Source organism: Myripristis murdjan, chromosome 8, assembly GCF_902150065.1.
Source record: "Myripristis murdjan chromosome 8, fMyrMur1.1, whole genome shotgun sequence".
NCBI lineage: Eukaryota > Metazoa > Chordata > Actinopteri > Holocentriformes > Holocentridae > Myripristis > Myripristis murdjan.
In genome coordinates, this window is record NC_043987.1 from 14,831,865 (window position 1) to 14,903,953 (window position 72,089).

General features: G+C 40.8%; 2 protein-coding genes and 1 long non-coding RNA gene across 11 annotated transcripts; all 3 read right to left on the reverse strand.

Moving 5' to 3' along the window:
• Window positions 1–16,773: 16,773 nt before the first annotated feature.
• On the reverse strand, window positions 16,774–51,864 carry spag9a (sperm associated antigen 9a). Of its 9 annotated transcripts, XM_030057188.1 has the most exons (34): window positions 51,299–51,864; window positions 46,878–46,998; window positions 43,885–43,955; window positions 43,637–43,725; window positions 42,935–43,085; window positions 40,213–40,299; window positions 38,649–38,784; window positions 37,215–37,308; window positions 37,008–37,129; window positions 36,266–36,277; window positions 35,662–35,676; window positions 35,309–35,366; window positions 33,717–33,869; window positions 33,444–33,495; window positions 32,375–32,505; window positions 31,582–31,638; window positions 29,746–29,913; window positions 29,369–29,401; window positions 28,580–28,709; window positions 28,291–28,380; window positions 28,003–28,119; window positions 27,483–27,675; window positions 27,096–27,311; window positions 26,516–26,732; window positions 25,728–25,844; window positions 25,493–25,573; window positions 25,304–25,371; window positions 24,648–24,796; window positions 24,182–24,353; window positions 22,776–22,889; window positions 22,069–22,110; window positions 20,523–20,699; window positions 19,654–19,791; window positions 16,774–19,505 (listed from the first exon to the last, which is right to left on the reverse strand). In XM_030057188.1, the coding sequence occupies exons 1-34, from the start codon at window positions 51,596–51,598 to the stop codon at window positions 19,387–19,389; spliced, it is 3,990 nt and encodes a 1,329-aa protein (XP_029913048.1). In that variant the 5' UTR covers window positions 51,599–51,864; the 3' UTR covers window positions 16,774–19,386. The 9 variants fall into 9 exon arrangements, with proteins under 9 accessions (XP_029913048.1, XP_029913049.1, XP_029913050.1 ...); XM_030057189.1 differs by lacking the exon at window positions 36,266–36,277 and having other exon boundaries at window positions 40,213–40,302; XM_030057190.1 differs by lacking the exons at window positions 35,662–35,676; window positions 36,266–36,277 and having other exon boundaries at window positions 40,213–40,302.
• Window positions 51,865–59,689: 7,825 nt separating this feature from the next.
• LOC115364182 (uncharacterized) lies at window positions 59,690–61,617 on the reverse strand. Its single transcript, XR_003928645.1, has 3 exons — window positions 61,569–61,617; window positions 59,847–59,891; window positions 59,690–59,724 (listed from the first exon to the last, which is right to left on the reverse strand). It is a non-coding gene; the product is annotated as an uncharacterized LOC115364182 (long non-coding RNA).
• A 5,179-nt stretch (window positions 61,618–66,796) lies between these two features.
• Window positions 66,797–69,243, reverse strand: LOC115363114 (interferon-induced protein 44-like). Its single transcript, XM_030057198.1, has 6 exons — window positions 69,240–69,243; window positions 68,918–69,135; window positions 68,475–68,642; window positions 68,164–68,335; window positions 67,936–68,036; window positions 66,797–67,253 (listed from the first exon to the last, which is right to left on the reverse strand). The coding sequence occupies exons 1-6, from the start codon at window positions 69,241–69,243 to the stop codon at window positions 67,092–67,094; spliced, it is 825 nt and encodes a 274-aa protein (XP_029913058.1). The 3' UTR covers window positions 66,797–67,091.
• Between the last annotated feature and the right edge of the window lie 2,846 nt (window positions 69,244–72,089).

The following is a 72,089-nucleotide window of genomic DNA, read 5'->3' on the forward strand; positions in this document are numbered from 1 at the left end:
TGTAACCTCTGACCACATTACCGAGCAACAATTTCCTGGCTGCCAGCCTAAGAGATTTCACATGATTTTATGCATAAACACTCAAATGTTAATAGGCTTCCTGGAAATGTAATTACATTTCCCATTCCATGCCGTGGATTTTTTAAAATACAGGATATTTATGCATCATTATCGCAATGTCTGATATGATATCACCAGGCTGATATCACATTTTTAGGTGCATTAAAAACACAGATGCCACCTAATTTAATTTCACTCTTTGTCGCACCCTGCAGTCGCACTGCCTTTTTTGAAATTCCGTCAAGTGAAACTGAATCCGACCGTTCTCCAGCGGACCGCTCAAAACCGTGCGCCATTAACACCCGACCTGTCATCGCACCCTATTGATTTCCAATCTTTCATGTTTTATCCTGCAATAACTGGGAATCCCATTACGTCCTCTCCATCCCACCACCGCCTTTAAGACCAAGCTATGTCACATGATAAAGGATGCCAGTGGGCTAAAAAATGCCATTCTCTCCCCTGTGCAAGAAGCTCTAATTCCTCATCCCAATCTGCCATCAAAGTGACTGATGTCCTTTCCTGTGAGGTGTCTCGGGAAACATGAGTAACCACTTTCCAGCTCTGTGTCCCGACCTCGGCAGATACATTAGTAAATTTGATTCGCCTCCTCCCTGCCGTATGTCTCTCAGCTAGCTGGGTGTCACGAAGCGGTGTGTGTCGGTGGCGGGGCAGGGATGGGCAGGGTGGGGGGGCGTCTGGTGCAGCCAGCGAGCCTTGGTTCCTCTTGTCGTATTTCACGTGTCAGAGAGAGAAAGAAGTCGACACGGGCCGAGAGAGGAGAGATTAATTTAGTTTGATATTTATGAGCTACAGGTTCATGTCCCTGGAGGGAAGCCTTATAAATTGGAGTTTCAGCACGATTGTATGTCACAATTGCGCCGGTGATTTCACTTTGAAGTTGTGCTTGGATTTGCAGGAGGTGTGTGTAGTGTAGTAGTGATGAGACATCCAAGCAAAAGAAAAGAGAAAAGAGAAAAGAAACAACACTTACTTGGAAGAGTTTTGAGCTGTAGTGAGGAAGGAGATGTTTTTCTGCCAATTTGTAAAAGGAGTTTAAGGAAACAAATAAGACAACAGATGCCAGGAAATTCTGCACTTTAAGATGATCAAGAAAAAGAAAATGAGGAATGAGGAATGTTTGAGTGAAAAAAGGGGAATGTGACCATAAGAGCAAAACCTACACTGAGAAAGAGAATAAGGGAGAAAGAAAGATACTGTGAGAAAAAAGAATATTTCAGGCTGTGAAACATGTTGCAACATGTCTCTTCTTTCACAAGAAGGAGCAATAATTATCTATTTATGAGCATTTAATCCTCACTCACCTCGCTAACATGTCAGTGAAGAAAATGCTTTCAAGACGTTGCAGAGAGAGAGTTCTCCTTCCAAGACAATATAATGTATTTTTGAAGTGAAGTGCAATCATTTGACACCATGTTGCATCTGACATCATAGTCGAGAATTACATTTTTCCTGGGCAGCTCACAAAATAGCGTTCCCCTCTTGTGTTGTTTTTCAGGGAGCAACTTCTTGTGCTATAGCAACACTCGCTGAGCTCCTTCACTGCTGAGCTGGACGTGACGCAAATGACAACAAACAAACTCATCTAGCACAATCTGGCGGGATCTCAGCCTGCTACAACTTCATCTTGCTCACAAGCTGCCCTAACAAGTGAACTAACAAGGGGTGCGTGCGTGTGTGTGTGTGTGTGTGTGTGTGTGTGATGTGTTTGCGCTTGCATGAACGTGCACTCGCAGCAGCGTGTCCTGCGAATGCAATGAGTTCTTTATTTTCAGTCTTTCTGAGGAACAAATGTTGGCACAAGGACAGAATGAAAAGAACAATCATTCATAATGTGCCAATTTCGGGTTTATGTTTGGGGATGTAGCCGAGGTTATGTTACAGTTCAGGTTCAGGTTAATTCATTTTGCTGCTTAGTGTTAAAATGAACTATTGTTATTCAATATCCTCCTAAGAATAGTAATGCCTGTAAGGATAGAAATACATTTGTCTGTGCATCTCTGTGTGTGTGCATATGTATCCGCTGTGCATGTGCCTACAGCACAGTAACAAGCTGAGGAAAATCTATACTGACCATTTCTGCACCCCCGAATCCACACACACACACGCATACACACATACACACACACACAGCTTCATACGTCAGTGTCCAAGTTTCTCCAAGTGCTTCATGTGAATTTGCTTCCACCCACATCAACTGTCTATCTCTCTCTCTCACTCTCTCTCTCACTCTCTCTCTCTCATACACACACAGACACAGACACACACATAAATATTCCCTGACACGACTGACTTCATGTTGCTAATGCTGGATGGAGGTTGTCATGGGAACACATCTTTGACAATTTCTCAGCTCACTTGTAGCAAAGAAGCAGGGACTTGCTCAGGAGGTGGAGGCAGAACTATACATGATGCATTTGAAGGAGCAAAAAAAAAAAGGCAGCATGGCAGAATGTGATGGAGCAGAGAATCACGGGAGGCATCAGAGGGGGGCAGAGTGCAGGACGGTTAAAGCATCACGGCAACTCAATTTGAGCGGTTTACCTGTGTTTTTGGTTCGTCTCTGGGCACTTTGGAACCGACTAACCGCAAAGTTTGTGTTTTTTGATCTCACAGGTCCCAGTTTTCTGAAATGTGTTTTCAATGTTGCTGCTCCTACAAGATAATCTTGTAACTTTTTTTTTTTTTTTTTTTTTTTTAAAGCAAGCTTCCAAAGGCCCCCGAGGGTGTTTCTGAATCCTACCAGATGCTCTTCAAAGCACTTGGGGTAACACAGATCATCTCCTCCATAGCCTTTCAGCAGGCAGTGGCTGCAGCAATCCCTTTAAAAACACAGTGTCGTCATTACAGTGCTACAAAGTTTTTTTTTATGTCACACAAAACCCTCAAAATGAAAATGAAAATTGTGTTGTTTACTTTAAAAGGTAGAATGAGTAAGATTTTGTGTGTATACACTCATATTAAAATAATCCCACTCGATCATCACTTACGACTAGAAGTGTGTGTTGGTGTGTGTATCTGCAGAGACCCTGACCTCTGCCCGGGTTTTCTTGTTTTGCTGAACTCGGGACTCTTCTGGGTGTCGGCCTTTGGGCAGTGGGTGTGTTGCTCCCCGCAAATAACAGCTCACAATGCCAGATCATTAGTGCAACATCCAATAAGAAGCTACGAAAATCACGGACCACGGATAATGGAAAAATATTGAGGCAAAACACCAGGCCGGCAAAACTGATTCCACAACGTGAGTGAATCTAGGGTTGTCTGTCACCCGCTGGCAAGCACTGAGGGACAGGATGAGGAGGAAGGCGATGCAGTGTTGGCCTGTTTTCTGTGGAAAGTAGGTGCTGGCGGGCAAAATTTTTTTCCTAGGATGACAACGTTACACTTGGGCGGTCATTTCATTTCGTCGCAAGCCTAGGAAACAAAAACTCGGGGCCAACTTTGAATGTTGTGTTAACAAACCACAACCAATAAATCCTACTCATACTTAGACATGCTGACTTTTTGAAGTTACTGGGGTCTTCATCCACCAGCAGTAATATGCGCGCCCACCTATGGCCTGTAATCTACATTAGTGTTCACACTCAAAAGTGACTTTGCTAAGTTGTCCTGTTTAAGTGAGAGTGACAAATGACCCCAGCGGTGCTCTTACAGTAAATGAGTTGCAGACTCAGTCTTTCTGATCCCATCTGTCTGGCCATGTCTCCCTCTCTGTCTGTCTCCCTGTCAGAGATTTACGACTGTCTCACCACACGGCTGCCGCTGCACTCAGCGCTGCTCGGTAATCACATCATGGCACATGACACGGAGACATTAACTCACCGTATGTGTGTGCAGGAGGAGGAGGGGTTAATCAAGGTACTGGTGCATGCTTGTTTGATAAGTTGCTGTTTGTGTATGCGGCACGTATCTGTGGCATGTATATGTGTGGGAGAGTGACGTTGATATGCATCTCCTTCCATATCCAAGTATGTTAGAGTTCATTTCCTGATCGACAGAAAAAAACAAACAAAAATAGACACCCTGTGACAGACTTATGCCTAATGCCTAATTCCAATTCACAAGTCATGTTTTTAGTCTGACGTCTTCTCTTTTTATAGTGCACATGCCAGGGGTAGGTAGCCATGTGCCACGGTGAGCCGAGAATCAAAGGTTTTTCATTCCAACCAAAAACTCCACCAGGTGATTTCACAGATTAGCTCACCTTCAAGCGGAGAGGAGGAACTAATCAGAGAAATCACCTGGTGGAGTTTTTGGCTGGAATGAAGACGTGCAGCCTCTCAGCTCTCCATGGCACATGGTTGCCTAGCCCTGGCATATGGTGTACTGCATCTTTGATATAATATGATCCCAACCTTTTTTTTTTTTTTTTTTTTTTAAATAGATGCAGTCAGCAATGTTCTGTGTTCCAGGCAGTTTTATCGAAATATGATCTCTCTCTCTCTCTCTCTCTCTCTCTCTCTCTCTCTCTCTCTCTGTAGAGGCTGCACTGAACTCTGCGTAGCTCTTCTCTGTGTGTTTTCTCTCCCATTTGGTCCTGAGGCATCTGAGGCACAAGCTGTATAATCAGGTTTTCTTAGCCATCCCAGAGTTCATGCAGACTAGCAGATGTTGCTACAGAAAGGTGTCTCCACGGCGATAGCCTCCGGGTAAAAGCACACCATAATATACGTGGGAGGGTGCCAGAAATGTGAAGTGAGAGAAAGGGGAGATAGTGAGGAGCTATATTACTGCATGTGGTAGTGGCTGGCAAGGTAAAGGGAAACCAGGGGTTTGTTCGCCCGCTTTTCATTAATAACTAAATATTTCTTTGAGATAGAGAGAGGAAAGGGAAACTGAGCAACCTGGGGAGCTCGCTTGCGGTGTTCACAGCTACTTCCATTTGAGTACAGAGTTATACTCAACACAAGTCTACCCCCAGAATAACATAGCAGCACATTCACTCAGAGGGGAGTCAAAAAAACATGCAAGAAAGCCTTATGCTCTTTGTGTGGAGTTATCTCTGCTTTTACAAGGCCTCTGCCAATGGCTTTTGTGACTAAGCTGCAAAGTTCAGTCAAAGTCGAAGTACTACGCCTGGGCAAACCACGCCACGGTCGTAACCAGCTCTGTATGCAGACGCACATTCCTGATAGTAAATAGTAAGTGATAATAAACACCTTTCATTGAGGATTTTTGTTGTCTTGCTGTTTTGTTTTGCTTTGTTTTTTGCACTGGAGGAGCAGACTAGTAAACATGAAGCTGATGGGCAATGTGCTGATCCTGCATCAGTATATAAGTTGCTTTGCCTGTCATATTCACTTTTTCTCTTGTCTTTTATTTGACTAATCTTTAGTCTGTAGCCAACATAAATCATAAATTTATGAAAAGTGCGATACAAATAAAGCTTGATTTGATTTGAAAAACATGTCATCTTCCTGATCACAGATTGTGGATCCATACTAATTGGCCAGCAGTTGTAGTCAGAAACACACACACACACACACATTATCCATCTTGGATTGTGGCTCACCCCTACAAATTATTTTTCTGGTGTTTTAGCGTTATGTATATGGTGGGTAGGGATTTAACTGGAAATCTGGGGTAATCTATATCGCATCATATGCAAACATAAATATAAACATTTTGCATTATCATAAAAAGACGTGTGCAAACTAATGCAAATTTTTTAAAATGACATTTTTTACTTTATTTGTGGGTAGAACTTTAATCAATTCTGTCACTGAACATGAAAAAACATGGATGTTTGGTAAAATAAACATATTCCCTAAAATTCAGTTAAATAAAACATGTACATTAGTTTAGTTTGGTTTAGTTAATTAGTTTTCAACCCCAAGAGAGGTGTGTAATTTTTCAGAAAATAAACACAGAATAAAATCTTCTTCACAAGATACAGCAAATGTCAAAAAGCTGAACACAGTTATACAAATCAGACTTGCTACTTGTTGTCTGCAACATCATGCCTATGAAGTTTATTATAATTATTATTGTTGTTGTTGTTGTTGTTGTACGGTTACCATGACGCTATAGCCGCCATACAGCTCAGCTCTCTCCGGCACACAGCAGCTGGCGTTGTGTAAAAAAGGCTTAGTGGTAAAAGTCACGTTCAAGGACACACATCAGAGTAGCTGTTCTTGTAAATAATCAAATCTGCATTTTAATGAGCCATCTCATAACCGCGACTCATGAAATATATCTTGTGGAAAAATACAGACCATCTCTCACATTTCATCTCTCAGGCATCCAGCTTCTGTCAGGGAAACGCACATCTGCCATATTAAACAGCTGTTGAGCAATTTTTCTGTAGAGCCACACTGCAAATATGTAGCCAGAAATGACCTAAAATCTTTGACTTCAGGCGGCATCACTTTACTTACAGACTTGAATATCACATCGCAGGTCCACATAGAATTCAAACCACAGCTCCATATTCAGCAAGTCTTTCTCATACTATGCTTTCCCTCGCTGCATAGTGCTTCCCACAGTAGCCTGAGGTTATTTTTTGGAAGCTTGTGTGTGTGAGGGGGGCAGACAGAGGAGAAGGGGGTCGGGGTGTATTTATTATTAGATTATTTTAGATTGTTGTCATGATTATTATTAGTCATTTGAGAGAGGCGATGACACCTCTGGGGCTCACAGCTTTTACACTCAAGAGGGTAATACCTCTGTGAGATCTACTTTAATCAGTATTAATCAGCTATGCGCTCCCAAACACAACACACACACACACACACACACACACACACACACACACACACCTGGCCTGTGTCTGCAAATGTTTCATGGTGCCTCACATTTCATTTCACTCCTCTTGACTTCAAAAAGTCTCTTCCATCTGTAAGCTGTGCAGGGTACTTACATCATATGCACACACACACGCATACACGCATACACACACACACACACACACACACACACACACGTCTCCTTTAACAGGAGCAGCGGGGGGCTTTTATATTCACTTCCAATTAAAGTCCGATGGCAGACTAAAAAAAAAAGAATGAGACACACAACTTTATGACAATAATGGCAAGAGGGAAAGCTGAGGTGCCATGTCAATCTCTCTCTCTCTCTCTCACTCTCTCTCTATCGCTCTCTCTCTCTCACACACACACACACACACACAAACACACCAACACACACAGGGAGATGTCAGCTTTCTGGGGCTTCAGTGATGGATAAACAGTCAATATTTCCCCTGGCGTATCTCTGGGGGTCTTCAGATGAGCGCGGCGAGGGTGTGGGCCCCCCGTGAAAGGTCAGTGCGGCTTAGGGCCCTGACGGGACAACAGTGAGCGATCAAAGGCTGTGATGTAGCCGGTCGGTGAGAGCTCGCAGCGGGGTGACGCTTCAGAGGGGATTGCGGAGGGTGAGAGGACACGGTGGGAAGGTGGATGGAGAGGTTGGAAAGGTAGAGAACACAGGAGAAAACAATTGAATGAGGAACAAAAGGAAATGCTAGTGAAGGATACAATATGTGTGTGGTGGAGTAGGAGGTGGGACGCTTTCCACTCTATGAGTCACCTGTCAGCCGCTGTTACTGAGCACCTTCATTATTCTGGCCCAATTTACAACACCTCGACCTTCAAGTGCCGCCTCTGTTGGAAAATTGTGTTTGACATAATGTGACAGCTAATCATAACCAATGTCTCCCATTTCCATATTGCATATAGCAAATTTTTGCAGTGTTTATTTTTTCAGTGACAAATATTCTGTGTTGACAAGAGCTGATTGGAGAGCTGTGTGTCTGCTGATAAGGCCGACGCGGCTCCGGGACGGCCGCTCAAATGAGTAAAAGTGGCGAATTCACTCGAAAGGATGTGGACTTACTTCATGAATCTCTTACCTGGGAGCATCCTTATGCACACACACACACACATACAGTACACACAATTATACTCTCACAACCAGACCAGCCAGTGCAAACAATCCCATACAGATAAAAGGGCATGTGGTGTGTGTCACTGGACATGAGACACACAGCAGAGGAGACCATGTGTGATATCAAGCCAGAGAGGATGGAGATGACTAAGATGAAGAGGGGAAGCAAAGAGACACACAGAGTCACACAAATCACATGGAGTGCATTTGGCCTATGAAAAATGGTAGAAATTAATACACTGTGGAGAACACACAGCGAGAGGGAGAAACAAGGAGCGTGTCCTGAAACAAAGAGCGTGTCCTGAAACAAAGAGCGTGAAACATTGAAAAGGTTTATTTCAGGTGCTGTGAGAATTTGAGTGTCAACACTGACGGCCATGTCTCCTCTGAAAACTCAACCGTCTCCTTGGAGTGATTTTTGGTTCTTCTCTCATATCAAGGCTTATTACCAAAACAGCATTTTTTTCATCTTGGTTATATTTGCCAAAATCCATCCCAATCCATCATCTTGTGATTCTGAAACCATAATCATGCTTTTGTATCTCCCACACTTGATTGCTGTAATTCTCTGGTCTCTCTAGCTGTGCTACTAGAAGTCTTCATCTTGTTCTGAATGAAAAACTAGAAAATTCAAACACGTAAAACGTATTGGCCTCACTTCTCTGGCTAACAGTGGAAGCCGGAGCTGGTTTTAAGGTTTTTCTTTGCTGCACCTTGCCCCTTATCTCTGGAGTGGCCGCCCACTACGTGTTAGAGATGCAAGTTCAGATGAAATTTTCAAATCAGGACCGATCACCTACCTTTACTAAAGAAGCTGGTCAGGTCAGCACTTTTTTAACATCCCTTTAACATTACTGTTTTTAATGTGGTTGATTTATTTTAATTATTATGTTATTTGCTTGCTGTACATTTCATCCTATTTCTTTTAAATGTGTGGTATATTGATGTTTTTAATGTGGTTTTATTTGCATTTTATTTTTTATTCTCTTTGTTTGCTCTATGCTTTATCGTATGTACTCTTTTAATTGCAATTAAGTGCATTACGGACATGCTGCATGGTGATTCAGCACTTCAAATTAAACTCATTGATTGACTTATTGAATGATTGAGTGAATTTCTCTTCTAGTGTCATTCTCTATATAGTGGGTTGGTGTTAGACATGGTACTGAATTTCATCACATAATAATTTCAAACTCGATGAATCTCTGGCACATCAACAATTCATCAACAGCTAATCAGTGTCCACACATGCTTTAACATGCCATGTTAATCTATTACCAGTAGTCATTTGCTCTTGCACCGTCAGCAGTGCCAGAGCGGCCCGATCCAAATGAAAACTTCAAAGTGAACTTTCTCATGCATACAGCCAGCAAATCCCATGTAGCAGTCTGGTTGCTTTCTGGTTGGGTAGAGTAAATAATCCTCAGCTGGATCCAGTCCCATGAATTGCTCATTTTCTGGTTTCATTTGTATTCAATTTTATGAGACAATCTGTCAATTATTATCATTATTTTTTAAAATGTGACCACACAAAATAGTGTCTTTTCCTGTCCTGAAATAATAATAGTAAAACATAATCCTAATACTGACATAAGATTTTTTGTTCAGTGTTTCCAAATTACATGTAGAGCATTTTGGAGTAAAAATTATTTGAAATTTTTGATTTATGTCACATGCAGAGCCTTATCTCCCCTGTATTACTTATCTTATGAAAAAACACTGTATCAGTCCTCTCTGCCTATATCTTAACCCAACCTTTATAGCCACTGCCTAGTGGCAGTGGCTATAAAGGTTGGGTTTTTCACACATGTCAAACAAAATATCAGTGTTCAGCCCACAAACTGGTTGTGTCAGAAAGCCGGATGCCTGTGAGCTTAAACTGCCTCCTCAGAGAAAACAACTGCCAGCCCCATGAATCACAAAATACAAATGGGAATTTGGTTTAAAAAATAATTTAGAAATAAACATTGAGTCACACGGCTAAAACAATCCCGTTGCAGCAAGCTTGTGAAGCCACAATAGTTGTAAAGAGAGAGAGAGAGAGAGAGAGAGAGAGAGAGAGAAAGCAATAACAGCGGTCTGTGTACGTCATCGATGAAAACGTAACCAGACCCTTGGGGCTGAGGGGATAAATAAAGAAGAGAGGAGCGTGGGTAATATTACCCACGCCCCCCTGCTGCTTGTGGCCATGCTGCCTGTCATGCTCTGTTGGCCAGTGATGTCACTCAGACTGTAGGGAGGCTCATTCTTCCTCACTGCTACATCCCCTCTTTCACACACATACACATACACATACACACACACACACACACACACACACATACATATAGTGTATATATATACATATAGTATGAACATAACCTATATACTTACTTATTAAACACTTATCCAACACACAGACACACACATACATATGCGCTATTATTGCACTGACTGATGTCTTCCCAATCAATAATTCATAAGGAGCCAAGATAATACAACATAACCCACTGCACATTCCCCGGGTAACTTTGGGTATGTCCCTATTACTGCTCAGGATATTATTGTTTTTGTCTACACTGTTATCCATTACTAAAAAATGTTGCAGACACTCTTCAGCAGCCTTGCCCTCTCATTTGCAGCCTCACCTCAGCACAAGCGAAGTGAGGAGAGAAAGAGAAAGAGGGCAGAAGGGTGGCCAGATAAAGATTCAGGTTTGGTCTTGTTCCACTAACACGGTTAAACAGCACAGATACGCTGGTGCACTTCAAAAGTGCCTCCTGGATGTAGGAGGAAGAGAGAGAGAAAGAGAGAAAGAGCGAGAGAGAGGGAGGGAGAGAGAAAGAGAGAGTGAGAGGGAGGGAGAAAAAAAGAGCGAGAGACCCACCCGATATGCACCCATATGGATATAACCTCTGTCTCCCTGCCAGCAAGCACATGGTGTCACACTAAACTGTGTCCCTTCTTTCAACTCCAGATCAGTCCCCTCAGCACTTTAGTCACTTGCTATAAATAGACACACACACACACACACACACACACACACACACACTGGCTCCCACACCACAACCACAACCCCCCCTCCCCCAGACCATATTGTTTATCTACTTTCCAAGACTCGTTTTGCCACTGAAGTGATTTCAGTCATTACCGGGGCCCCACCCGGGCTTGTATTTTGTGCCATTCACGTGCACAGTGCGCCCGACAATGCTGTGATGCTTTGCTGTGTTGGCTCAGAAAACGCTTACCACAGCCCATCACTGTGAAATACTACGCTCCTCCATGGGAGGCCAAGGGCACCCTCACCAGGGCTTAGGGAGGCGTTTAAATCACATGTGTCGGTAGGTGGACGCACACAGAGCACAGCCAGGCAGCGGCAGGCTCACAATACATCAGGCAGGTGAACACACAGACCTGAGGATACGCAAGAGAGCTTTTCAGCCCTACATTGTCACATATGAACATACTCCACTGAGATACTTTAAAGGAATACTCCGTTTTGGGCAAAATACTCTTTTATCAAGACTGAGACAAGATGTTCAATACCATCTTCACCTCTGTGGGTTGGTTCCTAATACTTGTAATCTATGGGAATCATTAGCCTGGCTCTGTTAAAGTGAAAAAATAAACCTTACAGCAACTCCAAAGCTGTCTTATTTACATGGTGTGTTATGCGTGTTGTCATTTTGATGGAGCTAGGCTAATGACTCCCATAGACTTCAAGTCTTTATGCTAAGCTAACATGAAATGCTACCCATGGGAGTTGAACTACTCGACATACAGAGGTGAAAATGGTATTGAACATCTTATTTCAGCCTGGGTAAGTCGAAAAAAGGGTATTTTGCCCAAAACTATGGTGAATGTGTGCCAGTAAACCTGCTGTACTCTCCTCTACCAACAGTAGAGGGCTGCCTCTGAATAGACAAGCATGAGAAAAGCTAGAACTATTGCCAGTTATTAATGTAATGGCTTTAGAGTTTGAGTAATGATAGTGTGTGTGTGTGTGTGTGTGTGTGTGTGTGTGTGTGTGTGTGTGTGCGTGCGTGCGCTGGAGGAGGAGGACTTTGAGAGTCCATTCTGCAAAGACAGAGAGGAGAAGGGTTGGAAAGGTTGGCACACAGCTGTCAGTGGAGTGCTTTATGGCCGCAGTGCCAAATGATATAGCACAACAGTGAGTCAACTTGTGCCCAGTTCATAAAACTTTACATTTGCAGCTCTAAACAGACGGTGTCAGGTCAGACTCGACGCTGTATCATAAAATGCCACGGCATGAGCACAAACTCTGATATGCAGATTATGAGTTGTGGATGCGAATAATGTGAAGATTATGTTCTTCCGCTACAAATTGGATTATGTGAAAGTAGCAAAAAAAAAAAAAAAAAAAAAAAAAAAAGCACTTAAGCTTTAGCCGTTCATGATGTCAAAAGGGTGGTTAATGGTTAAGTGACATAGGCAGCAGCAAAAATTGGGTTAGTGTAAGGTTTTCATCATGGTTGAATGCTAAAATTTTAAATTCATAGTAGAAATACACAATTCACATGATTTGGGAATTGAATCCACGTTGCCATATTTGAAGGCATGAACGCATAATTTAAGTAGCTTTAAAGTTAGAAAACACTTTCCTCCACCCATATTGTACAGTGACACATATATCTCCTGGATCTGCTGGCTGCAATGCTTCACTGAAGCAGCTTCACACTAAATCTTCAAACCCAAGATGCCATTATTTTCAAGCTGCAGCATTCTTCTGCCACAATTTTATGAATCATACTATACACTTTACCTTTTTTTACTTTACCTGTAGTTCAGCAGGATGTGTTTGGTATCTTAGGAAACCTTGGCATCTCCGCTAGAATTTAAAACAAAGTTTTGTGGGTTTTGAGCAAAGTTCAGCCACAGCACAATGACAAACCCATCTGTGGACCTGAAAAGGTTAAAATAACACTGCACGCATCCAAAAAGTCTCTCTAGGCAGGTGCTGAACTCAATGTTGAATATAAGAACGAGCTAGTTTGCACATTGACAGCTCCCATTACAGTGCTTTACTTCAGCACCAGTCCAACCCCAACCCTGCCCCTCACTCCCCCCATCCCTACCCCTTTATTTCATGAGATCGGATTTGTCCAGTGGGTATTTGAACGGGGTCGTAAGCCTGGGCCTCGACAGCACAACGGCACCGGCAGAAACTCAAATGTCGTCAACAGAAAGTCCAGGTAGAAAGACGTCACAGTACATCACAGCAGCATATAATTGAGACATGATGTCTGGGTATTACACTGCAAAAACACTGCACTGAATATTACACTGCAGACTGCGTATCACCAAAGAGGTAACCAAAATCAAAAGCACAAGCATTTCATGGATATGTGTCTTGTCATTCCAGGGCATTAAAGCTGGAGAGTCTGCTCGCTGCATGCTTTGGAATCAGAGAGGGGAAAAACTGTGAGAATTGTCTTCGCCTCCTAGCACATAATGCAAAACCTATACACACAAATGAGTACACATGCAGTCACACACACACATACACACACACACACACACACACACATTCACTCACACCCCTCTTGTTGTTTACCAAGCCTTTCAGCTGAGCTGCTGAGAGTCCTGACAATTTGCAGCAGATGCACCTCTCTCTCTCTCTCTCTCTCTCCCTCTCTCTCTCCCTCTAGCCAAATCTTTCCCTTCACTGTCATCTGGTGGGCTGCTCCCCTTTCCTCTCTCCTCTCTCTCCCCAGACTTTGCCAAACGCCTATACTCTCATCTCTCCTCTCTCGCTCCTGCACTCCCCCATGTCTGATTCTAAATACTTGTATTGTTTCTTTGGGTAATTACTCGGTAAAATGGCAAGGGCCAGCAGGAATTTTGTTTACTGGACAGTTTGCTGTGGAGATACACACGAAAGATTGGAGAGTGTGACATGCGACAAAGGTCCCAGACCAAATTCAAGCACAGGATGATGTGGGTAATTAATACCATACTATACCTTCAGGACTGTATTATGACTATTAAATCAAGTATTTACAAAGATAAGACATCATGAAAGCTCGCATGAGGATGGGACTCTTTCCTGACGTATTTTTTCTCTCTACGTTTGCCTTTCTCTCCTGTAAACTTGCCCTGCTCCGGCTTCTTCTTGCCGCGTGACCACACGACCGATTTGGCAGCGCGAGTTGTATTTTTCTGCTGTGTGTATCAGGCTGAGACGAGTGCAGGTGTCGGCTTTCAAGTCAGTTGCACAAAGCGCCAAAGAGAAGAATACCAGCATGTTCCATCATCACCTAAAGTGGAACACAAACAGGGACCTGCCAGCTTTTAGTGATGAATGGACTTATTATGATCAGGGATAACCTGCTGAAAATAAGACAAATTAAAGATTTGGTCTTTGACCTACATTGATTTTCATGCGGCACAGAGAAAGAGATAGAGAGGGCAGCTGGCTATGTTACATAACTGTTGATCCCACCCTCCACATATTAGGGCCTATTGGGCTTGTTGCCTCCATAATTGACACCAAGTCTACTGAAGTCAACATACTAATGTCTCTTTCTATCTTTCAGTTTCTCTCACACACTGTCAAATTTTTACCTTGCACACACACACTTGTTTCCACTTTCCCTCCCAGGGCACTTGACGCGCCTTTTAGGCAGTATGCACCATCAAAGACATCAAAAACAAACTAGCGTTGAGTGATGGGTAGTGTGTTCAGGCGTGTATCTGCTGTCACATACATCATCCTTATCTAAACACAATTCATAATCTATAACTTTTTTTTCCAGAAAGCTACAGTCAACTGTGATGTTGTATCTGTTTTTTTTTTTTTCCCCCCATTGGAGGGAAACTGCTGTGACGTCAGCAGGCGGGTGGGATCTGCTCATTTTCAGCAGCCAACCAGCTGTAATGCAGCAGGAGCGGTAGCCTGGCATGTAACAGGCTCAGAATCCCCTCTTTGGGCTGCGACGCACTGTGTGACGTCAGAGATCTCAAGTCTGCTCCTGTGTGTGTGTGCAGACCTTGCTTTCAGCCCCCGCATGGCTTAAGCGGAGGGGGGAGGATGAGGTGGGCTGGAGGGAGACAGGCGGTGGGAGGTGGGCATTACGCTGTGATGTAATTTCATGGAACTTGTTGTGTGGTGATGCTGCATCCCACCGAGGCCCTGAACAGCACAGCCTCCTGCTGGGCGAGGAAGGGACTTAATGAACTTCACTGTTTACAGAGCACTGGTCGATTCTTCTTGCTGGAATCATGAATTAAGAGTTAAACACCCGTGTGCTCGCATCAGTTTTCTAGACTCAAAAAATCCTTGATTCTTGCAGGAAACGGAGATATGCACATCAAGCTGGTCTGTCATTCCGTGAGGATATAACCCAGAAGATTAGCTGCATGGATTGTTTCTTCTTACTTGAATGTTATGTGGTCTAATAAACTAAACTAAAAAAAAAAAAAACAGTGGAAATCCAGGCCCAATAAGTCTATAAAGAAACTTGAAGCCACTGCAGGCATCACAAATTAAATTAAATATTGTGCAATTATGGCGCATGGAAAGAAAACATGAAACATTTAAATAATGTGCAACAACACAGGCAAACGGTTTGTACCCAAGATGCCTGGAGCAGCCGCGTGTTCAAGTTGATTTTATTTTATATTACATAAGGACTGCACATCTTTTGATCATAAGTTCATATCACATAAAATTGAATATGACCACTATGGAAAACACAAGACTCCAGGCCTGTTGTAGAAAATGAAGATATAGCATCATCTGGTGGTGACACATGGAAAGCATTTTGAGGTAGGCAGAGGCTGGCCTGTGTTTACTGCATGGTGGATATAAAAATGTCCCTCGGGAACATTTCGCCTTTCAAGCAGTGAAGGTCTCAGTAGCAAAACACTGCTGCTTATAAAGATACTCTACTGGCAAAGTTAATAGAAGATAGTATCTTTTTTAATGAGGATATTACTGTGGCAGAATTATTTGCAAATGTGTGTGGAGGGTTTTGTAACTGCATCTCAATCCGTGTGTGCATAATCGGTTTTGTAAATGTGTAAAAGAATCTCTAAATGTGTACTGTATAAATGTGTAATTTGTGAATGTGTACAGAAATCTGCATATGTGTACTCAGAATCAGTGTGTGTGTAATGAGACTGGTAAACAGAGTCCCCATATCTTCAGTTTTGCAAGTGTTTAACAATTTGTGGCTGTGTAGACAAAATCTGTAAATATAAAATTAGATATTAATGGCTGAAAAGTCTCAGTATTTTGCTCCAAGAGCTGGAGATACAGACAAATCGCCAGTCACAACTCACTCACGCCTCTAAATTGTCTTTTTCCACGTGATTTCAGTCACAAATTTCAGCACTCATTCCGATTGTTTTGAACATTTACGAATCTGATTACGCACACATGGATTCTCCCCCACACACATTTGCAAATAATTCCGCTACAATAATATCCTGATACTTTTTCCTCTTTTTTCAGCCAAGAAGAGACATAAAAGCAAAATGAAAAAGCAGAGCAGACAGTGGAGTGGAATGATTAGAGCAGCTTTTAGTTGCAGCAGCACAGACTCATCTCCAAAGAAAGGGACACGGGTAGATGTTTTGAGCAAAATATCAAGCGACATCAGTCGGAGATCACAGAGGACACACAGGGGTACAAATCACCAGCGAGTACTGCGGGTGTACGCTCTTGGCTTGAGCAGTATTCCACCTGACACTTCTCAGCAAAACTGCAGTCAAGCCAAGAGGAAAAGCATGTGAGAAGACCTGTTGAGAAACGTTCCTACAGTGGTGCCATGCATTGATAAGAGCAAAGAGACACAGGATCACGGCGAATTCCCCATGAAATTGAGTTTAATAGATTGTTAAAAATAAGGCTATGATGCTGTTTTAGCAAACATTGACCAGGAGGAACCACAGTTATGGTGTCCGGGGTCCAGAGAGAGAAGCCTGGTACAGCTGATACATGAGACCGTTCTCTGGGGTATTACAGTTACAGTACACGTACAGTGAGCTTACAGAAACCCCACATTTACAAAATCAAACGCACGTTGACAAATGTGTCTTACTCTCAAGCATACACACACGCTTACACACTCTCACATACACACACACACCCAAATATACATGCAGACCACATCCACCCCACCCAAAACGGTGGCAATAAACAGGGATTTAGCTGATAACATAGCAGTGTTCTCTTAAAAAAAACATGCATAGCTTAGTACAATGAATGCGTTGTTCAAAAACCACCTAAATTATTGTCCGGACAGTTTGGAATTTATGGTTTGACAAAAATTTCCAACATGATTACTTAAATTTCTTCTCATTTAACCATTATTAACAATCATGTAAACTCACTGGACTATTTTTTTTTCTTTACAAGTAATAGCCTCCTATTATATTTTGTTCATGTAGAAAGTTACATTCTGAACCAAGACAGGCTCAATAACAAAGGAAATAAATACTGGAATGGCTACAACACGATATAAAGTTATTCTTCTGAAGTGGAAAAGAAATGGACTGAGGGCCAGTTCTGGCCCAACTTTTCAGATATAAAAACAAATCAAAACACCTGCCTATTATTGGTATCCTGCTATCATATTACAGACACCAAAATACTGATTACTTAATAAAAACACCTAACAGACAAGTACAAAAAACACACATTGCCCAAAAGGGAAAGAAAAAAATAAAATAAAATAAAACAAAATAAAAAAGGACAACAATAACAATAATAATTATAATTATAATTGCCTTCTGGGCCTCCGTTTTGTAACAACAAAACAAGGAATAATGAACCAATCAAGGTGATCCTCCCTAATGCATGTCCATTAAAAGGTGCCACACACACACAAAAAAAGGTTATTTTTATTAAAATTCCCTGTTAATCATGTTTTCAAAGATGATGCCCTAAGAAGGGTAGTTATCCTTCATATTACTACGGTTACAAGACTCAGAGAAACTCAGAGAAGATGACAACTGGTAAGATGCTCATGAAATGGCTCCAAAACGTTTTGCCTTTTTTTTCCTTTGGTTACTGGTGGGGTGACGCCTCACTACAAATCAAAAGTCTTGTTACAGAACATTCCCTCCATACAGTTAGCACATATTAGTGTTCATTACCACAGGTGGTCTTCAAAACCTCAAGCGACTAACAACTACGATTTAAAGTGCCGACGAGCTGTAGCATAAAGGAAGCCCCGAACTGGCGGCACAGGCAGATTTCCTCGGTGAACCGGACAGGACAGGGCTGAGCTTTAACACGGCGGAGCAGGCAGACAACTGGACGGAGATGCAGGACTGTCCCATGCAGGCTAATGCTAACCTACAGTGACCTGGCCTTCGTATGCACAGGTAACCCTAACGTACCCCAACATTGCTGAAAGATTAATGCTATCACGAAGGTAGGAAAAAACAGAAAGGTCAGTGGCAAACAGGGCTGGGTATCAATCAAATTTTAATACTACACCAACGTCAAAATAAATACTTTTTTCTGCATCTTCCTCTGTCGAGTGAAAGCATGTATGATTACACAACAGAGCAAATTATTTTCTGTACCATTTGTACATGCTAGCTGCTTTTCTATATATGCTCATACAGTGCAAGAATCAATTTTCTTCTTAAATCGTAGGCTACAAGAAAACTTCCAAGAATCAAACGGTTCGAGGCTTTCTAATACATATCGATACCAGCGCATATTATTTTGATACCCAGCCCATGTGGTAAAGGTCATAAAAATGCTCAACACAGGAGAAACAACAATGGATAAACACACACACACACACACACACACACACACACACACACACACACACACACACACACACACACTCAGACACACACTCAGACACACACTCAGACACACACTCCCGATGAGCACAGGTGCACAGACATGTGGTGTACATATGTAAAAGTCTCATGTGTAAAGTATAAAATGCATTTTCGGTTAGCCTTAAAACTTCCCGTTCCCTCTTTTCATACTAAGTGATGTAAACTAAAAATATGACTACAAAAACATTTCAAGTGATTTGCAATCATTTTCCCTTTCACACTCACGTGTCCTTCATATCATAACCCTTTTCCAACATTGGGGAAGCGAACTACGCCATTTCATCACCATAGCAAACTATGCCTTGGTCTCTGTTAACTTGGCCCTTTTCTTCATGTGCACAAGTGGTTCCAACACGCCACACAACAGGAGGGAACACTTCCTCGGACGGATTCTTTAACTTAACTCAAACCTCGCCAATCCAACTTCAAGTTCATAAAGAATACGCTGTACAAAACATGGACTAAAAATAATTGTGTGTTGTTTTGTTTTTTTACAAAGTAGTTACCTACTCAGGTATTAAGAACAATCAGTAATATCAAATCAAAAACCAAGGGGCGGAGCATGCGGGGGGTTGGTGGGTGACCCTGGCGTTGAGATGGCAGTCCGTGATTGGCTCATTCATGACAGGCTGCGACCTGCCAGACGATGAGGTGGCTGCGTTCGGCCTTGGTGGGCGCCGACTGCGGCCTGGGTGTCGGCTCTGACAAACCGTCCAGGTCGCTGCCCTCGTCGCCTGAGGAAGGAGGAAGGTGGGTCACACAAACAGCGGGACACAGGGAAGACACACAAAACATGCAGAATTTCCACACATGTACACACACACACACACACACACACACACACACACACACACACACACACACACACACACACACACTCACCGATTCTGAAGTCAATATAACCTTCGCCTCCGCTCATGACCAGGTAGGATTTTGGTTCGGACGTGGCTGTGTCCGAGCATTCGGACGCAGGGTCGTCAGAGCCGGAATCTGCACTGCCTGGAGGAGGCATCACCTGGCCTGGGAGAGAGAGTCAAAATGTTAAGCTGGCAAGCTACAACATCAAAGTACAGAAAAATCCATTTCAAAGTGTTTTTCTCTGACAGTTTCTCTGTTCTCTTCGGTTTCTCTGTTTTGTCTTTTTTGATAATGTCATCGGTAAATCCTGGGTATTTTGCTGCTGTTGCACACACTGCTGTCTAGAGTCGCATGGGGTAGCATTATGATTTAAAAAACAAAGTACCGCAATGGTATTTTAAAAAATACCATTTGATAAAAAGCACTATAGACTATTACAAACACTTTTTGTTGTTGCATTAAATGGGATTTTCACCTGTATAAATACTGCACTTCAAAAAACCAAGGCCTTGATATACTAAAGCCTTTAGTTATGTTATTGGTTTTGGTAAACTGTCTTCCAAATATTACAATTTTTAATACTGACTTTTCACACTTTTAAAACTGCATTACTTGCAGTTACTTATTTTGTATTTTTTGTACTTGTTTTTGTTATTGAACTATTTAAAATTGAAAAAACTGACTTTCTTGTGTTAACATACATAGTGTTTATTTTAATAAATGACATCCATTCAGGATGGTCATGCAATATTGTTTATGGACATCTTATCAGATTGAAGACCATCTCTGTTTAATCTGTTTTGAGTTTTAGTACATTTAAGTCACTGTAACAGACAGATTTTTGCAACATCTGTCAATTTTTCCACCACATTGCCTCTGTGCTTGTCTCTTACCTGGCACGGAAACAAAAAACTTGACAGCATCTCGGTGTCCATGGAAACACAACTGGGCATGGGCCATGGAGCAGTATGGCACGAAGCTGCCTGGCATGGTGTAGTCTGTACAGTCGTCGCTGTACACCCGGACTGCGCCGCCGGGCCGATTTGGCACTGTTCCCGTCGTTTTGTTGGCTGCAGGAACAGGGCATATGAAGTGGAAAAAAAAAAATTAAATATGGCACTGATACCACAGTGTGCGTATTGCCATGATTTAGCATAACACTTTTTGATGTGTTTTGCACTTGTTGTATTTGTACGTTTTGCAGTGCTACATTAAAGCAGGGCAAGCAGAAGCCTTTCATGTAAAAGGCCACTGATGCAATATGACTTGAAAACCCAGTTCAAGTCCTAACAACAAAATGCTGAGTAAACATCCAGCTGGCAAAATAAGATACAGGAAACACACTATGAGCACGCTAAAAAGAGACTGACAGACTGTGTGTGTGTGTGTGTGTGTGTGTGTGTGTATGTGCGTGAGAGAGTATGTGATTGGGGTACTAAAGAAAACAACCGAGGTTAGTGGTCATGATTTTATGATTTAAAAAAAAAATTCAACAATCGCTGAAAGCACAGGGTAAAGCCAGGGTCAAGCCTGTTTGAGAACAGCAGAACTGTCAGAAAATATCAGAACGTTACTGACTCACTGAAGTGCCCATACAGTGAACACACACACACACACACACACACACACACACCAAAAAAAAAAAAAAAAAAAAAAAAAAAAAAAAAACTGTGTGTGAAATGCTGATTGACCAGACAAACCAGAGATGTCCTGCGCACACAGCAAAAAGACAGCGCTACAGTTTTGGACAGAGATGGAAGTAACTAATTACATTTACTCAAATTACTGTAATTGAGTAGCTTTTTTGTGTAGTTGTTTTTTGAGTACATTTTTGCTTGACTTCACTTCACCACATTGTAAATAATATCCATTACAGAGAATAAATGATCGATGGCTGATTGTGGAACCTTTCACAGTGAGCGGTCAGTATTACTTTAAGACTGGATTAAAGCTCCTTTCTGAATACTTGTATTCAACACAATGTAATGTTTCAACACCACTGTCTTTGTCAGGCAATGTGTACACAGATATTCGAATCCTTTTTTCTTGTCTAAATATAGTCTGGATGTGCACATCTCTACTTCCTTTTTTAGATTTTATGGCATCCCACTCCAGTGGCTTGGGATTCAACACAATACACAGAGGACTGACCTCTGCTACAACTGGTTCACCTAATAACTGGTTTCTTATGATTTTATATCAAAACCATCAAATCACAGAGAGAAATTACAGGTTACGCAGTAAGTGAACTCTTTGACATATTTGCACACTGCAGTGTCGGGACTGTTTTGAAGTTAAGAAGCTTCTTTAAAATGCTTGCGGTGAGTTCAAAACTGTGCAGCGAGTAGGTGGCAAGTAGAAGTTAGAGTGAGAGAGATGCTGAGAGAGAAGAGGTGAGGCTTTCAGGCTTTGAAGGGTTGCAGTATGAGAGTGACTCACCCCTCAGGCCCCTCAGTGAGTGTCCCTGCTGAGGACCTGTGGCTTTGTGAAGTGGAAGGTGGAAGGTCAAAGGTCAAAGGATGAGTGGAGGAGAGGAAGGAGGGAGCATGAGAAGGGGAAAGAGTTTGATAAGAACTAGTCACTTGCTCCCACTACAGGCTAATCTCATCGCACTATGTTCGGATCAAACATTTACCGCTGCGAGGGTTTAACTTGAAACTGCACAGGGGATGGCAGACATGGTCACCCAAAGAGAAACACGAGCTCATTCACACTCACTTTCACTCTAACTCACACTGTGCATTAGAAATTCAAGAGTGACATGTCAAAGCGAGCCAAAAACCATTTGGAGAAAAAAGAAACTCTGAAAGGGTGTCACATACTGCTACATGATTGCACAAAATTAATAAAAGGCAATTATGGCAATTATGTTCAGGGATGACAAAAATGACATGATGATGGTGATGATATATATTTTTGGAATTAAACTCAAAAGTTCGTTATATACTTGATTGATAGGGTGGGTTTCCGTAAAGCGCTTTGAGATAACTTCTGTTATGATTTGACGCTATACAAATAAAACTGACTTGAACTGAATTTGATTATTTGTGTACTGCCATTCAGAGCATGCTGCTGTTGTTCCAGGTGTGGGTGGTGCAGTTTGGAGGAAAAGTGAGAAAGCAGTTTAATCTGTACAGATGCGATACCTTCAGACAGGGGGATGGAGATGATGACCCCGTTCCCCGTCCCCACCCACAGCCGACTGCAGGACACCATGAGAGCTGTGATCCTCACAAAGGAGAAGCCCAGTTTGCCCGTGCCTGCAACATAAAGAGCATCAATCTGTCTGCTGTTTCAGGCTACAATAAAGAAAAAAGCGCACAACTCCACATGCAATGACATTCAAATCCACCAGGTGGGATGAATTTACCAAACTGTATTATACAACAAAGTTACAGCAGACTATTGTGAACACAAAAGCTTGTAATAAAAATGTATTTTCTGATGAACTGGGTTTTTCAACTAGACATTCATTATTTTTATTGCAGTATGAGTGATTCTCCAAATGATTTCCTGACCAAACGCTGCAGTTCTTCAGTATCAATACATGCTCAATGTCAAGGCAATATAGGCTAATAAGTTATTTCCCTCTAGCACAGCTTACAGTTACATAACCAGGCTGCCATTTTGAAACTGAACACTGGAATGTTAATGGTGCCTTTAAATGCTTATCTATATCCTTTTTTGTCTGACTGGGTCGGTGTTATGCGATACTGCCGAGTCAAGCCAAAGGCAGACGTTCACCTCAGGTCAACAATAAAATTCAAGTCTGATCTATTCTATTTTTATTTAACATAAATATTGTATTGTTTACTTTTTTACATAAAGCTAATTTCTAACAAGCTATACAAGCTGCTATTTATCATCAAGGCACTTTGAGGTAAACTACCTGGTTATATCTCAAGCCTGTTATCCTTTCATACAAGCAACTGTAGCGCTAAATCTACTAATCTGATTCTTTTAAATGTTCTCAGGGTGCACTCCGAGCTCGGTAAAACTGCTTTCTCCTTTGTGCACCATGTTAGAACTGCTCCCCTCTTTGAATATTTTTAAAGGTCTTTTACAAACGGCTGTGAAGGAAACATTCTGTTGTTTTACATAACTTCCTTGATTTGAAGTGGACTGGGTTTGGATATCGCTGGTATGGCCTGCATGCCTCCCTTATGTTGCTTTTATGTATTGTATCTGTTTTATTATGTGAATTTTTTTTTTTTTTTATGTAAATGTGAAATAATTGTGCTGCCGTCTTGAACAGGACTTCTTGGAGGAAGAGAACCTTCCTGGCTTAATAAAGGATAAATAAATAAAAATAAAATTCAGAATTACACTGTTATGCTTACAAATACTGACAAGGTGTACACTACATTTATTATCAAGGTTATGATTGGACCTAACACAGATACTGATCTGCTGTCACCTTTATTCGGGAACTGTCTCTCTCTTTACTGAAGTCAAAAAACCCACTGCACATGATTGTCAGGAGTGGTTAGTCAAAGGAGACATTAAATAAGGATAAGAGGTTGGTTGGTAACTCGTTAGTTAGCAGGCTTACCCAGCATCTTGCTGACGTAGGGCTCGATGTCCACATCCTGCAGGTGCTGGTAGGTGTGGGCGTGAAACAGCCGCAGCGTCGAGTCCAGGCGGATGGACACCCAGATGCCGTCTCCCACCCAGGCCAGCTGCCGCACCTGACTCTCCTTGCGCGGATGGGCGTCAAATGACTTCTGCTCAGGCACGACACAGACAGGGCCCGTGATGTTAGAATATTGTGGAAATGTTACACGTACGGGATTCAAAAGTCATAATAAAGTGTAAATTTTAGTTCAGTCACACAGGTTTGGCTATTCTGGAGCTTGCAAATGCGAGCAGGGCTAAAAAAAAGGCTAAAAAGTGTCCCTTGTCTCCTCCTATAAATACAATCTATCTGAACCAAAGCGTGGTTAATACTAGTTGTGGAACAGTCGTACAAAAATGTCCCATGAAGGGACAAGGTTCATTGACCAGAGAGACGGCTGTACCTCTATCCTCATGGCCTTCGGCTGGATCACGTAGATCTTGTTCCTGTAGCCGCACCACACCTTGTCATGCACCACCGTCATGCAGCGGATAGAGTGGTGGGGCCGGCCCAAGTCTAACAAGTGGTAGTTGGTCAGATCCCACTGACCGTCTACAAAGGAAAAGGTGCAGAGACAGTCCTCATGACTCAGAACAGCCAACAGAGGTTCTGGCACAAAACAGTGACTAGAATAGCAAAACAATAACAATGATGATCACTTCCTTTTTTTATTTATTTATTTCTGAAAAATTACTGACTGTCTACATAAAGCTATTTTAAACACCGTAGTATCATCATAGGTAGTTATGTCATATTTATTGTCATATCTTGGTATTGTTTCTGTAGGAGAGCATGGTTGCAACAACATGTGTATCTTATGCCACTGGTGTTTCTAAAAAGTGTTTCTAAAAATTGAGACCCAAATTCCCATGCTACCTCTTAAAAGGAAAATGTTCTTTAGTGATTTACAAATGTCCAATGTCAGATGGAAGTGTGTAAAAGAAACTATGTAAAAAACATATAAATGCATCCATAAGATACGGCTAAAAGCAAATGTGTGAAACAGTTTGAAAACTGCTCCTCTGGACTTCTCTCAGGAGAGATTAGCCATGGATTTACCGATGCCTCTGTGGAATATTGCTAATGTCCCATCTGCCAACGCCACCAGGACTCTCCCCTTCACATGCCTGTGAGAGGGAAAGGTGCCGGGACATCGTTTCAAACATGACATACAAACACTTTTCTTGAAAAGCAAAAAAACAACAGATGACTGTCTTTGAGTAATTACACAATAGACTTTTTACTCACACTATATTGAGAATGGAGTCTTTCAGCTTGATGGCATGGAGACACTTCCTCCATCGAGCAACAGACGAGTGGACATACAGACTTCAGACAGAAAGAGAGAGAGAGACAGGAGTGAGACTGAGAGGCAGCAAAAAAGAAAGAGATGAAGAGAGATATGACAGAAAGGCAGGTGTGGAGATGTCATTTTCACTTTGTAGCAAAGACAGCACCCTCTAGTGGCAGCTGTCCTTCTCACCATCCATTCTGGGCCCCCAGCCACATGGTGGGCAGAGCGCTGCTCATCCTCAGGACCTCCCCTTCAGACGGATCTCTGTCCTCAGGCAAGGAAACCTCGCCGTCCTGGTCGGAGCTCCTGGATCAAACCAGACACAGGTCATTCTGACATCACAACCAGGTGACATGTATCTGCAAAATAACTATTACTGTGGAACAGGTATGTCGTCTGATTGTCCAAGATGCAATGCAACTGTTTCATTAATTCATGATAACCCGCAGCTATCAGATTCACCTGTCCAAAAACCAATATGTCTAAGTTTGTTTTTTTTGTTTTTTTCTATTTTACTGATACAGAGGCAGTTGGCTATGGCAGGGATTCTCAAACTTTTTCATGTTCTGGAGCATCCCAGGTTGATTTTCATTAAGCTGCAGACCAGCCCTACATGAGACTGTAGTTGAATCCCTTTTATTTATCTGAAAATTGTAAGTAAGGACCGCAGATAGAGTGACAAATCTCTGCTGCAAAGAAACAAGTGAAAATTAAGGTGCAAAAGAGCAACAAAATAAAGTTCCCTGAAACGGAGACAATTAATCAGGAATATAAAATTGTGATCAAAATCTCTAGCAAAATAATTATGATTATCATTTCTACCATAACTGTGAAGTCCTAATCTTAAGGCTAATCCTGTGTACTTTAAAGCTTCTCGAGACCATTTACCATTATAACCTGCACCCTGATAGTCTTTTCACAATTCTCAGATCAGAAAAGCAGCCTGATTTCTGAAAACCAGGCACCTCAGCCCTCACCTCTGTGGGTCAGCAGCAGAGGAGTCGGTGGGTCCCACCCCAAGCGGGTCGGTGAACACGTGCTCTGTGTAGATCCCCGGCTGGGTCTGATCCACTCCCTGGCCCTCCTCTCCTTCGCCCACCCCAGCATTAGCTTCTGTTGCCTCTGTTGCCTCCTCTGCTGTGGGGACGCCGTCTTCTGCCGGGCTGCTCTGTCTGGACAGCTCGGATGCAGGCACTGCAGGTTAGGGGGTCAGAGGTCAGGAAAACAAGGTATAATGGCTAAGTAAAGCTCTGGAAGTGTGCTCTGGTATTTTATAGCCAAGTCTTTACTTTTTTTTCCAGTAAGAAGAGCAATGCATAATCTGTGTGCTGCTAATCAGTGGCACTTGCATGATCTCCTGTAGGTCACAGAGTTCATTCTTGTATTCATGTGCTCACCAAGGAGCAATGTGTGACAAGGAATGGGGAATTTCATACAAAGTTAACACAGCAATAAATGACGAGATGCTAATATTCAGATTTTTTAGATACCTCTCTGTAGAAACTATTGAAGGACAAATATAGACAATGTATACATACATCAAGGTATATGTTCTACCTGAGCCAGAGATGCTGCCGTGCTCCGCCGGCTGGTCGGTGGTTCCTGAATTGGCCGTCTGAGGAATGGCGGTCGTCCCTTCTGCAGCCATGGCACCATCGCTGCCCGTGGAGCCCACACTGGCCACACTGCCCGCCAGCGACACCCCGTCACCCTGGCTGGCCTCCATGTCCTGGGGAACCTCCTCACCTGCCGGGAAGTCGGTCTCTAACACACCTGAGCAAATAGCGCAAACAACCTCACAGTCAGAATAAACCAGTGTGCAGGTAGTATCAAGCCTGAATCAAAAGTGAAGACATGCCGTGCAGGAAACCCTTATTCACCGACAAATAAAGAAGAAGAACACACCATCACCCATGCTCCCTCCTCCACACACACACATCATACCTGGCACACTGGCAATGCAGAGCACATGAGTGTTGCAGGCATAGAAGCTGTCCAGCAGGTCAGAGGGCTGGCTGGCATCCAGCACCATCACCTTGGTGGAGGAGTGGGTGCTGGTGCACACCCACACCCTGGAGGAGATCTCGTCCTGGTGGATCAGCTCCCTCTCCTTCTCTTGCTCCCCTTTCTCCTGATCCTGAAGGTCAGAGAGGACAAAATCAGTAGGGCTAGACCCGAATGTTCGACTATTCACATATTCTTTTGTTTGGTTTTGTTTTTTATAGTGGACTGCGGAGAGATGGTTTAGTGAGCTAGACAGTGAGTGGAGAGAGAGTGGACGTAGGGAAAATGTTCTGCTAAGGATTTCAATACAATATACCTACTGCAACCATGAGAGGTCGTTCGTCAAACAGTCCTAAGTGTGCACAAGATATTCAAGCGTGAATAGGGCCAATAGTTTCTGAGATCAGCTGTGTTTGCTGCAGCGATCGGCCACTTTACCCGCTTCAGCCCCTCCTCTCACCTTGCTGTCTTGCTCTAATTGGTCCAAGCTGCTTTGGGAGCCCTTCCTCTGCTTGATGACCTCTGATGTCTCTGAAGTCCTCCCCCCGGACAGGTTCACCCCCGCCGCGCACCACAGCTGGACGACAGGGCGGTAACAATACGTGACGATGCAATGACATCCTTTCATTTCATTTAACAGAATTCATATTCAGCATTGGTGAAATAATAACATATAAACAACTTATTTTCCTCATGATTACAAATCAAAGTTTGAAATTCGAGTTCCGTAAGTTCGTTGCTTGTCTACCTTCATGGAAACATCTTTCTGATCCAGAGGTCTCAGGTATACAGGTACAGGTAAGTTCATTTTGTTCTCCGTCTGACCACCATTTGCCACCTGTCAGGATACAACCAACACACACACAACCTTTAACATGTTCTTTCTCCGTAATCTGTCCTCAGGTCAGTCACCTGGGCTTTTAATTAGTACATCTTGTCCTTTTTTCCAATCTGCTCATTTTTACAACTTTAGCCTCTATAGTTACCACAATTCTCTTTTCTCTTAAGTCCCACTTGATTCCTCTACTCTCTCTCACCTTGTATTTACTGGGCAGGCTCCAGCCGTGTGCAGTGATTCTTCCATCCTCCTTCTGCATGTGCGCCTTGACCTGTCTGTACTGGGCTCTCTTCTGCTCCTTACGGGACGGCGAATTGCATGGGTCCATTCTGGTGGGGGACAAAAGAGACAAAAATGTCATAAGTTAACATATGTAGTGCGTTAATGTAGGCCGGCTGGGGGAAACTTCTCTCCAGGATGTGCTACAGTATGTCGAGGGCACACATTTGTAGTATGGGGGCGCTACTGGGAATCAGACCGCTACAGCTGGCACTACAGTGGCTGACATATGAATCTAAACTATAAAACTATGCAGCCCCACACACACACACACACAATAGCGGATAAAAATTCTTGGATGGATGAAGCAGATGTATGGTGTGCACATGTGCCTGTTTCCTGATATGAACTAATTAATTATTCTAAAAGTGATTAGACTGATAATAAATCAGAATAATAACATTACAAATACACCAAGTGCCTCTGTTACACACAGTAAGACAAGTACAGTGCTGTTTATCCTGCCAACAGCACCATGCAAACCAAACCACAGGAACTGCCGTGCCTACTAAAGGGAAAATAACAACATTTCAATGACCGTTTATTTATCAGCATCTATATTCAAATGGGGTCTTTATTTGTTAAAATACTAAAATGCTAAATTTAAATCACCAGTTTTTGCTTTGGCTATCAACTATCAATTATGACTCATCAGGAAAATAAAAAACAGGGAATTATTATAGCTATTTGGTGTCTTATTTCCACTCACTCTTCTTGCGGTGGATTCTGATTGGTTGTGAGGCTGCAATGGAAAAAAAAGGAAAGAAAAACCACCAGCAATATTTAGCTTGGCATTTTTAGCATTTTCTGGCTTTGTGGAAAGAAAAGATGTTACAAATATTTGATCATCGATGTTACTTAATTACTTTTTTTTGTTTGTTTATTTGTTTTTTTTAATTTCAGGAACATGTTAAAATATGTGATAACTTCCTATTCACATTATTTCACCCATTTTAAGAGCAGAGCAACTTGAAATTAGGATGAAAAAAAAAATCCACTCATTTTTACCACAGGAAATGGATCCAGATATCATCCCTTCAGAGGTCTATATACCCAAAAGCAGTGCTACATGTGTCCGTTACTCACTCCTCATTGAGGAAGTCGAAGGTCTTGGACTTTTCCGTGGGGAATTGGGAGAAGGTGCTACTCCTCTTCACCAGGCTGCCCGGGGCGTTGTACCTCACGTTGGACTGCAGGTCCGCCTTCTTTATGGCAGGGGTGCTGGAGGAGGAGGAGCTAAACAGTCTGCTGAAGCTGCGGGGGGGCGGAGCCAGGGAAGCCACAGAAGGACACAGAGCCAATGGGGTTGCAGGAAAAGAGAAAGGAGGACAGCAACGTACGAGTCACCAACCAACCAGACAACCAACCAAAGATCACCCACTGCCACCACCACTTACTGGACAGTGAAGTGAAGCATGCTGGGAGTCTCGGGACACTGGGCCACACTGAGACAAGTACCACCTACTGTATCGAAGTTGTACTACAAAATCAAACATGTTTCCCCCTATAATATTCATAATTCAATTAGAGTTATAGGTACATGGTTTAGTATGTGTGATTTTTGAGAGGCTTAAGAAAAGTCTGTCAAATCTGAAATGGGGCTCATGATTAACTTTATAATGAAAAAAATCTGTCTGTACAGCTTAGACAAATAAATAATGTGGGTTTTAAAAAGCTACTGGAATATCTCAACTTTCAGTCCAGTTGTAAATAGTCTATTTTCCCCTGCTGAAAAACAGCCAAGCTCCACAAGCTGTCTGACATTAAGAGACTTAAAGGTACACTCCTCAATTTTCATTGAGAGTACCCCTGTGTTTAAGACAAACAGCACAAAAACACCGTTTTGCTTTTGTACTCAAACACAAGCAGCTCTCTCAGCTGACTGAGAGGGGCACTCTTCCTACCTCATTTACAGGTTCAGTACCTCGTTGCATGGAAAGTTGTTCCATATAACCAAAATTGAGGAGTGCGCCTTTAACCCCTGAACTATGACGTTATCATACACAAAATTCAAACACTACTGTTCATATTAGCTGTATGTATATTATGATGCAGAAAAGGGGACAAACAAAATGTCACATTGCTTTAAATTGCCATTCAAACCACAACAAGCTGAATGCTGATGTGTTTCTGCTGTCACTTTGGTGTCATTTCCCACCAGCTGATAATTTCAGGGGACAATTAAGTACATCTTATCTTATCTTATATCACAGGCTACACAGGGTAGTTGTTGCTGTACTATGTTCTATTAAGTATTTAGGCTGATGTTTACTCAGTTTAAGCTTTTAAAACAGAATAAACAGCCTAAAGGTAAAAACATGGCTGCTACACTGTTTACATTTCCTGATGCTGTAAAATCCTACTCATCACAGCATGATGATATTTGGGTAGTATGTGCCCTGTATTCAGACAGAGTGCCAACGCCTATGCTGCTGACACGAGTCTCTCCCTCTTCAGCTGTCTATGAGCAGACAGAGTAGGAAAACATCAAAGGCAACACAGCAGGCGGGAGAAAGGAAAGCCCAGGGCAGAAGGAGAGTCACATCTGAGTGGTTTAAGATAACAACTGATGCATGGAGAGAAAACGTCATGGATAAGGACATATCGAGGATGTATCCATCTGTGATGGAGGAGCAGTTCTGTTTCGATGGAGGACAAGAGAGAGAGGTTTGGCTGGGAGGAGGTTTAAGAAACCATCTTTACCTAATGCTGCCAATTCAATAGCACATCCCCGAAAAGATAAAAAAAAAAAAAAAAGAAATTTACATTTGAGTGTTTTGGTTATTTGGTCAATTTGGAATGTGAACAGTGACATAAAGAAGCCGTCAACACCAAGAGAGCACTGGTACAAAATCAATCAAATCATCACTGACAGATCATTTTAAAAAAAAAAAAAAAATGTTTTTTTTTTCAAGGACTTACAACTGCCAAATGCTGGATCTCTTCTTTTCTGTGAGAGTGGGATTTTCCCTCGAGGCCCTAGGAAAAGAGGACAAGATGATATTACATTATTCACTGTCAATCTCCATACACTGTCATGCTGAAGATACAAAGGGACCAGTGCCACCTGCAGTAGACCACCGCATCCAAAATGTAAGCAAATGATTTTAATGAATGCCTTTTCTTAGAACAGCAAATACAGAGATAATTGATATGTTTGTTCACATAGTTTGAAAAGAGACGACGTCTGCTCCAGGCATGTAACGTTTTTCTCCTGGTATCTTCTCTTTAATCTTTCTGACTTAATGTGGACAAAAATGGAAAGATTTAAGATATCAGGGTGCATTTAAAGATGCAATTTATATGAGATAGTCTGTCTCTGTGGGAATCAATAAACATGAATAAAAAAAAAAAACTTGATTTGCATGAACTATATGGCTAAAACCTAAGTTACAAAGTGATTTGACAATAGCTACTTTGATGTTCTCCTTTCCATAAGGCAAAATAATTCTGTCAAAAAAAGTGAAAAAACGTTATTTTGCAAGTGATCATGGTTTTTCATCCTGATAATTTCATGAATGAAATTGTTTTACTTGCACATTTTGCCTTGCATATCAACATCTTGACTATTTTCAACAAGAGTGGACACAAATGACATGAGATGTATAAAAACTGCCATCATGTCAACATTGTATAGTTATCACATGTAGGACCTACACCCAGAGCACATGATTACCTGTGCAGTGCTATGCTCCGTTCTCCATCATCTCCTCACCTGATCATCTCTGTCCACCGTACGGCCTCCTGCAGCTCCATCAGCCTCTCTTTGTACTGGTTCCTCTCCATCAGCACACGGGCCATCTCCACCCGGGTGAAGCGCTTCCTCTGAGCCGTAGGCACATCGCTCTGAGGCAGAGGCAGCACACACACATACACACATATTAAACATCTTTGAATGACATATTGAAGGAAAACGCATTATATACATCTTAGATAAGTAAACCAAGTGTGCAAAGTTATATCGGCCTAAGTGTATGTTGACCAATATGCACCGAGCAAGTCATTCTGGGTCACTGGCAAGGGGGAGTAAATATTGTTCGAGAGTTAGGCTCAATTTTGGCGAGGGGAAAATGACATAGCCATTTTCAAAGGGGTCCCTTCACCTCTCACCTGAAGACATGAAAAGATATAAGAAAATGGGTTCTATGGGTACCTGCAAGTCCCCACTTAGCAGACATGCCCACCTTATGTTAATATCATGTACTTTGGGACCAGAAAAACATGCTTTTTTTTTTTTTTTTTCCCAGTACAAAAGCATGCAGTACAGGTGGTCTATTTCTGCAAACTGGGGCCTAAACAGTCTTGGAGTTGCATAAATTGGATTTGACTGGAAAGCTGAGAATGATGTTAGCCCCCATAGTAGCCTTTTCACTGCATTAAATAATGGTGTTTATTTAGCTGTTTTTTTTTTAATTCTTTATTTTCTCAGTGTACATTTCTAGAATTGTTTGACAATGTATAATATTGCTGAATATTCTTTAATAAAGTTACTCAATTAAGGAAGCGCCCTTTGCATGGTTATATCAGTGAAAAATCAGTGTACAATCCACAGAGAAAAGGTCTATTTTCATTCCAGCTTAAAATTCACTGTGTTGGCTGCCATATCGGTTATTGGTTATTTTTTCCCCTCTAAAATCGCTATCAGTCTCAAAAATCCCACATTGGTCAGGCACTAACGTACATGATTCAGCATGGTGTATGACAGACATGCTGGTGATAGAGTAAACCTCAGCTGTAGGTGGAGGTTGTTCAGTTGCATGTAGTAAAAAGTGTAACCAACTTACATCTTCTTCATCTTTAGACTTCTGCTTCACTTCCTCCATCTCCAAACGCACTCTGGTAAAGAGCATTCACTCATATTTACATTATCATGGAAAATAACTCAACTGTTTCTGCTGTCAAATTTGTAATAAAACTGCAAAAATGATGCTGCATGTCAAAAACTAGGTCAAGAGCCACAGTTATGTCATCTTGACTTCAGTTATACGCTCACCATCACTTGGGAAGTGGCTCACACAGTCTGATTCATTCTGTTGAGAGTGGTGACTAACTCTTACTTTTTGAGTTCCTCCTCCACCTCTCTGTTCTTGTCCTCCAGCTTGGTCTTGGCCTGCAGCACGGCCTCCAGCTCCCCCTGCAGCACCTCCTTCTCACAGATCAGCTCGTCCACTCGTGCTATCAGGTCATTCTTCACCACGTTCAGGGCATTCCTGCCAAAAAAGGACATGTTTTTGCATGCTTAAACTGTACCGCAGACTTAAAGCCAAATTTACAGTGGGTCAATAAAATTCCTACACCTTTCCTTAAATCCTTTCCTTAAAGTTCAAGCACTTCAAGATGCACAAAAGATGCATTTCAAGCTTTTCCAGCACCTTATGGCTGTTTATGGATACTCAAAAGGATTATTGCTAAACGAACAAAATCATGTTTAGTGAGGGCATTCTACAGAATGCAGACAAATTTAAAGGAAAACAAGAAACATAGTTTGAAAATGTGTCACTGACCGAGCCATTTACCATGTAAGTAATGCAATTACATTTGCAAGCAGTTTTAGGTGCTTTATTCAAAATTCAAGCACTTTTCAACCATGAACACCATGACCACATTTTCAAGGATTCTGTAACTATCACTGGTTGTATTTTACAGCACACAGGATTAAGGGGTAGAGTCAGCATTTTTCAGTTGGCTAATGCTGCTGAACTCATCTTGGACGCCAGAATTTCTGTCTTGGAAATTACAACAACAGGGCAAACACAGGAAAAATGGATGCCCTACAAAACTAAAATTCCCAGTTCCGAGTTCAAGTGCAGTATTAGCTGAGCAGCAAAGGTTGTGGATGTAAACAAGGCCATGTGTTATCAATCATAAATGCTAAATAAAGCTTGTTAGAAAGCAGAGTTTGCAACCAGTGGTTAAAAAAGGACCATTTCAAGAAATAACTGACTATGCTGTGAATTTTCAGAAGTGACCTGTCGGACTGTGTTGGAGGCTCACAAGAAGCAGAGTGGTAAACTTCTTGTAACTAAAGCTAGTGATCAGGTTGTGTTATGCATGGTTTTAAGTGGTGTGCGTTAACCTTTTATTACAGCCTAGGTGGAAAAACACACAACCTATCCTTTAAGAACTGCCAGATATAAAGTATCAAATGACAAACTTAAATGAATAGTCCAACGTTTTGGGCACGATACCCTTTTTCGACTGAGACTGAGACAAGACAACATGTCTTGGAATTTTAAGATAAGCTTAATTTGTGCTGGATCTTCCAAAACCTTCAGCGGTGTGTGAATCACTGCGCTAGACGAAAGATAAATGTGTTCAGCGGTTACAGTTCCAACATCTACCTTCTCCTGAAGGTAGATGTAGGTAGATCTACCTTCCAACATCTACCTTTTTTTTAAGCCAAGAGGCATATTTCAAATACACATTATACACTGTGTAAATAAGACAGCTTCAGGGTCGCCGTACGGTTTCTTTTGACAATTTGAAAGAACTAGGCTAATGACTCCCATAGACTTCAAGTCTTTATTCTAACATGAAATGCTACTGATAGGAAGTGAATCGCTAGACGTGCAGAAATGAAAACAGTATTTTACCCCAAAACATTGGAGTATTCCTTTAAAATGCATAACTGAGAAAGCTTTGCACTCACTTTGTCTCCAGCAGTTGCGTGTTCTCCTGAATGAGATTTTCAACTTCACGGCCCATGCCTGAATAGAAGTTGCAATAATATTTCATTTCAGATTAAAGACAATCAATTCTGGGAAAAACTGGAAAAGGGACTACATGATGGCAACAAATTTACAGGGGATGCACCATTGCAGATTATTGTATATATGTTAAAATCTAACAACAGACAAGGTAGGGTGTGAAATATCTCCTAGTGAGATATTTGTAATGTTTCACTATACAAGTCAACTATGTGAACCAACCGCAACACACAAACCCACAGAACATGTCACATGACGGACAGGAGGAGGATGGAGAGAGTGGGTGAGGTCTTACCAAGCAAACTAAGGTCTGAGCAAACCATGCAATCCAAGTCAGGCAGAAAGAGAGAGACAGGGAGAGAGAGAGAGAGAGAGACAGGTGGAGATAGTGTGAGACAGTGGAATGAAAAAACCGATGGGAGAGCCATAGCTAAGTGTTTAGCTGTTGACTCAAGCAATGAGAAGAGAAGCTGCTGTGTTAGATAATATAAGAGCAGCAGTGGAGAAAAATAAAGAAAAAAAGAAAAGGAAACAACAGCAAAAAATTGTTATTTTAAGCTGTAAAAGAAAGAAGAGTTAGGCCAACTTTGTGCAAACGATGCATCGTTTTAAAAATCCAAAAGAAGCGTCCAAGTCCACCATTCATGCACCTCTTAAACCGTCTCAACGTTTACACAGCTACAACTCTGGAAGAGGTGACAGGCGGTCAAAAATAGGCAGCTGGAAAGATGTAAACTGTGCATCACTTAAACTGCCTGCCAATCGCTACCAAACAGAATGAGCAAGAAGCTATTAGCCGTAGAGATGACGGAGTATGGAAGAAAGTGGGTAGTGAGCAGAAGTCAAGAGGAAATTAAGGACAGACATTTAGCTAAGCAAAGGCTGGAGGTCATACACACCGGAGTACTCCACTGGGATTATGGACAAAAGGCAGAGGATGAGACACAGGAGAGAGAGAGGTGGCATTAACATGGGTAGGCGGCTACCACTGTGTATTAGCATCATAACTAGTCCTAACTACAGCAAGTGTTGCAGCAGGTGTGATGTTACAAATGAATCAGCAACATTAAGGGCAGCAGCTGCCAGTCAAACATCCAGTAGGTGCTTTGGAAAAAGAGTTCATTGAAAATCCCCTACAAGCAGTTTTTACAGTGACAGGGTGTTGAGAAATGTTAGTTATGAAAATAGCTTTGATGTAATCACCTCAGATTCACTGATGTGAGTGAACATACACACAAATTATGAGATAAATTCTGTTAACCAGCCACCTGTTGCACTTATTTTTAGTTTGATGGGTATTAAAAATGACTGAAATAAGCTACATATTAATATACAATTAGCAGCTCGGGCAACACAGGATGACGTCTACGTCACTTTTATACGATTGATTACGATTTAGAGATCATTTTTATGTGGTGTCACCACAGGAGAAGTCGAGAAACAATGACACTGATTTGTCAAAACACTGGCAACTGAGAACACATTCGTCTCTCTTAAGATATTTTTGACTGAATGAGCTTAATTTCACACTGACTGTTCCAATGTAACACGTAAAATGTGTTCAGAGGTGTGGGAGTGTTTGATGATGGTCTGACTGCTGCTACACTATTCCTCTAAAGTGCTGCGTTGTGTCTTTCTCACCTAGCAGATCAGCCCCTTCATCCACATCCCCTATGAGCCCTGTGCCTGCAGACGACAGCTCCTCAAACAGGGAGTCCGTGTTACGGTCAAACGCCATGTTCTCGATGCCTTTGGTGGGGGTGCTGGAAGAGAGGGAACCATTAGGGGTGATTCATCAATGCGTGCTATGACCTTGTTTAACACAATGGGGAATGCGAGTTGGACTACCTGGATGCCTTGTATCCACTGAGATCCATGTCCAGCTCAGGAGTGGACTCAATGATGTCCTGCACATCTGAGCTCTCCTCATTTTCAGGCAAACCTGCACAACACGACACATGTGGCACAACAGCAAAGAAATTACAGATATTAAAGGCATAATGAGTAGGTGTCAGATCAATAGCACAACACCCAATAGGAAGCTATGAAAATGCCAGACATGGATCAAGGAAAAAATGAAATATAGGGAGGCTAAACACCAAGCACTGAAGGAGAGGATGATGACGAAGAGTGACGTGCCGGCAGGAGATGGAATGTTTTACATTTTGGGCTCAATTCAATCCGCCACCATCCTAGGAAATAAAAAAACTCACTGCCAGCAATTAGGAGGAGGGCCAAACTTTGAATGCTGTCTTTACAAACCGCAATCAACAAATCCTAGTCACTCTGCTTTTAATGATTAATCGATTAATGGCCCTCAAGAATTTAAGTGATCAAAAATGTATTAACAGATAATGTATGCCTTATGTTTGGTTTGGTCTGCCTTGTTAATCTAGAAATGTTTAAATTGTTGGTGCTTCATGAACTAATAACTAATACACCATTATAACTGTTTAAATAAAACCTACACTGACAAAAAGATGAATCAATTATTGATTGTTAACGTGATCAACTATCGGAAAATGCCCTAAAACACATGCAAGAAGTGTGAGCAAAAATCTACAAGGAACTACAAGGGTCCAAGTCTGTGGCGCTGACTGCCCTTCAAACACACACGCTGGCACACACATCTACCACCAAAACATTTTCTGAGATCTTTCTCTGCACGTCGTGACTGAATGTCAGGACCTTTTCGACCGTGAAACCTCAGTGAGACGTTCTGGAATTGTTTACACTGGCAACGACACAGTTGCAGATAAAGTTCCTGGAAGCTGATTTCGGCCCTGCAAGGGAGGTGATACTGAAGCGACTGAGTTCAAGGAAGTTTGAGGAAGAGCGAGCGGTGCAGCTGAATTTGCCTGGTGAAGCATTAACTTTACAACACTTCCAGAAACATGCATGAGGGCTACAACATAGTCTGTCAGTAAGTGGCGGGTTAAAATAGGTTTAACACCCTGATGCATGTTTTGATTTGACTGACTGTTTTAATTTGAACGGCTTTAAATTGAAGTTCCCTGATATTCAACAGGGGCTTGACTTGTTCGTTAGATACGAAAAAATGCATTTAAACATTTCACTGTGTTTGTGAAAGCCGAGTATTGAGTGCACAGCCAAACAATGGGGAAAAAATGATTTAGACTAAAAATTTTTATAAGGCGCATATACTGTACACTTCACGGTTGTTTATTGGAAAATTGGAAAAGGAAGCTCCATTTCATTCTTGTATGAGGTGAGTGTGGTTTTGATTCGGTGGATATGACAGTTCTGCAGTGTTTGACGTACCCACAGATATGGACCTGGTCCCCGGTGCTGCCTGCACCTCTGTGCTCTTACTGTTCCCGTCCTCCCTGTCCATGTCCGAGGCCGTGGTGGACATCGGTGTGGCCGACTTGGAGCCGCTGAAGTCTGACATCTCATCCTGAAAACAACAGGTGACTCATTTACCACAATATTTATGACCAGCTTTTTAAGGTTTAAGGTCAAGGTGACACTACGCTTCATCTAAAAAGAACCAGAGCCAAGACTGAGAAATAAGCACAAGGACAGAAGCACATACTGGGACGCCACGGTACAAAAGACGAGGGAAACGACACCATCACAGCACAGTTTAACATCTGACGGGCTAACATCAGGTTGGAACATAAAACGTGCTAAACTCAAAGTGCAAAGGCTGGGGATGCAGTGCATATAACAATGCACACATCGGAAGAGCCGAAATTCCAATTTCCTGTAACTGCTGTGTAAGAGCATCATAATGATACTGAAAGCAAATCTGGCTTTAAAAATCAGCTCCTGATTTCCCTTCTGTGAAAGAATTCTAATCAGAGCTAAAAAGAAAAGCATCAATCACAGATATATCTGAACTATCAAACTACCGGGAGCTGTTTTTTTTTTCCTTATGAATTTTGAGCTCATAGAAACATAGAAGGGAAAGGTGTTGATTTCGTAGAATAACGAGAAGTAAATAGGAACAAGAAATAATACTGAAACACAGAACAGACTTACAGAGGGGACAAGGACAGCTTTCTAATCAGACACAGAAAACACGAGCAGCAGAGAGCTAGTGCGCGCACACAGAGACATTCAGTACATTAATCCACAAGGACTGAGGTGGCTTCACACAGCGCCAACTCAACATAAACCATGGCCACAATGGTTGGTACTCCACAACACAACACAGACCTATACAACACTAAAAAATCTAAGAGGGAAAAAAAAACGGAACGGAAAATGTAAAAAACTAAAAACAAAGAAACAATCAGAGATCTAGATTAGTCCTAATGCTGTACTGAGTGAATATCTACAGTGTTAACAGACAGACTACTACCTGAGGTGGTGATGCTAGGTTACTCTACAATGAGTGTTCAGAAATGATACTGTAATATTGAAGATTTGCTTCAAAGCTGGTAGGGATAAATGAAGCAAAACCCCAACAACAGCATGTGAAATGTAAAACCATCATGCATTTCCACCAAAATGAAAAACAAAGCAGGTGTCAGATGCAACCACGTCATTAATGACCTTCTAATAATTAGCCCTACCCATTCCTAAGTGCACACAAACGACATCAAAGAGATGTTTGGGGCATTTTTTTAATTCTCAAATTTTTATAAAGGAGCTGATGCAGCCTCGATGTGGGACGTGGTTGCATGTGCGTGGGTGGTCTGTGAAGTCGGGGTCTCTAAATGCACAAAGAGAGAGAGGTGACGCTTTTGAAGAGATGAAACAGCATAGCGGAGGAGGCGACTGAAGCCCACAGACACGCAAACACAAACGCCGTGCTGTCTGCGGCCCGTGCAAGCGTGTTGCTGTCGGTACTTCCACCAATCACCACTCATCCAACTACCTTGCAGTCGTCTGCCAGTGAATTCCCCCAAGAAGAGTCCTGCGCACTCTTACCCTCCCTTTTCTTTGGGGGGTCGTCCAAATCCAACTGCTTGGGGTGGGGAGAGAATTACAGTGAAGCTCATAGATGCAGAAGCAGTTAAGCAGAAGTGCATATGCCAGTCAACATGCATGTTTGTGCATGGTACGTAGTGTGTTTATATGACGGAGTATATTTATACATGTAAGCCTGCACGTGTGTGTGTGTGTGTGTGTGTGTGTGCTTGCTGGCTGGCTGAAACCTGAAACTGCGAGCAATACATTTCCTTTCATCAGTATCCCAAATGATACTGAGGGACCCTACCAAGATGGTTATAACTTTGTAATGATTTTTGGGTATCATCACTGCAATTTATCTGAAAAGTGTCTTTAAAGGAAAATTCCAGCTTGAAGCACATTACCTTTATTCAAAACCTTGGTCTGGCCATTTGCATTGCATTTCTGGTGCTGTTTTGTTGTTTGATGTTTTATTGTTGTTATTTTACAGCTTTTTCCACAAGCAAATCCACTGCCGTCATTGGTAAATATTCTGAGCACTTTGGCATTTGGTAATAATCATAAAAAAATAGAAAAAAAAAAGAAAAAAGAAAACAATAATCTAAAAAAGAGGGGTTAGCTGTCACACTTCAATGTCAGCTCGTAAAAATAAACTCCTTTGTAGATTCAGCAATTTGTAGCAAACATTCAGGGAGAAATCCAGCACAGAGGAGGGAGAGCACACTTCTTTCTCCCATTAAGCCCCAGCCACACATTTGTACTGCAGCTGCTGTCTACGTGCAAGGCCTATAAGGTCAATTAAACAACCAAGGAAAAAAAACAAACAAAAAAAAAAAAAAAAAAACAATGTTGATGTGTTAAAGGCTGGCATTTCCCTGTAAAAGAAATACTCAGATGTTTTGGCCAGAATATTTTCCTACCAACCCAGACTGTGACAAGATGTTTGATGCCATTTTCACCTCTGTTTGTCCAGTGCTTTGGTTCCTATGGGTAGCATTACAGGATTACCTTACCGCAACTCCACAGCTGTCTTATTTACACCATGTGTATTTGAAATACACTTTTTACAGAGTCATTTCAGGAAAGTTAAGATGGCTGAAACTATAACCACTGGTTATAACTTGGTTGTACAACCATCTAACCATACAAAAACAAAAAAATCCAAGATTTTTCAAACAGACATGCAACACTGTGTGAATAAGATAGCTTTGCGCTTGCTGTAAGGTTTATTTTTCACTTTGATGGATCTAGGCTAATGACCCCCATAGACTTCTAGTCTTTATGCTGAGCTAAAATTGTATGGAACATCTTGTCTCAGTCTGGCTAAGTCAGAAAAAGGGTATTTTTCCCCAAAACATTGCAATATTCCTTTAAGCTCAGATGTGTTACTGTATTCTAAATGTGGCATTTCTTGGTTAAAGTCCCTCTGTATGAAACAAAATGAAGTGATTTAGGGAACTAAATGTATCCTAGCTATCCTGTGCAGGCGATGGAAAGGTCTGGTATGACTCACACTGTGGATGGAGTTTAGGTCATGGCTGGCATGAGGGCGTATGCACATCATCGACCTGTTCTGTCCACTTGCCGAGGGTCACAAGACAACTCTACCTCCTCCCAGGAATAGATGTGACGTGCTTAATGATAAAAGGCTGTGTGCATATCAAAGCTACCCATGTTCAAAAGGCCATGTCTCAACAATGACCGTCCTGTAGCGCTGATTACATAAGAGCCAATCACATTCCAGCTGGGCTCTTTCTCCCTCAGTGACTGGCTGCAAGCCATACAGCGGCATCACTGCCATCACGCACCGCGCCACAGAGCTGATGTCCCAGTTTTAAGAAAAACACAGCAGTGAGATGAAATAACAGCCACCCCTCTGGGCCCTAACTGCCAGAGAAATATAAACAAAACCCACATACCCAGAAATGTTTTGCGGCGTAACAATGCTCATTTTCATCATTGGTTAAAAGAGTAAACAGCTAAATCCTAGCTTAGAGAGTGCAGCCATCATAACGTTTGCATCTGAATGAGATTTGTTCATAATAGTCTTTTGCAGCAGCTGAATTTAAATTGAAACTACTGGAAACATTTGCTATACAATAAAGCACAATGTTAACCTTGCAGCTGTAATCATTTAAGTGCAAGCCTGTATCAAAGAAGTCTTTACAATTATGAATATTAATGAGGCATTTTAATAATCTGCTAGAACTGCTTCATTAAGGGACCAGAGAAGTTTGCATATCCCTCAGTAGTGAATGAGGAAGAGGATGTCTGAAAACAGAGATGGCCTTGTCAGATCCCTGCTAAAATGAGCTTAAGCTTGCCCAACCCTTATCAAAGGCTCTCTATATTTTCATGGATCTGAAGCCAACCTCCTCTGCCGTCTCGCTCAAGAGGAACGGTGGAAAACATTCAGCCTGGAAAAGATACTGATACTATAGATACTGATTCTCTCATTATCTATATTTTCATTTCTGTTTTGTGTATACTTTGATCACTCACCATGGAAGGATGGCTGGATCAGTAAGTGTGCTCCGGAGGGGCTGACAGTTATACAATTTTGAGTATCTTGTGTAATTTATGTAAATAAATCCCAACCATTAAGTGAACTGAAATTTTTTTTACTAAATTTTTTACTCTTTTTTTTTAAAACTCTAACAGGTGCACGCAGCCACACAGACACACACCTTGAGGCTTGCGTTGGAGCGTGGCTGTGCCGGGTCGGTGAACCTCCAGCTCTCTGTGTTTGGTGTCTCTGCTCTGGCCTGGGGGTCTGGGATCAGCAGAGAGCCCCCTCCAGATGATGGGAAGATCCCTAGTGAGAGGGGCCGCTCTTTCCTGCGGAGACAAGAAGGATTAGAAAAATGGTACTTTGATTGTTTGGGGGTTTTTTTGTGTTTCTTAAAAGCCGAATCCTGCAATGTATAAGTAGGCAGCCACTACTGTTAAAATACTGTTTTTCCTTGTTACAACTTGCTATCTGGGAACCTAAAAAGGGTAACTTGTCTTTTTTCCACTTGCAAACTGACTGATTTGATGGCAGGCTTGATAAACTATGAAAGCCAAAAAATAACCCAAACATTTGATATATATGAACTTAGACACATGAAAATACTGTATGTCATTATTTATTACTTGGTCTAAAACTGGATCATACATTGCCAAAAAGAACCCTGGCTATACGACAGCTACAGCACAGCTACAACATGTTTAAATGATGTCTATGTGCTCACTGGGAACAATCAAAAATACATTTTTCTGTTGCTTAATATTCAGCTCTTAACAGGTTTGTTGGTATTGCCGACTCACATGAGATATGGCCCCTCACCGCTGGGCTTCACAAGGCTTTTGATTCTCAACATCCACACTCCACCTGTGTGGTCTCTTACCTGACTCGACCCAGCGTGCCCGACTCTGAGGTCTCATTCATCTGCTGCAGTTTGATCCTCTCTACATGCTCCATGTAATTATGAATCATCTGCAAAGGGTGTTGAAAAAAAAAAAAAAAAAAAGATCCAGAGGCAAACGTCAAAAACATTTCGTTTTACTAATCACAGCTCCACAGAATCTCACTAAGCAACACATCTTTCCTTCCTCCATCCCTCTTTCACTCTCTCTCTTTTTCTCCCCCCTTTACCTCCGTATGTCGTTGATGGAGGGAGTTGTATTCCTTCTTGAGCTCCGACTCCCGCTCTTCTAACCTGCCGACTGAAAGAGAAAAACAGTGAGCAGTCCATCCTGTTGGCAGACACTTTACTAGTCATGTGTTTTTCCTTGACCATGAAGAGTGAACTGTTTCAGGTTTTGGGCCTGAAGTTGGCAAAATGCTGAACACAGGATCTGGACAAAAAAAAAAAAAAAAAAACAATCATTATGAATACCTGTGTGGTGTGTGGAAGAATACTAACCTAACTGTTCATTATCTTTCGCTAAACATTTGAAAATAAGAGCATCACAAATAATTCACCTGTACTGTGTGTGTGTACGCCATCTGTGAATAATTTTGCATGAACATGCTGTAGTGCCATCCAGTGCACAGCAGAGTGCGCATATCCCATCCTTGCATAATCGTGGTCTACCAGCCAGGCACTGGGAGGGCGCAGACGGGGTAATCTCCCTCAAACTGTTTTGAATGGGGGCTGACTTATGAGGTGACAAAAACACCTAATCCCCTATTAGCACGTCAGGTTTAACCTAAGCCGTGCAGAGAGCTGCCGCAACAGACAGACCTACAAAGTACGGATACTATCAATTACAGCAGCTAAAGCTCTGCATGGGCTTTGGGGATGCTGTGCCTGTGTGTGTACTTTGATATTACCAGGGGATTTTGCTCTGCTATCATGACTCATCAAAATCAAGGAGGCAAGTAAATAACAGGAGGGAGAAAGGCTATGCGTAGGGGAAAACGATGAGGTCTGTTAGTGTGTTCATGAGTATGATGATTAAACAAATCAGAGAAGACTGTCGTCATGTGAGTGGAGTAGCTGAATGTGTCACTTTAGATTCAAGCAGGATACTGACTGAATCTGCAATTTCAAATCTAAAATTTTATTTTACAAGGACACTAAAACAGCTTATTCCTTGTATATGATCACACTTTGACAGCACATGTTAGGTCCTGAACATTGCAGAGGCACCCCGGTAATGCCAGCAGTGCTATTTCCCTGATCTGCGAGGGCATCAGAAAGTCATTCCACAATGGTCCATTTCCTGTGATGCATTTTCCTTGATGAGTATTACGTAACAACATTTGCTGAGGCCGTACACTAATTCTCTGTCAGAGTGCATATTAGATAACACAATTATCGCCATCTCAGTCTCACTTATAAAAGTAGTCTATATCTCAGTCCAGTGGTAGAGAGGATGTCTAGGAGTGAGCGTTTCACGTGTTCCATGTAGGATTACAAAACAGAGACGAGGAGAGGTTAACACAGCCTGAACCAGAACTGATGGACTGACGGACTGTTTCATTGTAAATCGCCAGGCAAGAGAAAATCCAACACCAAAGAGAGGCTTCACTCTGCTCCTCGTGGTCTAACCCCACTGTTATCAATTATGGTAATCACGTCTATACAAAAATCAGAGCTATGTTGTTAAGTTCATCCCCAAATTACTCCCATCTGCGAGCAGCCGTGGCCAAAACATATTTTTTAATGTTCAGCTGAGCTATGCAGCACGACTACAGGGGATGCCTCTGTCTTTTTGTTTGTTTTGAGTCAAGTTATATTCCCATTACCAAAGAGCACCTTTATACTGCTTGATATTTATCCACCATGAGTGCCCTGGAAGCACTCTCTCTCCTTTGCTTTTTTTTGAAAAGCACAAAAAAAGAGACCACATTCTGCTCATAGTGGTCTACACCCATTGTGATCAACTAGGGGAATCGCCTGTATGCAAAATCTGTGCTATGCTGCCTAGTTCATTCCTGAATTACACTGATCTGCTACTCGCTGCGGTCTTATTTACAAGGCAATCGATATGCACTATAAACACTGGAGTAGCTGTGGACTCTGTCCAGGACGGGGGAAGCCTGGGGCCAGTCAGCCCAGGTGCAGCGACATAATGACCTATGAATGATTTACCGCTCACTGGGAGTGGCAAAGGGGCAGAGCGGCTCGGTGACAGTGAACTCATGTGGATGTGAAATCACAGACTACACACACACCACTGTTTGTGCTGTAAGGAGAAGTGGAAACAGTCAAATATTCCTACTGGTCAGAAAACAGCTGACGATGGAATCGAGCACCCACAAACAATGGTGTGAGCTGTAGTCATCATCTACATTTGATTTTCCTGAGTGGGTCCAGCACAGAGCTATTGCTGCTGGCTTGTTTATGCTTCAGCCAAAGGTTAGGCGTGGTTAGGCAGAAACAAGAGAGACTCGCAAAGAAGGCAGATGCTGGCATTTACACTGGCATTCTCCTCCCCCTAATGGCCAAATGTGAATGAATGAATGCTTTACTTTCACCAGCCGTGTCGGTTTACCGCTAAAACCTGGACTGTTCATTCTGTGGCTCCATTACTTCCCATAAGGCAGAATACATGAGCCAATCATGTTGCTCCATTCCTTAATCCACCAATAAGATGGGCGGTAATGCACTGCGGTGTTAAGAGGATAGGAGTAACAGAAATCCTATAATCCCATTACTGTTACCCCCACAAAGAGAGAGAAAGAAGGAGTGGGAGAAAATGTGTGTGTATGTGTGTGTGCGTGTGTGCCTAAAAGAGAGAGAGTGAGAGCGTAAGCATGAGTGAGCTACAAGAAAAAAAAGTCAAAATAAGAATGGGGAAGTGAAGGACAAATAAAGCAGGGAAACGGACTCATGAGTCAGAGTCAGACACAGGAAGCCAGAGGCAGAGTGAATAGAGAGGGAGCCTAGCTTACAGAAACAAACACATGGAGAAAAAAAAAAAAAAAAAAAAAACACTGGGGGCTTGCTGGGATTTTGATAGCCATGAATGGGAGTTTCTCCCAAAACATGGCATAGAGAATGGAGACTGTGGGAGGAAGGAGGGAAATGGAAGCAAGAAAATGTGTCTGTGCAAGAGCTATGTTTGTTCTTGCTCTCTCTCTGTGAATGTGTGTGTAAGTGCATGTGTGTGTGTGTGTGTGTGTTAGTTAGTACTTACTCTGGTCTGCATAGTTCTTGATCTTGAGTTCCAGCTGTCGGGAGTGGGACTCCATTCTGTCCACATGGTTCTGCAAGTCCTTCTTCTCCTGTTCCTGAGTGTCCTCAAACTCAATAAACTTCTGCTCAGAGACACACACACACACACACACACACACACACACACACACACACACACACACACACACACACACACAAACAGATCAGTGAGCCTCACTGTCACAATGTCCACTACCCAACAAACCTTGACTTTCACTGTTGTTAGGAAATAAAGAGCAGCATGTGCTGGGGTGTTTTTAATAACCCACATTACTCCACTGACAGTATATTATTATTAATACACACACTGGGAGTCTGATCAGGCTGTGACAGGGCTGAGTGGTGGCTGCGAGGGGAACAAAAAAGCAGTTTATACAAATACACAGATTTTCCATTATCGAAGATTTCTTCTATCAGATTGGATATAGAGGTTGGATATAAAGAATAAAACCACTCGAACTTTCTCAGACAAACACACTTGGCCTCCTTGTACATTCTTCTAATGATCAAGCCTCACTTTTCTATGGCACATTACCAACAATACAGTGCAATATCATCTTAAACACCACAAGGAATTTAGATGTGCATGATCACTCAGGGGAACCCAAACATTCTTCACATTTTAATAGTATCATAACTAAACACAACGAAAAAATCTAAAAATGTAGTGAGTTTTGGGACCCTGTAGTGTAAATCTGAAGTTTCTGTCATTTCAAGACAGACAGTAATGCACCATGGTTACTGGACATAAAAAATGTGACTGAATTGGGAGTGGAGGGACAGGATCTCAGAGTCTTTTGTTCAATTTCTGGTTCCTCCCCAGTTTCCTTCTGGGCGGAGCGCGGAGCAGGAGAGTGTATCAGCCTCCACATCCCGTCCAGCTGAGCCAGCCAAGGCCCTGATCTGGCTGCCCTCCTTCCTCCGGACACTTGAGACTGAGTGCATTTGAACACGTTAAGTCTTCATGCAAACATACAACAGCCTGCTGGTCCCTTTGTATGACTTGTTTACTTAAAAATAATGTGGCCATACTTTGCATTGCAGATCAGTTTTTGCGCATGTGGTATTATGCTTGCTGCTCTGATGTGGCTGCTGTAGGGGTCTCACTCAAGTCTGCACAACTTTGAGAACTCTGTCTGCAGTGTAGTATATGATTAGAGATTAAGCATTAGCCAATTTAATAGTGAAATATAAACATATATAAAAGGAGACTGTAACAAGAGGAGCAAACACATGGCTATACAAAGCAATAATCAATAATATAGAACCATGTGCAGCCATAAGAGCACCACATTTTGTGGACCAATTAGAAGCTGGAGAAGAGCTATCCAATGGCCTAGATTATCTAAACATTTGGCTGCATGCCTGAAATTTAATACCTCAGAGTCAATGCTTTTTCACACAGTCAATATTAAAATACTGTTTCATGTTTCGCCTTACCTTCAAGTTAAGTCACATCAAAGAAGCCTGCAAAAATGAAGCAGCATGGAGCGCAATGTTCTTTACTTTCTTACTGATATTTCTGCACCCCGCCACAGTCTCCTGCTGTGACATATATACTGTGCGGAATAGCAATGAGTGGGCAATCCGGTGATAAAAGAATATAAAAAAGTCGGTGAATGTAGAAGCTGGAAGTGATCATCTTATTTCAATTTCGGATGCCGTCTCCCTGGGAGACTTGTGATACCAGGACCAAAAGCTGCACTGCTAAGAGGGGGGGCAGTTTATGTTGTGACATACAACAAACTCATGACAGCCAAAAAAAGGCAATGCTTGGGGAACATTCCCTCGCTGTCAGTATGTGACAAAGGATCACATGACCTGGAAGTAATACCTCGCCTCTCAAATCCATGATAAGGCTCCATGTGCTCCTGCTCCCGCCTCTTCAGGGGTGTGGACACAAAAGGTCTTTGCAAGGAACTGACACCCCCCAAAATAAAGATTTAACTTACAAATTTGTAACTTTGACAACTCCGGATATAGTATTTGTGCCAGTGAGGGAGTGCATGTTTGTGAGTGTGTTTGTGTGCCTGGCTGTCACGCTCTTTCAGTGTCACAGGGGTCTACATGGTCACCACACGCTGGGCCAGAGTCTGTCCAGATGCCTCCAGCCTGAGCCGAGGACAACGCAGGCCATGACAGAAGGTCCGTGTCACATCCCATCGCCCTTCATGCAAAGCCTCAAGGCCAAAAGACGACAAATTCACACATCCAGAACACACAAGTCACAGGCAGTGCCCTGATTCCTGACACACACACACAAACATACACACGCACACAGATCCCTGGCTTCCACTTTTCACATTCTTATCTGATCAAGTTCAGAGAGAAAGTCTTAGGCTCATCTAGAAATGCAGTCATGCCACCTTTACTGTAGCTGAAACCTATTTTTGGCACTAAACTTCATGTGGCAGCAGACCAGACACTGAGCGATATTGACTTTAACCACTAGTTTGTAGTCACTGGATAAACGGTATAAAACATATTTTTTCTGTTAGGAAGATTTAACATCATTTTATGTGCAGAAGGACAAGAATTTGCATTGATTTCTGACACGTTTCACATTGTTTCTGGTATTGAATGTGAGTGTAGGGTAAACATTTTGAAGCTTATACCTTCCCTAGGCAGAACTATCCTGACATACACTGACTGTATCCCAAAACTGAACATGCTTGTAAATCAAAGACAGACCACTAATGATCTCTGGTCACATGACAGACCACCATCTTTCATACTCCTCATCCAAAACAATTCCTCGACACACTGCACTTCAAAGGAACCTCACAATCCTCTCAGCTCTGTGTGCTTATTGTGCATTTACTCAAAGTCCAACTTCTGTGTGAAAACAGGACAGCAAACACTAAGTGAATCTATGCAAGTAGTCAACTAGTAGGACTTGGAAAGTGGCAACATAAAATCTCAGCAAATCGCTAATAAACAAGACATGGAAAATCTGTGCAAAGCTCCCAGGACCACTAGACCCTCAACTGCAATCAGTACATTTGCCTGGATACTGTTCAGCTATAAAACACTGAATTACTGTATAATGACAGCACTGCTCATATTTGAACACATGGCTGACTGGCAATGGCATTCACCTGCGCTGTTTCTGCACTCAACCTCAGCTTGTACATGCCAAAATGATTAAATCTCTGGTAACAACAAAAACACTTTATGGTGAAACTGTTTATTCACTCTTCTATCCTCTAACAATTGTCTCAACAGGTGCATTTTGTGCTCAAATGAACTCAATTATTGCAAAATATGGGCAATGCTGCTTTGGATTAGGCCCATATGCAACATATATGATGAATTTGCACTGAACTTTTAATAAAGACAAAACCATTAGGATGTAATTTGGGGTGAATGTTTTGGATAGTTGATGTTGGGGCGGCTGTCATGCCTTGATAACCAACTGGGTATGCAGGGCACCCTGAGGCCAGGGACAGCCAAGGGCCTTGTAACATCCACATTTGAATTTCTAATATAATTGCAAATTTTCCTTAGTACAAATTTGCATTTTTTGTATTGCTTGCTTAACATATCTGATGGAGTGGGTACTTGACAGGGCAGATGTGCTATGCTCAGTGGATGCATGACGAGTGCACTACAGTGGGGTGGCAGTGGCAGGGCCTATGGAGATTATCCTTACCCTGGGAATAATCTGGGCAAGGCTGGGGTGAGTACTTTATATACAGTCATGTCTTATCGCCTGTCTGACATGATGAACTCCTGTTGAAGAATCTCAACCATGGGACAGAACTGAACAGTCATCCGTGGTGTTGCCTATTGTCTGTCTCACTCCGGCTGCTTTTCCTGGGCTCTTGCTGTCCCCCTTTCCCTTGTCCCGTTGTAGTGATGGCCTAAAACGCTGAGTCACTTCACCTGCTGTTTCTTCAGTCAGAGTCTCATGGTGCCCAGACATGACTAAACTTGCTGATGCAATGGGCAAAGGGGAATGCTACAGACCGACAAAGGCGCAAGACATGGAAGTGGCGTTAGTTTTCCAATCAATTCATTCAGGATGGGGAAACTGTTAGCTAACTCTTGCATCTCTTAACTTGACTAGCCTATGGGATGTCACAAAGGGCCAGAGTTGGATGATTAATCGCACGCTAACACTGGCTGAGAGACACAAAGATGGGGCTAGTCGTGTTGAGTAACCCATCGGGCTGCTGTTAGCCGTGACAGTGTGTTGTTTACATCCCTGCTGAACAACATGGCAGGGCGAACGGGATGTTACAGGACGCCGCCACGTGTATTTTTCACCGCACAGGGATGCTGGGAGGAGAAATCACCTGACGCGGCCTTCATTCCTCCCTGAAAGGATGCTGCACACATTTTGGGTTACCCCTCCGGTGTTTTGTCTGCTCCCAAACTCACCTCCTCTGCATGTTTCCTTAGTGCTTTCTCCCTCTCGTACTGGGTGATGAGCTGCTCGTTGTCCTCCTTCAGCAGCTCCAGCTCCACTTCGTGCTCCTGGTTTTCCGCGAACACTGAGTCGAGGTTTTCCAGCACGGCCACGACCAGCGGCATCAGCTCCTTCACCACGTCCTCGTCGTATTTGCCGATGAGCCTCTCAAACTCGCGGTAGATGGAGTTGGCCAGGCCCGATACCCGCTCCGACATCATCGCTGATGTCCCCGGGTCGTCCTGGTACACAACTCCGTCCTCCAGCTCCATTTTCTTCCTCTCCTTTCAGCAAACAGGACCAGAGTGAATCAGTCCGCTTTACCCCGCCAGTATGAACACCGGTATCCTCTTTTTGAATGTGGTGTTTCTTCAAATAACCGCACACATCGAGGTATTCAATGTCTGTACCATTACATGCATCCGATCCAAGATAAGCTACGTGGATTTCTTCCTCTTTTTTGCTTACTTCGTCTCTTGCTGCCTTCACGTGCTCGTCGGAAGCTCCCACCTCCCCGCTTGAAAAGTCGTAAACATGACTCGGTGTGTATTCAAGCGCTTCTGTGAAATGTATTATTATCATCATCATAATCATCATCATCATCATCATTATTATTATTGTCGTTGTTGCTGTTGTTATGCTGTTATCAGCCCGTTAATGTTAGCCTGTTCGTTTATTTTAGAAGTCAGAGCCATCTCAATTGTGCTACAGCAGTGAAATGAAGACAAGATATAAATATTATCATTTAAATTTCATTTCCTTAATTTAAATAAAAATACTTATCCAATAGTTATCCATGGAATACAAATATTAACACAATCTCACTGTTTACATAGCCTAGCCTGTGCCAAACATGAATAGCGCTACTAAAAATACACAAATTTTAACCTCAGTTGCTGACACTGGCCCGTTCAACGTCATACGACGGTAATTATTTGAGTGATGACGATTGAAAATCCCGTCTTTTCCGTTCTTATTTACCACTTCGTTGGGTATTCTCCGTGCGATCAACTTTGAATAGCAGTATTTCCGCCACCACTTGAAGGCATCATCACAACAGCTGAGTCGCTGACCAGATCACGTGATGACGTCATGTCCTTGCTTACGACGTAGGCCACCCTATTAAAAAATATTTTGATTTGCACTGACATTGAAAACATAAAAACAGTCGCACCAAAAGAATGAGTGGTAATAGATCTTGTTCAGTTTATTGTATTTTTGTAAGGCTATCAGATAAAAAAAAAAAAAAAAAAAAAATCGAGAGAGAGAGAGAGAGACGAGAAGAATACAGAAGATATGTGGAGAAAAAATGTTAAGGTTCAGATCTGTTGAATCCATATTGCCTCCACTGGCTTTTAACGCTACCCGGTGTGTGTTATTTAATAATTTTTAATAATTTAATCATTAATATCTTCCTTTTCCTATTTATGGTATTTCCAACTAGCGTTTGCTTAGTATTTGCTTTTTTAGTTTTTGTTTATTGTACTTAAACATCTTTCGTTATGAGAGAATAGAAATGCATTAATTTTGCATACAAAAACGTTGAGATTTTAACATATTTTCACTCTCAAGAACATAGTGGCACTACATCACATCACGTAAGCACTAAATAGAATTTAAAAAAAATAATAACAATTAAAAACTGACACTATTAATATAGAGAAGTTTATTCTATAACTCTAAACCTTAATTATAAATGTATTATAAATGTAAGCATTATTAGGGTGTTAAGCTGCCATTATTCGTGCGAAGATTCACCATGTAGTCTATGATACCCTGAGCACTCTTACATCTTTTGAACCAAAATAACAATGAATATATTTACATGCTGTCATCTATCTCAGTGTGCTCAGTGTGTCATGATTTATCTGGATTTCTGAGTGGCAGTTCTTCACAAGAGAGATGCAGTACACTGCAAAAATTAACCTGTGAACTTCAGAAGGTTGTTGATCAAATAAATGGCTATAAAGTTACATTTAATTCCAACTCAAGGTACATAATCTATGTGCACTGTTTTGTAACATTACCAGAGGAAACTCACCTTTTCCTTCAGGTACTTGCTTTATGGGGTTTTGGTGAGAACAGTCTGCTGGAGAATCCCTTTCAGTACACAATGAAGTCCTTTTTTTTCAGAAATTTGTATGACTTTACACTAAAAGTCCACATACAAAGCAAGAAACATCCTGGCATTCGCTCTCGCCCATGTCACCGACTGCCTGTGTGATGCCTCTCATCCTCTGGACAATTTCATTACACAACACAGAGACACAGCAATAATGACACAAAGCAGAACATGAACTTTGTCAGCTGCAGTGGGGTATCTGTTGTAATCTTAACAGTCCTCAGACAAGTTCATTAAAGGATTGAACTGCAAAAGAGTTCAAAATCTAGTTAAATAATGCCTGCACTACTTTTTTTTAATCCCAAGGCTATTTATTTGCCGGTTATTTGTGTGAATAATGGCAAACAGAATTCAAGTAATGCCATTATCTCACTCTATAAGCATTTCTCACACGTCCCTTCATGGCCAGTTTGATTTCTATTGGATGGACTCCACTGTTGGTCCCTGACTCCAGAGGCATTGTGTGTTTGAAGACGCAGGCATAAAAGGTCCTGGGGTCTCTTTTAGCATTTTATAGGCTGTGTACTATGAAACACACACGGGTGAATTTGTTGTTTTTATGACACTACTGCCAATACTACCTGGTGGTCACACAAACTGCACCAGCTGCATCAGTCCATTGTCATTGCTCTTTGCAGCAGTGTAGTTAGGCTACTTATTAGATGCTTTGTCACATTTTATACCAGCTTTGCCACATTTCAGATCACATGAAATAAATAATGACTCAGGGATATCTTTCACCTATCTGACACACAATTAAAACTTATTCATACTTTCTTTTGGTGAAACTTTGATTAGAGTCTGTCTCGGCCAGAGCTACATTTGTCTTTCTGCTTTGTAAAACGCTGTTGACAGAGGTGATGATAAAGCAGGATTCTCAGATGTTGGAGCTCTCTTTATCACTGTCCAATAAAGAAAAAAAAATATATGTTTGATTGGTTCTTAGTTGTCACCAACAAGTTAACCAGGATTACTTTTTAACCAGGATTACTTTTTATTACCCTATAACAAGCAAGTTAAGGAACACAGGCATATTTTAAGAGCACAGAGGTGTTGCACAGACTTAGCTCATTTTACTTACCCCTTCTGTATTTCTCCCCCATGGTTCATCAAAAGCTGACCAGCAAATTGCATTTGTTTAAGAAGTCAGCAATATCATGAGCATTACTAGAAAATACTTAAACCACATCATGAAACCATTTGTCACTTTCTACTAATCAGTATTGAATAAACAAATATTGAACAACCTATTACTATTTGGAGAAATGTATTCACTGCATAAAACAACGGTTATTATAACACTGAGACTGAGTAACTTGATATAAAAGACAATAGGCTATTGGACACCGTAATTCATATTGTTGGCTCACAATGGCTACAATGACTTATTGCAAACTGCAACACAACTCTTAAAACTGAAAGGAAATCAAATCAAAATCAATTAAAGTCTAGACATTTTCACTTTGAGTCAGTTTTCTCTCTGGACTTGTGATCTCACCTGAATGTATAAAATATGCCTCTCATCTGGGGATTGGCTAAATCTCCAACTAAACGTAACTTAATGAAATTATTATAAAATATGACATAAACAATGCATGCATCTTATAGTTTGTTTTATGGTCACAAGACGTCTGTTGACAGTGTCTGACAACCAAAATGATGCCAGGAAGACGGTCAGTGGGCCGATATAATGACATAATTGACATGGAAATGGAAACAGTTGTGATGAAGGCTCTGTGCCTTTTAGAAGCACTTTTCTAACGTGATCTGAGCCAATAAACAGGTCAAATGTGAGTATGATGTCCTCCTTCAACATATAATTTGGGATGTGCTATCTTTTCATAATTTTGAACTGGATTTTGGGTTTAGCACTCCACTGAAAATCATTGTTGTTGAACAATGTTGTTGAAGTGCAACCTTTTCCTCCAACCAGTTGTGTGGGTGGGTTTGAAGCGAGACTGAGTAGGTGAGGAAACTGTCACCGGCAGGTCTGTGTGTGACCTACAGGCCACAACAACCAGCACCAACTCTGCACTGCTATGTTCCTTCTTACTGGAAGTAAGCGGGCACTGTGGTGTCAGGCTTCCAATGTTTTTTAGACTGTAGTTTTCATATTAATGAAAACATTTCGTTTAATAGTTTCAGTGATTCTTCTGTACTGTTGCCGCCATCCCTTCCTCATCTGTCTTTGAGAAGGCCTATTTTCTAATGAGGGAAACAGCGCCCCTCTGAATGTCAACTTGTGGTGGATGGCAGTCAATGTGTGTGGTGAAACACTGTATTGCACTACTACTGCTGGCAAAATCATTTCCAGTCCACGAGGGGGCCATGTGGAGTCGGGATCCCCTTTAGCAACATAACATACACCTGGATGCTCTATTTTTAAATAACTCTCCTTCTGCTGTTAATGGGGTGTCTATTTTGGATAGAAATAGCACTAAAGTCTTCATTAGAAATCATCCAGAGCATATCACTACTCCTATATGGAAGTATGGATGGGTATATTTACATTTTTTTTTTTTTTTTTTTTTTTTAATGAATGTTTAAACACTAACAGACCACCATATGTGCACAGCAACTGCACTGCAATCTACACAGCACTGAGTGAAAGGCAATACCAACTTCAAGTGACGACCACCCTTAAATCCTACCACACAGCATGCAAGAAGAGAGGGTCCTACCAGTACTCCCTGCAGGTCTTGCCTAAGAAAAAAAGAGGGCAGAACCTAAACAAAATACAATAAAAGGAATCAGTTGGTATGTTTACAACTGGGTTAAAAAGGACATCTTACAATACAATACCATGTAGTGTTTAAAAATCAAACTTCATAGCCCTAGTAGAAACCGGAGGGCCACTGGTACACAACTGCAGTACTGCTGAAAACAAAACCCTCCAACACGGACCAGACAGCAATGAAGAATCTCGATTCAGGCAAAGTAGCAGTCTGGCATAAAGGCTGAAAAGGGAAAAATGACAATATTATGTCCACAAATGGCCAAAATACCTCGGATCACCAATATAGATGACTGGCCTCACTGTAACTCACGCGGGGGACGGCAGGCTGTGTTGGTTCCAAAGGGAATTAGATGAATCATTAATAACATAATTAAGTGAAAACAACAGATTTAACAGCTGCACTGCATCTCAACAAGAGAACACTTGTTTAAACCTATGGCTCAAAATGCCTGATAGACCATTCAACCACTCTAAGGACGCACTCACATTAGGCCCAAGCACAAATGATCAGTGGTTATGTGGAAACTGTAGTTCCTAACTAAACTGACCCGACTTTTGTTGCTCATTTTAGGATGAAAAGAGAAACATTTCATGTGACGGATCTGCTCTACTCTGCTGTGTTTATGCACCTCTTGTGAGCTGGACTATCACTTAGACGTAGACTTACGAACCACAGTTTATATATTTTTTTTTCTAACCACCGTGTTTTAAGCTTTAAGTTGAATAAAAGTTGCCATATTATTGAAGAAAAACAATCATCTATGTCTGATCTATTATCATATTTACCACATACATGTGCTTTTACCTATTCAAATGATGGGTAACTGTCATGACCTGGCTCAGGCAGTCACAAAAAGGAGGGAGATAACACCATGTTAACAGGCCTAATGATATTTTATTAAACCAGATTAAACCAAATTAGACCAAATTAAACATTTACCAGATGTGATGTGGACATCAGTAAAGTCAGCGGTGTGGGGTGTGCATGAGTGATGTATGTGTATGAGGGTGTTGTAAAAGTGCAAACCTAACAAAAGGAAAGCTCAAATCAACATCACCAAACCAAAAACACAGGCTACACTGACATAGCAACTTGGAAGCTATAATGGAGCACTATCGCTTTAAATCGCGGAGGCTTAAATACAGGCTGATGCTGATTGGATAACACCTCTGACACACCCACAAAACAGAGGAAAACTACCTCTAAAGCATGTTGCTCTCTGTTACAAAACATTACGACCAAATATATCATTCAATGAGACGTCACACAACTTTACGTATCGTAATGTCGTTGAATATGCCCCTGGTACGTACGTCATCATTGTTGAAATACGACACACACATGGCTTGACGTCATCATAAATTGACTTTTGTTTATACGCGGTTGCAGCAGCACAATGGACAAAGACACAGACAACATGGTTGATTATTGACTGCGCAAGGCAGCGATTCGCAGTTAATCGCGCTGCGTACATGAAAGAATTTTTGAGGAGGCAGGAGGAAACACGGGAGGGACGGTCGCACGATTTGCAGAGGTGGCAAAAGTACTGACATTCTGTACTTAAGTAGAAGTAAAGATACTTGTGTGAGAAAAGACTCTGGTAACAGTAGAAGTACCAATTCAACTTCTTTACTCAAGTAAAAGTAAGAAAGTACAGGCTCTGAAATGTACTTAAGTACAAAAGTAAAAAGTAAAAATGATTTTTTTTTTTTTTTTTGTCCATTAATGATACATATACCTTTTTGATAACTTTTTGACGAAAAAAAAGTTCAGGGCAGACAAAACAGGAACATTTCCTCTTTTATTAACAACCTGCAAAGTGCTGGCACAGAGAGAATGAAAATCACGCAACATTCTAGTTTTGCTGCAAGCCCAGTTTCACACAATAATCAAGACTGAACTGACCAGAGGTCTTGAATGAGTACCTTGATAACAGCTTTGGTACTCTCAATACTTAATATACTTAACGTATATGACTTTTAACAGATTTTTTCTTGCTTCTCCGACTCTGTTTTGTCGTCGACTAACATTATCTTCCCTGGCAACTGTCTTCCTCCATGTCTCCAGATTTCTCTTTATGGTTTTCTTTATCTTAACTGCTCTCACGCCCCGCGCCCTCTCTCCCTTTCCCTCTCTGTGCAGGGTTTCCTCCAGGATTTTTGGAAACTGTCGGGGAGGGCTTCAGCATTAATGTTAATAATTTTTACCACGGATCTTTTGTAGCACAGAGGAGATATGCTGCTCAAACACTCAGTATGTAGTGTTGGTGTATGTTTATGAGTTGTAGAACATAATAAATTATCTTGAAGGAGTAGATGTTGACTCCAATAATTTAAAAATATGTTAAATTATTATTTGTTTTAATAATGTAAATTACTTATCAAACAGACCTAACAATTCAGCTACCAATGAATGAGCAGTAGTATGCCTGTGATAACATAGAATGAAAAATAAGCCGAAGTGATACCTCTTCTCTGAATAGACAAGCTAAGCCAGTGTGCTGCTGTTAGCCAGTGAAAATACAGCGGAGTGGCAACTCTTCGCTTTGTTTCACAATCTATGTCAGTGCGCTGCTGTAGCCTGGAAAGTTTCTCTGCCTTTTGGACTCGTACGGTGTCGGTGCAGTTGTTATAATGTTTTTCTTGGTGGTAAGGAGCCCGCCCGCCCCCACCAAAAAGAGAGAGAGAGGGAGAGAGAAGTAACGAGCCTGTTTTGACAATGTAAGGAGTAGAAAGTACAGATATTTGTGTTCAAATGTAGGGATTAAAAGTAAAAAGTTGGCAGAAAATTAAATACTCAAGTAAAGTACAGATACCTGAAAAATCTACTTAAGTACGGTAACGAAGTATTTGTACTTCGTTACTTCCCACCTCTGTAAATAGTATGATAGTATGAGTATTGGAACGCAGGGAGGGGTGAGTGATCACAAAATAAAACAGGAAATACAAGACATGAAACATGGAGGAGAAAATAAAATGCTTAACAGACCGTGAAACATGACACAATAAGAGTTGGGTTGCCCATTGTCAAATGAATAAGCCTCTTGGGCAGCTGGCTTTTCCTCTAGGCTGTTTCTTGGCAGTTTATTTATTATGTTATGTATTATGTAAGTACACCTGTTGTTGGGGTGCCAACTTGATATCTGTTGCTTAGCCTATATGGTATAAATACCCTGATACTGCTTAATGGAACTCAAAAGTGCATATGTTGTGGAAAAGAGGGGCAGGTCCAGACAAAAATTGCTAGGGCAGGATTTTTTTCCCAGTCCGATTCTCCCCCATATGTACATGTAGTTTAACATCGGGACAGCCCTCGCAGACTCATCAGGAAAGTCTGACAAAGTGGAGTCTGTAAGTGCAGCCACTGGGATTGGGCCAAAGTTCATAGCAGGAAGAAGTGGAGCTCAGGTTTGCTAGCTACATTAAATAAAGCCATCAAGAAAGACAGCCATAAGAAATGATCTTGTGCATTTTCAGTACAACACTAAAACAGCCACATACTTACCCCCATTGTATTTTCCTCCATGGTGTAGCCAAAGCTGACTAGCAAATTGCACATTGATTAAGATGTCTGCAATAATCAACAACATTATTCAAGCACTTGTCATACTCTGTGAATGAATTTTTAACAATGCTATATATCTTGTGTTATATATCTTACTAGGAGAAGGTGGCGGTTCAGGTTGGGACCATATTTTTCCCATTGCTAGAAAGAAAAATAATTGAGGAATGCATAAACATGTGCAATACTTTGATCTAGTAATTGAAGAAACAATTTTTTCATTGCCTATAACCAACTGTAATCATAACTTTGAGACAGAGCATGATAGAACAGACTGAATATAGCTAGTCTAATGAACAGCAACCAGCTGTAACTAAGTCCAGTTGACCCGATTCAATTTCCTCAAGATTTTTAGAAAACTGATTCAAGAGAAAATGTAGTCCACTGTCAAGCTGTAAAGATATCATAGAAAACATTTCACAGTAGCCCATCTGTACTCTTTAAGTTCTCAAGAGAGAAAAAAAAAATCTTTAAGCTGTCTACAAACTGAAGTTGGAGATTGAAAATTGATTAAATTCCACTGAAACAGAGAGATGAATTAATAATTACAAATGATAAAAAGCTGCTGAGAAACATGAGACACCGTCTCATGTTTCTCAGCATGTTTGATCAGTTATCATTAAAGAAAAAAGGCACAAGTCTACACTTGTGCCTAAAGCAAAGCAGGATAGCATCAGAGAGCGAGCTTGTAGAAACACGTTCCTCTACTTGTTGTTAGGGTCCGGGCAGCTAAGCTGCCAGGACACTATTGTATTCCTAGACATTTCTTTCTTTCTTTCTTTCTTTCGAGAAAGTCCTACTTCCCATAGGTGAAAACGCACCAAACTTTGCACAAAGGTCCAGTCCCATGCCAGACTACCTCAGATGCAAACACAAGCCAATAGTCCTGATGGTGGCACTATAGCAAGCCTCTAAAGTTCAAAACTTTGAAAATTCATAACAAATCAACCATATGTGCTACAAAGTCCACCACTCTTTTTTTTTTTTTTTTTTTTTTTTTTTCAAAAACTGTAAAACTTCTTAAACCTATCTCCTCCCACAATTTTTGCTCAAATGTCACCAAATTTGATAGAGGATCTTCAGACTGTCCTACACAAACAATGTTCACAGATTTTTGATTTATCAAAAATTGAGCTTACAGTGCATCAAAATGTTTGACTGTAAACGCTACTGTAAAAATATACCTGTAAATTCTTGGTAAATAAATCTTCAATGTTCATGAAAAAAAAAATTGACAAAATTCTGGAGTCAATTTGTCAAGCTGCTGTTGAGATGCTACTTGCCAAATAGCTCAGAGAGGTAAACAACTGTCTTTGTTTCCGGAGATTGCAGGTTCAAGCCTCAACTGGTGTAGAATCCACACTGTAATGTGAACGTCTTAATCATGTGCTCCAAATAGCCTGAGTGTGAAAAATGCCTGGACCTGACCCATCGCTGCACACCAGCTATAATTTATATGTGATGTACTTGTATGTGTGGCTCCTATGTATGCACACAGGTAAAATACACAGTATACGGCAATGTCTTCCCCCTTTGCTCACAGCAACCAACAGTAAGAGAGTAGATGTATATATGTAGAGTCACACTGGTTTGTAAATCACTAAAGCTGAAAATACAAAAAATAAAATGAAAGAAATTATTTGATCTTGCCAAATGCCTCTTAGTTTGTGCAACACCTGCATTTCCTTCTGTTATCAAATGTATTCATTACTAAAGAAAAATAAAGTTTAAAACATTTCAGTTTTATCATGTAGCCTAATCAACAGCACTGTCTATTTTACTACCAAAGCCATAAGGACAAGGATCACAGAAAATCCATACCTGTACTCTTGTCGTACTGGAGGAAAGTGGAGTTTCAACTGAAAAGGTGAGCTGTTTCAAATGACACTTCCTACCTATGTTTTCATTTTGGTAAACCATGTGACTTAAAAGAAATCACCACAGGCCTCTTGTACACAGCTCTAGCACTCATCCCACTTTCAGTTTCACATGTAATCCTTTGTTTTTTAGAAAAACATAGGTGAGGCTCTCTCTGACAAGCATCTCATCAAAAATGATATACTTGAATATAATACACTGATTAACTTTGTTTTTTCAAGTAACTGAAATATCACAGCCAAATGCCTCCTTTATTTTAGAGATATCACAAAGCTGGTATTGCTAATTTAAGTTGCTTACAACTGGATGACATTTCCATAAGCTCTAAATGCCACATATAGACTTGTGAGTCCACAACACCTATACCTTTAAAATTGATCATATTTCAGCACAGGATCAATCAATCAATCAATCAAACTTTATTTATAGAGCACTTTTCATACAACAGGAGCAGCCCAAAGTGCTTTACATAAAAACAATACAACAAACAAAAGACACAAGATATATTCCCCCTTCTAAGATAAGATAAGATAAGATATTCCTTATTAGTAGTATAATATTATTAGTCCCACAGTGGGGAATTTCCAACATTATAGCAGCAAAGTGGATAGCAAAATATGAAGCATAATTTACAGTAAAAACAGACAATAAATAACAAGCAATATAAACACTAAACAAGTAATATAGAAAAAAAATAGAAATATGGACAATTTAAACAACAGAAGAAAATAGAAATATGAACAATTTAAACAACAGAATTACACAGTAAAGTGAACACAGTGGATTTAAGATTCAGTTACTGAGCTGCCTAAACCTGTGGAACAACCCGCTGCGAGGGTGCAGCGCTGGACTAGTGATTTCACAGTGACAAAGGTGCAAAGAGCATGAAAAATGTGTGAATCCAATGAAAAGGTATGAACACATTTGCAATCCCAGTTCCTTTACAGTTTTTCTCGATTGCTAAGACACATTTCTCGAAAGCTGCTCTACTTTTCTCTAAACTGTGAACACAAAACCCAATTTTCAAGCTACATTCACAAAACCTCAGGCTCCTCTTGCAAAACCAAACTTTCACCTCAAAACAGTTCAATCTGTGCTCAAAACTGAACTATGTTGTCAAATTGTGCCCCGAGTCAATCAAAATTACAGTTTTTCCAATGAAAAGGTATGAACACATTTGCAATCCCAGTTCCTTTACAGTTTTTCTCGATTGCTAAGACACATTTCTCGAAAGCTGCTCTACTTTTCTCTAAACTGTGAACACAAACCCAATTTTCAAGCTACATTCACAAAACCTCAGGCTCCTCTTGCAAAACCAAACTTTCACCTCAAAACAGTTCAATCTGTGCTCAAAACTGAACTATGTTGTCAAATTGTGCCCCGAGTCAATCAAAATTACAGTTTTTTTCGATTGCTTACACACTAAGAACATACTCTTAAACCAATGTGACAAAACTTGAAGTCATTGGAACTAAACCTTAAACACAGCGTGTCCATACCTTAGACACAAGTGCTGCTTTAAACTGTGTTTGCAATTCTGCAACACACTTCCTCCTGAACACTAGACACTATTTCATACAGAAGACACCTCGCTTAAAAATGAAAGCATGTGGTTACAATTGGGAAAACACTTATGTTCAAAATATAAAACACATCAGGTTATAAGAAAACCTGAGACACACACGTGAAAGCACTTACTTAGAAAACTGAACACCAATCATTCAGGGCCGAAGCACTACAAACAGGCCCCATGTCAGCCATTTTGAGTACTTTGCGTGGAGGCAGTGAGAGAAAGAGGCACAGGAAGACATCGTATGCGATGTGGATGAGATTTTGTAGCTGTACGTAGTTTGATTTTGTTGTACTGTTTTATTTTTGCTTTACATACTATGTATGTACGTTTATTTATGTTTGTCAACTCACAAACCCTGGTTTCAAAACAGTAAATCCATCGGCCTAATGAGAGGCTCTCTTCCCAAAATAACACATTTTGTTTGCAAAAGGCTCTTACCATGACAAAACATTTCAAACATGCAGCAAAAGCACATTTTGTCAGCGCCCAATACAACTAATCCACTCACTCACTCACTTCATACTCAACACCAGAATGCAACACAGCCTTTTCAGTCTGAGCAGGTTCAACCTTACTTTTTCCTGCGTGTACGGTAGTCATATTTTTTTTTTTTTTTTTGACAGTTTACATAGTCACATATTGTAAAGGAAGTAGCAAAAGCCAATATTTCCCTCAAACAACTCAACTTCTGCCCAAATGAGTAAATTCCTTCAGTCAGCTATACTGTACTGTAACACAGTTGACAGCAGAATACAAACTACAGCTGTCAGTTTGAACAAGGTTTTCCTGTGTGCTGCACATTCAAATGTGAACTTACAGTAAAGAACTGCATCCAAACTCAGAAAGGCTTTGAAGTGAAATTTTACTGTGTTGATGGAAAAACTGAAATACTGTAATTCACATACAGTATTACACAGAAAAACTCAAAGGAGTTGAAAAAAAATACAGAATACAATTTATAGGCCCTTTTTTTGTAGGTGCATACTGACTGATTGGTGATTGGTGGAAAGGGCAGTGATGCAGGTGCACTAGTGATTTCATAGAGATGCAGGTGCAAAAGAGTGTGAAAAATGTGTGAATCCAATGAAAAGGTATGAACACATTTGCAAAAGAAAACGTCTGCTGTGGTTTGGAGGTGAAGTTGACGACAAAGTGGATCCCAGTTTCATTATACTGGAAAAAGTGATTGAAAAAACTGTACTGTAAAGTACAATATACTGTATACTGTATACAGTATACAGTTGACAGAGTTGACACCTTTCTTATTTATTTTTATTTTTTGGTTATTTTGGAAACAGCTGTTACTGTGAAAAGATGCTTAATTTCTGTTTTGAGCTTTGCAGAATTCTTTTTGAAGAAATAAATGAAAAGCAGTAAAAACTGCAGTGTTTTGTGTTAAGTATATTGTTGTGTTGCTTGCTGCTGTGAAAGTGTGTTCATATTATAGAAATGTGTATCCTTTTGTTATCAGAGCTGCATTTTGACAAAGGATTTTTAAGTTTTGATGACTGAGTTTCAGTTTGCCATAAATGTGTATGGTTTATTTCCAGGTGTTGTGTCTTATTTGCGTTGTGTTTAGAGTTTTGGCACAGTGAGCAAAGCATTTGTAAAATGAGTTCAAGCAATCAAAAAAAACTGTAAAAACACTACTGAGCAGTCACTAAACACTACATAGAAAAATAGAAAGCACAATGCTCAGGACATGAAGCTGTAGAAATAAATGTTTATTGTTCACTGTAGGATAAATGCATGTTGCAAAACAAAAAACCTGTGCACTGGTATATAGTAAAAAAAAAAAAAAAAAAAAAAAAAAAGTACAAAAAGTACAAAAAACAGAAATCTTGTGCATTTACACGTAGCACTTGCACAGTACAAAAACAAACAGGAATCTTGTGCATTTAGCACTTGTATACAGTAAGCGTACGTAAAAATAAAGTACAAAAATATACAAATGAGAAGTGCATTACTCAGCCACAGCATCATTTCTCCGTACCGGGTTGACCTCCTCGACCACCTTGACCACCTTGACCACCTCGACCTCTTAGACCACCTCTCACACAAACTCCTCCTCTCAGATTTCTTTCCATTGTAGTGCCTCACAAAGCAGTGCTCTCTGAACTGACTTATACATCATTAGCCACAAGTGTGATCAATTTTGAGTTGTTGTGTTCAACCAGTGACACCAGTGCTTTACTTGTGGTTGACCTTTGCCACCTGTGCTCACCATTATGCAACACGGGTGCATCACAATGAAAATGTGTTGGCAAGTTGTGTCTGAACAGGTGAAACGTGCTTATGGTTTTGCCAAAAGAGTGACTGATTCAATCAGTGTGTTCAGGCAATGGAGCATTTGGTTCAGACAATAGAGTTTAGTGTTTTAGCAATTGAGGAAAACTGTATACTGGAAAAAGTGATTGAAAAAAACTGTACTGTAAAGTACAGTATACTCTATACTGTATTCAGTTTTGAGTTGACACCTTTATTATTTATTTTTATTTTTTGGTTATTTTGGAAACAGTTGTTACTGTGAAAAATGTGCTTAATTTCTATTTTGAGCTTTGCAGAATTCTTTTTGAAGAAATAAATGAAAAGCAGTAAAAAAAATGCAGTGTTTTGTGTTAAGTATGTTATTGTGTTGCTTGCTGCTGTGAAAGTGTGTTCATATGATGGAAATGTGTATCCTTTTGTCATCAGTTGCATTTTGACAAAGGATTTTTAAGTTTTGATGACTGAGTTTCAGTTTACGATAAATGTGAATGGTTTATTTCCAGGTGTTGTGTCTTATTTGTGTTGTGTTTAGAGTTTTGGCACAGTGAGCAAAGCATTTGCAAAATGAGTTCAAGCAATCAAAAAAAGTGTAAACAAATCCCAAAAAAGCCATTAAAAACTTAAAATTGATTGGTTCCATAAAAATGCATAAGAAGTTTTGAGTATTGGGTCATTTTGGTACCAGTGATGAAGGTTGTTCTTTTTATTAAAAGACACAATTTTTGTTGTCAAGCTTCGTGTCTATATAAAGCCAGCATATTTGAAAGTTCTTCAGACACAAAAATGGCTAAAACAAGGAACCTAACACAGGAAACACGCCTGAAGATAAAGATTAAACTGTCAAGAATTTAGTTTTGTTAGTTTTTCTTGTAAACAATAAACAAAAAATATAATTTGTGTTTGTTTGTATCTGTCTAATGCAGCCACACCTTTTGAAACACAAAAAAGATTTTTCCACAAATATTTCATTATAATATTTGAGATTGTGAGATTGTGTAAAATTTTAAGGGTGTCCGAAAACTATTTTTCCACCACTGTACAATATAGAAACAACACTTTATACCTAAAAGATCACAACAATCAAGGACATAACAATGTTGGCTTTTTAGAGACTGCCAGTTTAGTGAGGAGGTAATAAAGTGTGGTAATTCAAAAATGTTTTAAAAAGAAACATCATCCAAAGCATTATGGTGACCTTTTGTTATTAAGAACTTAGTAACTTTTTCTTAGTAACCATGTTGAAAATGGCATATATTATAATATAATTGATGCTAAAAGAGAGTTATACTTACAAATAAGGTTAAAAGAAACATCATAGATATGTTTTTGGTTTTTTTTGTTTGTTTTTTTTTTAAAAAAGCTAAAAAATTTGAATTGAATAAATGATATGGGAGTTTTAGCGCTCATAGCCGGGATCTGTGACGCTTGAGGCAAATCCATAATATCCCAATCAAAGGTAATTAGAAAGTTCTAGTTAGAAGCACACAGCTCCATGAATGATGACATACCTATGATCCAGCTGTCATCGTTCATGTTGTAGTCAAGTGATCTGTGCACTGTACACTTAGTTAATGCAGTTTGGCTTTCCTCTCGTGCAGGTTTGAAGCCTAAATGACAGTGACTAGCTAGCTCATGTTTACAAAATCATCTCCAAAGTCAACCATCTGCCTCAGTGCACTCAGTATCAGTGAGTCGATGTCATCGTTCATATGGATTTCTGAGTGGTAGTTCTTCACAGGAAAGATGCAGTTCATTGGAACACCCACATCTGCACTGAAATCCTCCATCTACAGTTGAAAGAAACAAGTACTTCAGCTTACAATGAAGGTGTTTATTATCTATGACAGGCATAGTCAGAGGAGATATTGTTTTCACTTGTGTGTGTGTGTGTGTGTGTGCTTGTTAATGCAGAATGTGTTTTTAGCCAACATTTTTGGGAAGTAAGGACATTTTGGTTGGTCTTCACAACTACAAAGGCAAATTGTGGCTTATGGGTTACAGTTAGGGTTAGGTTTAGGTTAAAGGTTTGGGTTATGTGTTGGTCACAGTTAAGGTAGTGAGGTAAAGGCTGCAGAAAGCTGTAGAAAAAAATCAATAGAAGTCAATATAATATCCTCAGAGAATATTTTGTATTTTATTTTATTTTATGTATTTAATTTTTAATTTGTCCTGGTGGGGTACTATACTGTATTTTGAGTCGTACAGTAATTAAATTTGTAGTTTGACAATACAGTTAGGCCAAGCTGTTGTGGTCAACACATTGGGTGGCCCAGAACCAGGTGGCCTGTAGTTCGGCAAAAGGGAGATATGCCTGGCAGAAATCTGCACACTTCTGAGTGCATTGTTCTAGTTTCAGGATGTTTTTTTTTTTATCCAAAACTGAAATGTATTCACAGTATATGTATGTTCTATTCTAACTGGGATTAAATTATTTATGTGCAATCTATAGTATGACTAATTGGAACCTACCTGTTTCTTCAGGTACTTGCTCTTATAGACATTCTTTATATCGCTCTCAGTCACAGAACAGGCTTGATCAATTTTGGTGAACAGAGCCAGCTGGGGAATACCTGCCAAAGCACAATTTGGTCCTTGAGGCATGTTTGTCCAGGTCAGTGGGTAACAACATTCATAAAACTCAGTGTGTCTCTAGAACTTAACACACACAGTAATTGAGATCTTGATATTTGCTCTTACCCAGGTCACTGGCTGCTTCTCTGATGTCTCTGATCTTCTGTTTAACTTCTTCACTCAATACAGAAAGCCTGTCAGCAGGTATGACACAAACCAGAATGTGGACTTTGTCATCGAGAGTGGGGCACGAGTTGTAACCTGGGTCCCCCTCTGACAGTGGAGATACAGGATTGAACTGGAAATGAATGTAAATCGAATTAAGTAATGACAATTGGATGGAAAACAAGTTTCTGATGAGTATTTTTCTATGAACAAAAATGTTTTCATTCCCAGACAGCATTATCTGAGCTCAAGAACGAATGCAGTCAGCTTACTTTGTAACCCTGTGTCACATGTCCTTTGAGGGCCAGTTTGATGTCTTCTGGATGGACACCATTGTTTGCATGTTTCTCGAGACCCATGATGTCAGTGAAGGCAACGGAGTAAAAGGTCTTCCGGTCTCCTTTTTGGGTGGGTTTTCGTGGGATTTTGTAGGTTAAGTACTACAAAACACATGAGGGTAAACATGTTCTTATCAGAATGCTGCCACCTACTGACTGCTGGTCTCACAAAGTTTTAAATATGCAGTGTACTGCTGTAAGTTGCATTTTTGTAGTGTAATTGCAGTATCCTTGATGCTCTATGCATGTAGTTAGTAATCCTAGATGGTGCTTTGTCATGTGTCATGAAGGTTTTGCCACATTTCAAATTACATGAAATTAATAATTAATTGGGAATAGCTGTTCAGTTTATCCATAGAATCAAAAGTTATTCATACTTTCTTTGTAAAGCTGTTATCGCCAGCTGAATTCACCAAAGCTGAGCCTGTCATTCTGCCCTGTAAGATGTTGTTGACGGAGTTGATGAAACTGGACTTGCCAGCACCAACTGGCCCATGAAGCAGGATTCTCAGATGTTGGAGCTCAGTGTTGTCAGGTTGGTAATTCTTCACATACTCCAGATCTCTCGCTTTTTCACTGATAAATAAAGGAACAACTTTGAGTGAAGTAATTTGATTTTATAAATGATATATGTAATGTGCGGTTGGTTCACTGTCCAGGTTGTTACTGACAGTCAGTCAAAATGAATTCATAATGTACCCATATTAACACAGAACATACAGTAAATGAACCAGCACAGCAAGAAACAGAAGCACACACTAACAGCACAATGGCACCACAGAAACTTGTTAACTTACTTACATATACTTACTTACCCCCAATACATTTCCCTCCAGGGCTTTCTAAAAGCTGGAAAGCAAATAGCATATTTTAAACATAATTAAGATGTAATCAGTATATTAAGGGAATTACTTCAACATCATGCAAACATTTTTTATTTCTCTATGAATGATAACTTAATCATATGAGGAATGTTTGTGTTTTTGCATTTCTTACTAGGAGATGGTGGGGGGGTCGGGATGCGGGATGGGGTTGACTCTCCTGATCCCATTGCTACAAGGCAAGATCATTAAGGCAGAGGTAAGCATGTAATACTTCGGCCTAATATTTGACAATTCATTCAGACAATTCATTCACTGCTTAAAGGGATAGTTAGCATTTTTGGACATGAAATTGTATGAAATCCTCCTTGGCAGTGTAGTGCATGAAAAGGGATTTTTTTTTTTTTTTTTTTTTTTACTTATTGAAATAGGTATTTCTAGCTAGTTTGCTAGGATCACAAAAGTAAAAAGTTTTGCTTCTCAAAACAACATGCATTCATGCATAGTAATATATTTCTGTCATAAAACCAACTCCGGGAAAACAGTCAGACTTCACAATCATTTGGCACCATTTTCGCTCCATAAGTATCAGTAGACCCCAGCAAACTAGCCAGAAGCACCTCTTTCAATACTTCAGGAGGCCAGCACATTCACTTAAGTTAAAAAAAAAAAAAAAAAAAAAAAAATCCCATTTCATGCACTACACTGCCAGGGAGGATTTCATACAACTTCATGTCCAAAAATGCAAGCTATACCTTTAAAACCAGCTGAACAATTTTCTTATGTATTTGCTTAATCCAAGATTAAAATATCAGACTGAAACTAAAGTTAAGTTATTAGTTTGATATTTAGTAGAGTTTAGAGGAAAGAGGAAAACAGTATATGGCCAAAATGTGTTTCAGTTGAAAGGGAAACGCAACTATAACCCACAAAGCAAAAAACTAATTAAGATGAATAAAATTCAATATTGTTTTCCCACTTTATGAATTTTCTGCAAATTTATTTTCATAAACAAGAGGAAATTACAAAAAAAATCCGCAAGGCTCACCTCCATGAATATACTGATTTACACACAGTTTATTAAATTAAATCTCCACTTTACGAACTCAAATGCTAAAACTAAAACTAAACCTAAACTTAATCAAACAAAATTTGTTCCCATCAAGTATGATTTAAATACCACATTAACATAAAGAACATATCTATTCATATGCCGCTACGAGAACAAGATAGGCATCTCAGAAAATCCATACCTGCTCTGTTGTGCTGCTGGAAGAAAGTGGAACAGAAAGTGGGAGTCATCCTTTTATAGTGTACCCTACCAGTGGATCCTTTCACTTTCTTATCACTGTAAACCACATGACTTCAGAGAAATCCAAGTTTCTTGTTGTTCAGTGGGATTCAGCTGACTCAAACTCATTTCATTATAGAGCAAAATAGCGCCTGATGCCCACTTTAGGTTGAAGATGATGCACTTAAAAACAATCCCAAGTTTGTTTGTTTGTTTGTTTGTTTGTTTGTTTGTTTGCTTGTTTTTCCCCCCAGGTTATTGTAATACCACAGCAAAATGCCTTCTTTATTTTACAGATATCTGAAGGTTTTCACTAAACCGCTTTATTGTCAAAACATTGGCAGCGAACCTATTAGTGAATATTTCCATAAACTGCAAATAACACATATACACTCTTTTAACACTTTTGACACCGACTGAAACACAGACTGAAAACACTGCTCTGTGCCGAGTTTGGCAGCCATCAGAGGTCAGCTGGCTGGTCAGCTTTGTTTAGCTTTAGTGTTCAAATCTACACTGAACTCACACTTAAGTGAAAATCAAACAACAACAGAAGCAGTCTAAAAAGTATTTGTTCCCATCAAGTATGATTTAAATACCACATTAACATAAAGATCATATCTATTCATATGTCGCTACCAAACAAGATAGGCATCTGAGAAAATCCATGCCTGCTCTGTTGTGCTGCTGGAAGAAAGTGGAACAGAAAGTGGGAGTCATCCTTTTATAGTGTACCCTACCAGTGGATCCTTTCACTTTCTTATCACTGTAAACCACATGACTTCAGAGAAATCCAAGTTTCTTGTTGTCCAGTGGGATTCAGCTGACTCAAACTCATTTCATTATACAGCAAAATAGCACCTGATGCCCACTTTAGGTTGAAGATGATGCACTTAAAAACAATCCCAAGTTTGTTTGTTTTTTTGTTTTTTTGTTTGTTTTTGTTTGCTTGTTTTTTTCCCTCCAGGTTATTGTAATACCACAGCAAAATGCCTTCTTTATTTTACAGATATCTGAAGGTTTTCACTAAACCGCTTTATTGTCAAAACACTGGCAGCGAACCTATTAGTGAATATTTCTATAAACTGCAAATAACACATATACACTCTTTTAACACTTTTAACACCGACTGAAACACAGACTGAAAACACTGCTCTGTGCCGAGTTTGGCAGCCATCAGAGGTCAGCTGGCATAGCTTACTTACATCACAACATAGTCATGTTGTGTCCTCATGTTATTTCAGCAAATTAAATAGTTCTGTCTTTACACTGATGTTAGTGAAATTAGGCAAGGCACACCTTGTCAGAAATCTTCATTCATGAGTTGAATCTTCATTCATGAAGCACCCAGAGTGTGAATGTTTTCTTTCCAAACTAACCAGTCTTTAATTCAAAAACATTACATTGCTAGTGTAGACTATCATGTTCCTCTACTAC

Excerpts from the sequence above, each read along its gene's own strand:
- spag9a (XM_030057188.1), bottom strand. The coding sequence starts at position 51,598 with ATGGAGCTGGAGGACGGAGTTGTGTACCAGGACGACCCGGGGACATCA. Across the intron at positions 31,639-32,374 it reads CGGTGGACAGAGATGATCAG|GGCCTCGAGGGAAAATCCCA; the intron begins GTGAGGAGATGA and ends CTCTTTTCCTAG. Across the intron at positions 19,506-19,653 it reads TTATATTGACTTCAGAATCG|GCGACGAGGGCAGCGACCTG; the intron begins GTGAGTGTGTGT and ends CTCCTTCCTCAG.
- LOC115363114 (XM_030057198.1), bottom strand. Across the intron at positions 68,643-68,917 it reads ATAACAGCTTTACAAAGAAA|TACTTAACCTACAAAATCCC; the intron begins GTATGAATAACT and ends TGTGTTTTGTAG. Across the intron at positions 67,254-67,935 it reads GCAAGTACCTGAAGAAACAG|ATGGAGGATTTCAGTGCAGA; the intron begins GTAGGTTCCAAT and ends TTTCAACTGTAG.